Here is a 72,089-nt window from a genome sequence, read left to right as displayed (position 1 = left end):
TCCAACTATACTGCTGCTCCGTTTACTGACCTCTGGCTATATCCTGACTATGATTCCCGCTTATCCTCAAGACACTACTGCTGCTCCGTGTACCGACCACTGGCTATATCCTGACTATGATTCCCGCTTATCCTTCCAGCTATACTGCTGCTCCGTGTACCGACCACTGGCTATATCCTGAATACGATTACCATTTATCCTTCCAACTATACTGCTGCTCCGTTTACTGACCTCTGGCTATATCCTGACTATGATTCCCGCTTATCTTCAAGACACTACTGCTGCTCCGTGTACCGACCACTGGCTATATCCTGAATACGATTCCCATTTATCCTTCCAACTATACTGCTGCTCCGTTTATTGACCTCTGGCTATATCCTGACTATGATTCCCGCTTATCCTCAAGACACTACTGCTGCTCCGTATACCGACCACTGGCTATATCCTGAATACGATTCCCATTTATCCTTCCAACTATACTGCTGCTCCGTTTACTGACCTCTGGCTATATCCTGACTATGATTCCCGCTTATCCTCAAGACACTACTGCTGCTCCGTGTACCGACCACTGGCTATATCCTGACTATGATTTCCACTTATCCTTCCAGCTATACTGCTGCTCCGTGTACCGACCACTGGCTATATCCTGAATACGATTCCCATTTATCCTTCCAACTATACTGCTGCTCCGCTTACTGACCTCTGGCTATATCCTGACTATGATTCCCGCTTATCCTCAAAACAGTACTGCTGCTCCGTGTACCGACCTCATGCTATATCCTGACTATGATTCCCACTTATCCTTCCAGCTATACTGCTGCTCCGTGTACCGACCACTGGCTATATCCTGAATACGATTCCCATTTATCCTTCCAACTATACTGCTGCTCCGTTTATTGACCTCTGGCTATATCCTGACTATGATTCCCGCTTATCCTCAAGACACTACTGCTGCTCCGTATACCGACCACTGGCTATATCCTGACTATGATTCCCGCTTATCCTTCCAGCTATACTGCTGCTCCGTGTACCGACCACTGGCTATATCCTGAATACGATTCCCATTTATCCTTCCAACTATACTGCTGCTCCGTTTACTGACCTCTGGCTATATCCTGATTATGATTCCCGCTTATCCTCAAGACACTACTGCTGCTCCGTGTACCGACCACTGGCTATATCCTGAATACGATTCCCATTTATCCTTCCAACTATACTGCTGCTCCGTTTACTGACCTCTGGCTATATCCTGACTATGACTCCCGCTTATCCTCAAGACACTACTGCTGCTCCGTATACCGACCACTGGCTATATCCTGACTATGATTCCCACTTATCCTTCCAGCTATACTGCTGCTCCGTGTACCGACCACTGGCTATATCCTGAATACGATTCCCATTTATCCTTCCAACTATACTGCTGCTCCGCTTACTGACCTCTGGCTATATCCTGACTATGATTCCCGCTTATCCTCAAAACACTACTGCTGCTCCGTGTACCGACCTCATGCTATTTCCTGACTATGATTCCCACTTATCCTTCCAGCTATACTGCTGCTCCGTGTACCGACCACTGACTATATCCTGAATACGATTCCCATTTATCCTTCCAACTATACTGCTGCTCCGTTTACTGACCTCTGGCTATATCCTGACTATGATTCCCGCTTATCCTCAAGACACTACTGCTGCTCCGTGTACCGACCACTGGCTATATCCTGACTATGATTCCCGCTTATCCTTCCAGCTATACTGCTGCTCCATGTACCGACCACTGGCTATATCCTGAATACGATTCCCATTTATCCTTCCAACTATACTGCTGCTCCGTTTACTGACCTCTGGCTATATCCTGATTATGATTCCCCCTTATCCTCAAGACACTACTGCTGCTCCGTGTACCGACCTCTGGCTATATCCTGAATACGATTCCCACTTATCCTTCCAGCTATACTGCTGCTCCGTGTACCGACCACTGGCTATATCCTGAATACGATTCCCATTTATCCTTCCAACTATACTGCTGCTCCGTTTACTGACCTCTGGCTATATCCTGACTGTGATTCCCGCTTATCCTCAAGACACTACTGCTGCTCCGTGTACCGACCACTGGCTATATCCTGACTATGATTCCCACTTATCCTTCCAGCTATACTGCTGCTCCGTGTACCGACCACTGGCTATATCCTGAATACGATTCCCATTTATCCTTCCAACTATACTGCTGCTCCGTTTACTGACCTCTGGCTATATCCTGATTATGATTCCCGCTTATCCTCAAGACACTACTGCTGCTCCGTGTACCGACCTCTGGCTATATCCTGAATACGATTCCCACTTATCCTTCCAGCTATACTGCTGCTCCGTGTACCGACCACTGGCTATATCCTGAATACGATTCCCATTTATCCTTCCAACTATACTGCTGCTCCGTTTACTGACCTCTGGCTATATCCTGACTATGATTCCCGCTTATCCTCAAGACACTACTGCTGCTCCGTGTACCGACCACTGGCTATATCCTGACTATGATTCCCACTTATCCTTCCAGCTATACTGCTGCTCTGTGTACCGACCACTGGCTATATCCTGAATACGATTCCCATTTATCCTTCCAACTATACTGCTGCTCCGTTTACTGACCTCTGGCTATATCCTGACTATGATTCCCGCTTATCCTCAAGACACTACTGCTGCTCCGTGTACCGACCACTGGCTATATCCTGACTATGATTCCCGCTTATCCTTCCAGCTATACTGCTGCTCCGTGTACCGACCACTGGCTATATCCTGAATACGATTCCCATTTATCCTTCCAACTATACTGCTGCTCCGTTTACTGACCTCTGGCTATATCCTGATTATGATTCCCGCTTATCCTCAAGACACTACTGCTGCTCCGTGTACCGACCTCTGGCTATATCCTGAATACGATTCCCACTTATCCTTCCAGCTATACTGCTGCTCCGTGTACCGACCACTGGCTATATCCTGAATACGATTCCCATTTATCCTTCCAACTATACTGCTGCTCCGTTTACTGACCTCTGGCTATATCCTGACTATGATTCCCGCTTATCCTCAAGACACTACTGCTGCTCCGTGTACCGATCACTGGCTATATCCTGACTATGATTCCCACTTATCCTTCCAGCTATACTGCTGCTCCGTGTACCGACCACTGGCTATATCCTGAATACGATTCCCATTTATCCTTCCAACTATACTGCTGCTCCGCTTACTGACCTCTGGCTATATCCTGACTATGATTCCCGCTTATCCTCAAAACACTACTGCTGCTCCGTGTACCGACCTCATGCTATATCCTGACTATGATTCCCACTTATCCTTCCAGGTATACTGCTGCTCCGTGTACCGACCACTGGCTATATCCTGAATACGATTCCCATTTATCCTTCCAACTATACTGCTGCTCCGTTTACTGACCTCTGGCTATATCCTGACTTTGATTCCCGCTTATCCTCAAGACACTACTGCTGCTCCGTATACCGACCACTGGCTATATCCTGACTATGATTCCCGCTTATCCTTCCAGCTATACTGCTGCTCCGTGTACCGACCACTGGCTATATCCTGAATACGATTCCCATTTATCCTTCCAACTATACTGCTGCTCCGTTTACTGACCTCTGGCTATATCCTGATTATGATTCCCGCTTATCCTCAAGACACTACTGCTGCTCCGTGTACCGACCTCTGGCTATATCCTGAATACGATTCCCACTTATCCTTCCAGCTATACTGCTGCTCCGTGTACCGACCACTGGCTATATCCTGAATACGATTCCCATTTATCCTTCCAACTATACTGCTGCTCCGTTTACTGACCTCTGGCTATATCTTGACTATGATTCCCGCTTATCCTCAAGACACTACTGCTGCTCCGTGTACCGACCACTGGCTATATCCTGACTATGATTCCCACTTATCCTTCCAGCTATACTGCTGCTCCGTGTACCGACCACTGGCTATATCCTGAATACGATTCCCATTTATCCTTCCAACTATACTGCTGCTCCGTTTACTGACCTCTGGCTATATCCTGATTATGATTCCCGCTTATCCTCAAGACACTACTGCTGCTCCGTGTACCGACCTCTGGCTATATCCTGAATACGATTCCCACTTATCCTTCCAGCTATACTGCTGCTCCGTGTACCGACCACTGGCTATATCCTGAATACGATTCCCACTTATCCTTCCAGCTATACTGCTGCTGCGTGTACCGACCACTGGCTATATCCTGAATATGATTCCCATTTATCCTTCCAGCTATACTGCTGCTTCGTTTACTGACCTCTGGCTATATCCTGACTATGATTCCCGCTTATCCTCAAAACACTACTGCTGCTCCGTGTACCGACCTCATGCCATATCCTGACTATGATTACCGCTTATCCTTCCAGCTATACTGCTGCTTCGTTTACTGACCTCTGGCTATATCCTGACTATGATTCCCGCTTATCCTGAAGATTCTACTGCTGCTCCGTGTACCGACCTCTGGCTATACGACGACGCTACCTGCCAGTGCTATCCTAGTGGTTGCAATATCAACTACTTCAACTCAGGTCAGTCCTTAACATATTCTATGGTTGCACAGCGAATATTAAAAAAAATAGCATTTTTGCATTCAGTTACTCATTTTTCCCATATCTGACAACTGAATCCAATGTTATTTTGGTTGTCGTTATGGAAGTAACCTCTCATACATTGAAGCAAACTGTATGCAGTGTATTAAAGCTGAAGTGTAGACGTATAAATGTCTCTGTATAAGTGATTGTTGTCTTGTACAACCACAGTTTATTCCAGGAGCCATTTTATTGTATAATTACATGTAATCTTTTGCATATTACTACATGTTTTGCAGGGTTATTTTCACTCGTGTAGGCACATGTCTGAGATTTTTGCATGAGTTACTTCTGAGAGGTTCTGAGTTTCTGATATCACAACCCCAAGGTCCTGATTGGCTAACCCTGTGATCTCCTGATTGAGCACCCTACTTAAACCTGGCACTGCACTTCCTTCATTGTGAGATTATTGAGCTCCCAGCCTTTAGTCTAGCTTCTTCCCACCTGCTGCTTATCCTCAAGATTCTGCTGCTGCTCCGTGTACCTCTGGCTATATCCCGACTATCCTGACTACATTACCTGCTTATCCTCCCAACTGTACTGCTGCTCCGTGTACCGACCTCTGGCTATATCCTGACTGCGATTTCCACTTACACACGTGGTCAAAATTGTTGGTACCCCTCGTTTAATGACAGAAAAACTAACAATGGTCACAGAAATAACTTTAATCTGACAAAAGTAATAATAACTAAAAAATCTATGATAATGAAAGTCAGACATTGCTTTTCAATTTGAAAAAAAAAAAATAAAACTCTTTAAAAAGGCCTGAACAGAAATGATGGTACCCTTAAAGGGAATCTGTCACCCCTTTTTTGAGATATCATATAATGATATCATTCAATTGTGTGTCACATAAGGATTCTCTTAGTACTTTTGCTTCCCCCTGACCCCGCACCTTTCATGCATAATTACCTTTTTTATATCGGTTCAGATCTCGTATGTAAACTGTGGCTGTCCGGTCCGCTGGGCGGCGCTTATTCACCTGCTCCCCCCTCCCTGTCTTGCACTACGCATTTCTTCTTGTGTAGAGCAAGACAGGGAGGGGGCAGGTGAATAAGCCCCGCCCAGCGGACCGGACAGCGGCAGTTTACATACGAGATCTGAACCGATATAAAAAAGGTAATTATGCATGAAAGGTGTGGGGTCAGGGGGAAGCAAAAGTACTAAGAGAATCCTCCATGCTCAATGTGGTACACACAAGGACACAGGACAGAGGTTGAGTCAACTTTAATCCATGTCAACTGGCTGCAAGTGTGATTTAGTTATTGCCAACACCTGTTAGGTCCCACAGGTAAGTTACAGGTGCTGTTAATTACACAAATTAGAGAAGCATCACATGATTTTTCGAACAGTGCCAATACTTTTGTCCACCCTCTTTTTTATGTTTGGTGTGGAATTATATCCAATTTGGCTTTAGGACAATTCTTTTTGTGTTTTTTCATTTAAGACAAATTAAATGAAGATAATAATACCAAAGAATTTGTGTTTGCAATCATTTTCAGGAAGAAACTGAGTATTATCTGACAGAATTGCAGGGGTGTCAATACTTTTGGCCACAACTGTATATGGAACAGGTAGGTGCCGGATTGTAAATACAAAATATAAGGCCACCGGTGGGAATATCAACGGACAGTTAGAGAATATAAGGGCAAAAAGGACAAGACGGTAATAGATGGTTACCTCAAACCTCCCCCGGAAGAAGGCACACAAGCCGATACGTGCAAGGGCTGGTGGTACCGCAGGTCTGAGGTAACCATCTATTACCATCTTGTTGTCTTTGCCCTTATATTCTCTTACTGTCCGTTGATATTCCCACCGGTGGCCTTATATTTTGTACTAACAATCCGGCACCTACCTGTTCCATATAAGTGTATAATATACCCTATTATTTATAGGCATCTTGAAATTATACTTCATGTCCCTCTTGTCTGCTGTCCCACCATATTGGCAGTCCTCACCGTCTCCCTATCCCCTCCTTTACTATTATTGTACAATTTTAATAAATTTTTCTAATAAAAAAATGACATTTTATTAAACTCTTGGTCTCTCCATGTGCATCTTTTCTCTATATGGTATAGGTATAAAGGTTATATAGGCATGAGATGATGTCTGTAACACAGTACATACCAGTCATACACTAATCTGTGTACTAATGTACTAATGCTATGTGCACATGGCTAGAGTTATATGTACTGGACTGATCACACCTGGACCGGGCTTCAGGACCTCACATGATATATCATACATAATTCCAATGTCCTGGAGCCAGGCTCAGGAGCAGTCAGTGCCGAATGACTCTGCATACTGGTGTCTGTGACCCTGACTGAGTTATTGCTGCAGCTTTAACTTTCCCTATGACTCCCACTGACAGCACGACCTGAGCTGCATGAAAGTTCAAAGTGGTGCAATAAATCCTCACAGCCTCCGAGGACATAGGATCCGGCCCTGTCCCTGACCTCCTGCCCCAGCCCTTGTTGACCTATTCTCTGAAGCTGCTCTCAGGCTTACCAAAGCATCCAGACCAGTGCGCTGCTGAGGTGAGATCAGAAGACATGGCCCCGCACAGTGTGCAGTGTGGGCCTGTCTGCAAGTCAGAGATGGCGGGAGGCACTTGTGCAGGGCTGAAGCACAGTGCCTCTAGCCGTCTTCTAGCCAGCAAAGGTCCGGGCGTCCGGCAACTGCTGCTGGGGGGACCAGCCTGGGGGCACTTGCCCCTCTGCCACCCGGCCCAGCCCGCCCCTGGTTACAAACCAGAAGATAATTCTTGGGAGCCTGAGGGTAACATCCATGTGTGCAGGCTTACAAAAACCTTCCACCAGAGAAGCCAGTTCCTAAGATGTCCAGAGGCCATCCTGGAAGGAGGGAAGGGAAGTACTGTCAGGATTTGAACCCGTTAACTCTTGTGCACCAGGCGGCAGTTTTTCCTTGCTAAAACGCATACTAGTACCTGCGTTCATCCTGATGTCTGCAACCTGAGTTCCTGATGTCTCCACCACAAGTTCCTGATTGGCTAACCCTGTGATCCCCTGATTGAACACTCTACTTAAACCTGGCACTGCACTTCCTTCATTGCGAGATTATTGAGCTCCCAGCCTTTAGTTTAGCTTTTCCCCACCTACTGCTTATCCTCAAGATCCTAATGCTGCTCCTTTGGCTATATCCTGACTATATTACCTACTAATCCTCCCAACTACACTGCTGCTCCGTGTACTGACCTCTGGCTATATCCTGACAACCATTGCCGCTTATCCTCAAGATCCTACTGCTGCTCCATTTACAGTCCTCTTGCTATATCCTGACTACGATTCCTGCTTATCTTCCAACTATACTGCTGCTCTGTGTAAGGACCTCTGGCTATATCCTGTTGACGCTACCTGCCGGTGCTGCCCCTAGTGGTTGCAGTCCTGTGTCCTTCCAGCTGGGTCTGTAGTACCCTAAGCTGAGATCCTAGTCACCCCAACCAGAAGAAAAAGTCTTTTTATATAGTTCTCAACTGGCCTTCAACCAACATCCAGAGGTCAAAGAGAGATGAGAATGAGGCCAACCTGCATTGTTCAATTATGTAATCCAGGGTTCCCAACTCCAGTCCTCAAGGCCCACCAACAGATAATGTTTTCAGGATTTCCTTTGTATTGCACAGGTGAAGCAATTATTACCTGAGCAATACTAAGGAAATCCTGAAAACATGATCTGGAGTTGGGGAACCCTGATGTAATCCATTTGCATAGTTTTCCCTCCTCTGTTTGGGAAATGTCTAGAAACTGGCTGGCATAAACAATGTAAGTAATCAGTATATCAGCAAACATCATTGTTCAGTGGCCATGCCTTAATGTTTTACAAAGATAACAGAAGATAAGCTGTAGGAGATAATACATGAGAGGTAAATATTAGTCCTACAAGAAGAGTTAATACAACGGTTTATGTTTCTGGGCCTATGTGGGAAGTGGACTGGACCTGTCTAATGAAGAAGGGAAATGTAAAAGGTGATGTGAATAATGCTTTATTCTGACTTGAATGTACATGTGTGGGATAACAGCTAGAAATAGGAAAAGATGGTGTAGTACTGGGTTTTGGCCACAAGATGGAGACATAGAGTAGTGAGAGAAGTACCTAACAGCAGCTTTAGGCTAGGGAAACCGCAAAGTCATGGTGGGTGGAGTTACAGGGGACTGAAAGGGGATTTCCCAGGAGGGGAGATAAAAGGAGGGAGAGTCCCGGGGGCAAGGCAGACTAGTGATGGGCAGTCCGGCTCTTTTTAGTGATCTGGCCCTCATGGCTCCGCTCACCAAAAAGAGCCGGCTCTTTTTGGATTCTAAATGGATCCCTATTGCATCCGTGTTCAGGAGTCCAAAATCCCGCCCGCCTACCGCATAAAACCCGCCCACTTTCTAGGAACTAATTAATTTGCTGAGTGGGCAGAGTTTTATTTGGGTGGGCGGGGTTATGCCTGCTGAACACCGGGATTTTACCCCCTGTGAGAGCCATTCAGGGATTTTAGTGGCTCTCACTGGGGTGCCGGCTCCCATCGTTCACAGCAGGGAGCCAGCTCTTTGTGTCGGATCACTCGCGAATGACACATCACTAGGGCAGACACCCAGGAGACAGAAGAAAGAAGAGTTCAGGAGAAGACAAAGGGAGGACGAGCTCAGAAAAAAGAGAGAGGAGAGACAGAGACTCGGAGAGGGGGTGGCCCGGAGGGGACAGCTGCAGGTCAAGAAGGCGCTGACCAGAGAGGGCCTGGGGTACCGGATGGCTGGGCACCCAAGGAGAGGTAAGTGTCACAGCGGGCAGATTTGGTCAGGGGAAACGCTGTGGCCATGGGCCTAACGGCAGCTACGGAGGAAGAACCCAGGGTCTTAGCCAAACAGGAGCAGCGGGAGGTGACAGGTACTCAGGCCTTGGAGCTGGAGCTGTTGTGGTTGCGGTGGATGTCAAGAGGACACCCGTGTTTTCTGTGGATGTCAAGAGGACACCCAATAAACTTTTGGACCTGATTGAACGGATTCCTGTGTCTGCCTCCAGTTTGTTCCACAGCTGAAAGGGACCACCCCCCAGTCGGCGCATGTACCTACACCTACTCAATTTACATCTGGGATAATAAAGAAGAAATGCTGTGTCGTCACACCCATTTTTCCCAAATGTGACTAGTGAATCCAATGTTATATTGGTTCTCATTGCGGAAGTAACCTCTCAGACATTGAAGCAAACTGTATGCAGTGTTTTAAAGCTGAAGTGTAGACTTATAAATGTCTCTGTATGAATAATTGTCGTCTTGGACAACCACAGTTTATTACAGGAGCCATTATATTGTATAATTACATGTAATCTTCTGCATATTACTACGTTTTGCAGGGTTATTTTCACTCGGGCAGGCACATGTCTGAGTTTTTTGCATAATTTACTTCTGAGAGGTGCTGAATGTCACAGCAGATCTACCATGGAAATATGGCACTTAAGGCACTTTATTATTAAGAAATTTTATGAGTCCGTGAAGTCATAGGACTGCTGTATTCATGAGTCCTATGCTCCCCCAATAATAGCCAGCCACAGATGTATCTGCCTGTTGTCAAACTGACCTTCATTCATTGATGAGCGCATGACTACAAGACACTTTTTCTTAGTAGCTACCATTTGGAATAATAGCTCAGCAGATCTGTTTAACCCCTTAAAGGGGTTGTCCAGACATGGGGCTCAAGTCTGAGGTCACTCTATGCACACTTGTGAGCGCTGTCAGGATTCTCCGGTGTTTGCATTGGGAGCGGGTAATTTCCTTACTTCCGGCCACATTTCAATTAGCTGTGTCCAGCCTACACTTACATTGAGCAAGGCACGTTTAGTGGTCATGTGGCCACATGTAGTATTATTATTAATAATAATTATTATAGCGCCATTTATTCCATGGCGCTTTACATGCGAGGAGGGGTTTACATAATACATGCAGCTGCCACCAAAGCAAATAGGGTCATGGGATGCATTAGAAGAGGTCTGGGGACACGAGATGAAAACATAATTCTCCCTCTGTACAAATCACTCGTCAGACCACACTTGGACTATTGTGTGCAATTTTGGACGCCGGTGCTCAAGAAAGACATTACTGAACTTGAAAGGGTTCAAAGGCGGGCTACTAAAATGATAAATGGAGTTGGTTCACTACAATACCCAGAAAGGTTATCAAAATTAGGTCTATTTACTCTAGAAAAGAAAAGACTAAGGGGAGACTGTTATGAATGAGTCACCGGAGGAGGAAAAAACAAAAATGCAAGCTAAGTCCAGAAAACCGGAGAGGTTGGTAGCTAGCGGATTGCAGACCCCTGATCCTATTCACAACAACTAACAGTAGCCGTGGAGCGTTCCTACGGTGGTCCTAGATGCCTCTTCACAGCCGGAGAACTAAATAAGCCTAAAGAAAGAAAGGGGAAATATAAACTGCCCCAGAGCAGACCCCAAAGCAGTAGACAGCCCCCAACATGTATTGTCGGTGAAAACAGATGAAAACACAAACACAGACAGAAAGACAGGCAGAGCAAATGATGGGGCCCAACTAACTAGATAGGAAAGGACAGAAAAGATGCTGGCTGCAATCCGCAAAAATCCTACCAAAAATGTCCCAACACGTCTGATAGGAAAAACGGCCCTGAAGTCACTAGACTTCAAAATCCCTATATCAGCACTCCGATATATTCTGAAGACAGAGCAAAAGAGATTTAACCGATCAGGGACAAAAATGGAAATTCAGCAGAGCCCCAGCCGGGGCTGGCAGAACACAAAACTAAGCAAATCAGACAAAATCTCATGGAACAATAACAGAGCAAAACTTAGCTTTAGAAGACAGGAACTGAACTGGAGGCCAGAGCTCAGAGCAGAGAAATCACCAGCAACCCTACAGGGCGTCGGCTGCCTTATATCCACTCAGAGATTCCGGATGTCCAATCGCAATCCACCTGTTCAGGTTACAGGTTTCTCCCATCCAAATCAGTTTCACCACCTCCTTTCACCAGCAGAGGGAGTTCATCGGACATCAAAGGTGAACGAGAAAATGAGCTCACAACAGTACCTCCCCCTTGAGGAGGGGTCATCGAACCCTCATCCACGCCACCAAGCCGATCAGGATGGGCTCGATGAAAAGCAGGAACCAATCTTACGGCATGAATATCAGATGCAGAGACCCAAGAATTATCCTCCTGGCCATAACCCTTCCATTTAACCAAATACTGGAGTCTCCGTCTAGCCAGACTAGAATCCAGTATCTTCTCAACCTCATATTCCACATTACCTTCAACCAATACAGGGTCAGGAGGTGCCACCACAGGAACTACTGGCTCAACAAACCTCTTCAACAGAGACTTATGAAACACGTTATGGATCTTAAATGTAACTGGAAGAGCCAATCGAAAAGAGACCGGATTAAGAATCTCCAAAATCTTGTAAAGTCCAATAAATCTAGGTTTTAACTTTGGAGATGCCACCTTCATAGAGATATCCTTTGATGACAACCAAACCATATCACCCACCGTAAACCGGGGACCAATGGACCTGTGCCGGTTGGAAAACCGCTGGGCCTTTTCCTGGGAGAGAGACAACTTATCCACCACTTGGTCCCAAATCTGGTGCATTCTCTCCACCACAGTGTCAACACCTGGGCAGGCAGAAGACTCCTCCTGCCCTGAAGAGAATCGAGGATGAAACCCAAAGTTACAAAAAAAAGGTGACATCAAAGTGGCAGAACTAGCTCTATTATTTAAAGCAAATTCGGCCAAGGGCAAAAATGAGACCCAATCATCCTGATCAGCAGAGATAAAACATCTCAAATAAGACTCCAAAGTCTGGTTTGTTCTCTCCGTCTGCCCATTGATCTGAGGGTGAAATGCAGAGGAGAAGGACAACTGAATTCCGAGCTTGGAACAAAAAGTCCTCCAAAATCTAGAGACAAACTGAACTCCTCTGTCAGATACAATGTTCTCAGGAATCCCATGCAAGCGAACCACCTGTTGCAAAAACAAGGGCACCAACTCTGAGGAAGATGGCAACTTAGGGAGTGGTACAAGATGGACCATCTTAGAGAATCTATCACAAATCACCCAGATAACAGTCATTCTCTGAGAGACAGGCAGATCAGAAATAAAATCCAATGAAATATGGATCCATGGCCTCCTGGGCACCGGCAAAGGCATCAACAACCCACTAGAGTGAGAACAAGGTTTAGACCGGGAGCAAGTCCCACAGGACTGCACAAAATTCCTGACATCACGAGATAAGGCGGGCCACCAAAAAGACCGACTCGCCAAATCTCTAGTACCAAAAATACCTGGATGACCAGCCAATGCGGAGCAATGAACTTCAGACATTACGCTCTTCTTCCACTGGTCAGGAACATACAATTTTCCAATGGGACAACGCTCAGGTTTGTCCTCCTGAAACTCTTCCAGAGCACGTCTCAAATCGGGCGAGATGGGAGAAAGAACTACCCCCTCACCTAAGATGGTAGCAGGCTTGGTCACAATAGGAGAATCAGCAAAGAAACTCCTAGAGAGGGCGTCTGCCTTGACATTCTTAGTGCCCGGAAGAAAAGAGACCACAAAATCAAAACGTGTGAAAAACAAGGCCCACCTAGCCTGTCTAGGATTCAAGCGTTTGGCCGACTCAAGGTAAATCAAATTCTTGTGGTCAGTGAGGACCACGACTTGATGTCTAGCTCCCTCCAACCAATGTCTCCACTCCTCAAATGTCCATTTCATGGCTAAAAGTTCCGGATTCCCCACATCATAGTTGCGTTCAGATGGGGAGAACTTTCGGGAAAAGAAAGCACAGGGATTCATTTTAGATGTTACCGGATCTTTTTGAGACAAAACAGCTCCTGCCCCAATCTCAGAAGCGTCCACCTCTAATTGAAACGGGAGTGAGACATCAGGTTGCCGCAAAACCGGAGCAGAAGTGAACCTCCACTTCAGCTCCTGAAATGAAGAAACAGCCTCTGGAGACCAATTCAGCACATCAGCACCCTTCTTAGTCAAATCAGTCAATGGTTTGGCAATACCAGAAAAATTAGCTATAAATTTAAGATAAAAATTAGCAAAACCCAAAAACTTCTGGAGGGCCTTCAAAGAAGTGGGCTGAACCCAATCATAAATGGCCTGTACCTTGGCCGGGTCCATTTCAATAGTTGACTGACGGAGACAAAATAAATCCCAAAAATGAAATCCTCTGTACACCAAAAAGGCATTTCGACCCCTTAACATACAGGGAATTCTCCCTCAAAATCTGGAACACAGTCCGAACATGTTCCACATGAGAGTCCCAATCCCTGGAAAAGATCAAAATATCATCCAGATAGATGATCAAAAATGTATCCACAAAGTCCCGGAAAATATCATTCATGAAGCACTGGAAGACAGAAGGGGCATTAGTGAGCCCAAAAGGCATCACCAGGTACTCAAAATGTCCCTCCGGAGTATTAAACGCCGTCTTCCATTCATCCCCATGCTTAATGCGAATAAGATTATACGCCCCCCTGAGGTCAAGCTTGGTAAACCAGCAAGCACCTTTAACTCTAGAGAATAGATCAGAAATCAGGGGTAACGGATACTGATATTTAACAGTAATTTTGTTGAGGGAACGATAGTCAATGCAAGGCCTTAATGAACCATCCTTCTTGGCCATGAAAAAAAACCCAGCACCTAAGGGTGAAGAGGATGGTCTAATATGACCATTCTCCAACAACTCCTTAATATAAGATCGCATAGCCTCATGCTCGGGTACAGATAAATTGAAATTCGACCCTTGGGAAATTTACACCCAGGGCTCAGCTCAATTGCACAGTCATAACTCCTATGAGGAGGCAAAGATGCAGACTTATTCTCACTAAATACATCATAAAAATCAGCCAAATAGTCAGGAACATCATGCGACTGGGGAGAGGTGGAGAAAACAGGAGTGTCACTAAGAGCACACTGACAACCCCAACTCACCACAGACACAGATTTCCAATCCAAAACTGGATTATGGATTTGCAACCAGGGAAACCCCAGAACAATGGTATCATGCAAATTATGCAACACCAAAAATCTGCAATTTTCTTCATGGTCTGGGGCGACCCGCATAACCACCTGGGTCCAAAACTGAGGTTTATTCTTCACCAAAGGAGTAGCATCAATACCCCTCAAAGGGATAGGCGTCCACAGAGGTGTCATAGGAAACCCACAACGTTTAGCAAAATCCAAGTCCATCAGGTTCAGAGCCGCTCCTGAATCCACAAAAACCTTAGCGGAAAATGTGGACAGGGAGCAGATCAGAGTAATTGCCAGAAGAAACTTAGGTTGTACACCACCCACAGCAAATTTGTGTGCAAAACGTTTCTCTCATTTAGGGCAGACAGAAATATTATGAGAGGCATCTCCACAGAAAAAACACAGCTTATTACGCTTTCTGAACTCCTGACGTTGCGCCCTAGACAAAACTCTATCACATTGCATAGGTTCAGACATTTGTTCAACAGGTGGCAAAATTTCTCGTGTAATTTTACGTTCACGTAAACGCCGATCAACCTAAATGGCTAATGATATAGAATCATCAAGACCAGAGGGAACAGGAAATCCCACCATAGTATCTTTTACGGTTTCTGACAAACCCTTCCGAAAGAGAGCTGCCAAGGCACCATCATTCGAGGTAGTAAGGACCGTCCACTTTCGGAATTTTTGATAGTACAACTCTGCAGAATCCTGACCCTGGCTCAATGTCAACAGGACTTTTTCAGCTTGATCAATAGCATTAGGTTCATCATACAACAACCCCAAGGCTTGAAAAAATGCATCCACATTAGTTAGAATAGGATCATCAGGTGTCAAAGAAAACGCCCAATCCTGGTGATCGCCGCGCAGCAAAGAGATGAAAATTTTAACCTGCTGCGCAGAGCTCCCTGATGAGCTAGGCTTCAAGGCAAGAAATAATTTACAATTATTCTTAAAATTCAAAAATTTAGACCGATCCCCAAAAAACACATCAGGAGTAGGGATCTTTGGTTCAGCAGCATGTGAATGAGCAAGATAGGCAGAAATTCAGAGATAATCCTTTAATCGTCCCACCACGGGGAAATTCAGAGCATTACAGCAGCAAGGCAGGAACAAGTACAGATACAGATGCATAAAGGCATTACATTGACAGTAGGTAGGTACATATACGAAAAAAAAAGATATAACCGGACTATCACAACTTTGGATCTATCAGTTCACTGTTTGCGTCTTTCTCCGTTTTGGACAGTGCTGGTTATACAGCCTAACTGCAGCAGGAAGGAAAGACTATCGATAGCGGTCCCTCTCACATTTAGGATGAAGTAGCCGGTCACTGACAGTACTGCACATCTTTGTCATGGTCTCATGCATGGGATGGGAATCATTCAGCACCATGTAGCTCACCTTGGCCAGTATCCTCCTGTCACCTACTTCCTGAACTGGATAAAGGGGGCATCCCAGGACAGAGCTGGCCCTTCTAATCAGTTTGTCCAGCCTATTCCTGTCCCTGGCTGATATGCCACTACCCCAGCACACCACACCAAAGAAGATGACTGATGCCACAACAGAGTTGAAGAAGGATGCAAGGAGTGCCCCCCTAACTCCGAAGGCTCTCAGCCTTCTGAGCAGATAAAGCCTACTGTGGCCCTTCCTGTACACTGCATCCAAGTGATGGGCCCAGTCAAGCTTATTATTGAGGATCACATCAAGGTACTTATAGGTGTCGACTATCTCAATGTCATTTCCCTGAATGTTCACCACTACTGGTGGATTTTTTCCCTTGCGAAAGTCCACCACCAATTCCTTGGTCTTCCCGGAATTAATCCTAAGGTGGTTCTTCTGACACCACTCCACAAAAGCTTGTTTAGTATCTCTGTACTCTCTTTCATCTCCTCCTGTGATGAGGCCTACTATTGCAGAGTCATCAGAATACTTCTGCAAGTAGCAGTTAGATGAGTTGCACTTAAAATCCGCAGTGTACAGTGTGAAGAAAAAAGGGGCAAGAACTGTATCTTGAGGTGCCCCTGTATTGCAGATCACCGTGTCTGACACACTGTCCCGAACCTTTACAAACTGAGGTTGGTTCGTGAGGTAGTTAAGGCTCCAGGTGGAGAGTTGGAGGTCCACGCCAAAAAGGCCCAGCTTGTCTCTCAGTAGACCTGGCTGTATGGTATTAAAAGCACTAGAGAAATCGAAGAACATTATTCTCACAGTGTTCCCAGGTTTCTCCAGGTGAGAGAGAGTCCTATCTAGAAGGTGGATAATGGCATCATCCACACCAATGCCCGGCCTGTAGGCAAACTGGAGAGGGTCCATATCCGAGCTCACTAGAGGACGGAGACGTGTGAGAACCAATCTCTCTAGTACCTTCATCAGGTGTGTTGTCAATGCTACAGGTCTATAGTCATTAAGGTCTTTCGGATAAGGTTTCTTCAGAACTGGTACCACACACGATAATTTCCACAGTTGTGGTACTATACCTATTCTCATATTGAACAGATATGTAATGATCTCACTCAGCTGGTGCCCGCAGGTTTTGATTAGCCTTGCACTAATGCTGTCAGGGCCTGCAGCCTTCAAAACTTTGATCTTATCCAGTTCTTTTGCAACCTGGGTACTTGTGAAGAACAGACCCTGGCTCAGTTGACAAGTTGCAGCAGGGGGTGAGGTTATTGTAGCAGAGAGGTGTGAATGGTATGCAGGGGCAGGAGCAGCCAGTGTGTGATTAAATCTGTTAAAGGATAGATTAAGTTCATTACGCCCCTCTTTATCTACAACCATCATGGAGACAGTCTGTCTGTGCCCAGATATAGACTTTAGACCCTCCCAGACTTCATGAATCCTTTTCTGTGACAATTTCAGTTCAATCTTCTCTTATAATTAGCCTTTCCCTGCCTGATTAGATTCTTCAGATCTTTCTGCACCTCTCTCAGCCTGCCCTTGTCACCCGATCTGAAGGCCACTTCTTCTCTTTGAGAAGAGCCTTTATTCCGGGGCTGATCCATGGTTTATTGTTAGAGAAGCACCTCACTACTTTTGTGGGTACCGTGTTGTCTACACAGAAATTAATGTAGTCCGTTATACAGTGTGTGAGACCATCCATGTCATCACCATAGGAATCTTGCAGCACATCCCAAGTGGTTGTTTCAAAGCAGTCTCTCAGAGCATCATCACTCTCCTCAGGCCATATCCTCACTGTGCGAGTGACAGCAAGTTCTCTCTGTACAAGTGGCTTGTACACGGGTTGGAGGTGCACTAGGTTGTGATCCGATCTTCCAAGGGGCGGTAGGGCTGACAAGGCATATGCCCCTCTCACATTGGCAAAGAACAAGTCCAATATTTTGTTGTCTCTAGTGAGGCAGGTAATATACTGTGTGCAACCGGGTAGTATGGATGCTGGAGACACATGATTGAAGTCTCCCGAAGCCAGAAGGAGTGCTTGGGGGTGAAGGGACTACATCATGCTCACTGTGGATTGTAGGACCTCAGTGGCGGCATCAGCTTTCGCAGAAGGGGGGACATATGCAGCTATCATGATTACATGCGATAGTTCCCTCGGTAAATAAAAAGGTCTCATGCCCACAGCTAATAGCTCAATGTCCTTACAGCATGTTTGCTCTTTGACCACGATATGCCTAGAGTCACACCATCTATCATTCACAAATATCGCCAGCCCTCCGCCTTTCCTCTTACCACTCTCCCTTGTCCTGTCCGCGCAAATGAGTTTAAAGCCATCCAACGAGACAACAGTGTCCGGAGTACCTTCGGTGAGCCAGGTCTCTGTAAACAGCAACATACTGCACTCCCTTAATTCCCGATGATGTCTGGTCAGCGCCGACAGTTCGTCCATCTTATTCCCGAGTGACCTCACATTGCCCATAATGACGGAGGGAAGAGCAGGTCTATAGCGCCTTCTTCTAGCTTTCCTGAGGGCTCCAGCTCTGCAACCTCTTCTCTTAGTCCTCCTTATTTCTGGTAGAATGTCCTCTGGTCTATTAGCAGCATGCTGCCTTGCTGTATCCCTAAGCAGCAGTATAGCTTCTCTGGAGTAGACAATAGGGTCTTTTTCAGTTCCTGGATTTCCCAACACAATAGATCCAAGTAAAAACAAGGTAAAAAGTCCATCGAAGGTCCAGGTCCTCTTATGGTTTTCCATAGTGCAATGTCTTTTGGAGTAGCAATAAAAAAGAGAAAGGAAAAATAGAAAAAATAGAGAAAAAAGGAGAGCAAAGAAGGAGCTACTGTAACAGGCTGCCACTCCAGCGGCGCCAGGAAATTCCCCGCACTTCAGCAGCAAGCTGCTCCACACGATCAGACAATTGCTTAATCTCCATTAAGAAAAATTCCTCCTACGGTCCCAGAGAAAAAGAGGAAAAAATATACATTAAAAAAAAAAATTCTGACCCTTTTTTTTTTTTAAATTCTTTCCTGCTATTGAGTACCCTAGAATCTGCGGTATGGCTGGTGATTCTGTTATGAATGAGTCACCGGAGGAGGAAAAAACAAAAATGCAAGCTAAGTCCAGAAAACCGGAGAGGTTGGTAGCTAGCGGATTGCAGACCCCTGATCCTATTCACAACAACTAACAGTAGCCGTGGAGCATTCCTACGGTGGTCCTAGATGCCTCTTCACAGCCGGAGAACAAAATAAGCCTAAAGAAAGAAAGGGGAATCTAAACTGCCCCAGAGCAGACCCCAAAGCAATAGGCAGCCCCCAACATGTATTGTCGGTGAAAACAGATGAAAACACAAACACAGACAGAAAGACAGGCAGAGCAAACGATGGGGCCCAACTAACTAGATAGGAAAGGACAGAAAAGATGCTGGCTACAATCCGCAAAAACCCTACCAAAAATGTCCGAACACGTCTGATAGGAAAAACGGCCCTGAAGTCACTAGACTTCAAAATCCCTATATTAGCACTCCGATATATTCTGAAGACAGAGCAAAAGAGATTTAACCGATCAGGGACAAAAATGGAAATTCAGCAGAGCCCCAGCCAGGGCTGGCAGAACACAAAACTAAGCAAATCAGACAAAATCTCATGGAACAATAACAGAGCAAAACTTAGCTTTAGAAGACAGGAACTGAACTGGAGGCCAGAGCTCAGAGCAGAGAAATCACCAGCAACCCTACAGGGCGTCGGCTGCCTTATATCCACTCAGAGATTCCGGATGTCCAATCGCAATCCACCTGTTCAGGTGACAGGTTTCTCCCATCCAAATCAGTTTCACCACCTCCTTTCACCAGCAGAGGGAGTTCATCGGACATCAAACGTGAACGAGAAAATGAGCTCACAACAGGAGACCTAAAATATATGTACAAGTATATCAGAGGGCAATACAGAGCTCTCTCCAATGAACTGCTTGTACCAAGGACTGTGACAAGAACAAGGGGGCATTCTCTTCATTTGGAGGAAAGACAATTTCTGCACCAGCATAGAAGAGGGTTCTTCACGGTAAGAGCAGTGAGGCTCTGGAATTCTCTTCCTGAGGAAGTGGTGATGGCCAACTCACTGAATGAATTTAAGAAAGGAATGGATGCTTTTCTCGTGAGTAACAGTATAGAAGGTTATGAATAACATAATATTATAGATAGATGGTTGACCCAGCTTAGGGGAAGGAATTTTTTTCCCTATGGAGAAAATTGGCTTCTACTCTGTGGGTTTTTTGCCTTCCCCAGGATCAACAATGCAGAACAGCTGCACTAAAAATAGGCTGAACTAGATGGACATAAGTTCTTCCTTCAGCCTTCAAAACTATGTTACTTCAAAACTATGTAAAGTACAGTAATCTGAAACAATACAAGTCACAACTGGTACAGTATGAGAGAGGACCCTGGCCGCGAGGGCTCACAATCTACAAGGGATGGGTGAGGATACAGTAGGCAAGGGTAGAGCTGGTCGTGTAGCAGTTTGGTGGATCGGTGGTCACTGCAAATTGTAGGCTTGTCGGAAGAGGTAGGTCTTCAGGTTCTATTTGAAGGTTTCCATGGTAGGCGAGAGTCTGATATGTTGTGGTAGAGAGTTCCAGAGTAAGGGGGATGCGCAGGAGAAGTCTTGTATGTGATTGTGGGAAGAGGAGATAAGAGGGGCGTACAGAAGGAGATCTTGTGAGGATAGGAGGTTTCGTGCAGGTAAGTACCGGAAGACGAGGTCACAGATGTATGGAGGACTCAGGTTGTGGATGGCTTTGTATAATAATAATAATAATCTTTATTTTTATATAGCGCTAACATATTCCACAGCGCTTTACACACACATTATCATCACTGTCCCCGATGGGGCTCACAATCTAAATTCCCTATTAGTATGTCTTTAGAATGTGGGAGGAAACCGGAGTACCCGGAGGAAACCCACGCAAACACGGGGAGAACATACAAACTCCTTGCAGATGTTGTCCTTGGTGGGATTTGAACCCAGGACCCCAGCGCTGCAAGGCTGCAGCGCTAACCACTGAGCCACCGTGCCGCCCGTATGTCATGGTTAAGGTTTTCAACTGGAGTCTTAGGGTAATGGGGAGCCAGTGCAGGGATTGACAGAGTGGAGAGGCCAGGGAATAGCAGGGGGTCAGGTGGATTAGTCGGGCAGCAGAGTTTAGAATAGATTGGAGGGGTGCGAGAGTGTTAGAGGAGAGGCCACAGAGCAGGAGGTTGCAGTAGTTAAGGTGGGAGATTGTTGTGAACTCTCTTGATCTGACTTCTGAGTCGGGGCTTCCTCTGGTGGTTGCTGCGGGTAGTGGAGCTGGTCGGGTTGACAGAAGTCTGTCACCTGAAGACGATGATTGGAAGTCAGGTGTTACAGACTGGGAGGATTTAAGTGAGCAAGCTTCCCTCAGTTGCTGCTGGTGATTTGGTTTTCTTCCTGTGCATTTTGAGGTCTGCTATCTCCTGCGTGAGCCTGCATTTTTCAGTTAAGTTGTTCATTTGCTGAATCCTTTGCATCTGATCTGGTTTTGCCTTTTTCTGCTTTGCTGTGTGGGGTCAGCGTGCTCCCTGCTGGGGCAGTGCTGGACCACGCTCCATATGGTACAGCTTGTGTCAGTTTGTTCAGTCCCCTGTTATATTAGTCTCTTTTGCTTTGCTTCCAGTTCACACCAGAATGCTGATATAGTGGGGGAGAGGACGTGAGACTTCAGTGTTTTTGTACATCAGACGTTGGATTTTTTAGGGTTTTTGCTTGATTGCAGACAGTTTCTTTCCTGTCCTATTCTATCTAGACAGTTTGGGCCCCATCATTTGCTCAGCCTATTTTCTGCCTGTGTTTGTGCCTTATCTTGTTTCACCAGCAATATACGTTTGGGGGCTATCTATTCCTTTGGGGTTCTACGCTGGGGCAGTTTAGATTTCCCCTTTCTTGCTTTAGGCTTAGTTAACTCTCCGGCTGTGCCGAGGCATCTAGGGCATCGTAGATACGCCCACCGGCTACTGCTAGTTGTGTTGTTAGGATTAGGGGTCTGCAATCTGCTAAGTTACCAACCTTTCTGGTTTCCTGGTGGCCTAGCCTATTCCTGCCATCTTCCTCAGTGACCTAATCATAACAGGAGATGATGAGGGCATGGACTAGGGTTTTTCAGAATCTTGGTTGAGGAATGTACGGATCCGTGAAAAAGTTTTGAGTTGAAGTCGGCAGGAAGTGGAAAGGGCTTGGATATGTGGTTTGAAAGAGAGCTCAGTGTCAAGGATAACCCCAAGGCAGCGAGCTTGTGGGACTGGACAAAGTGGGCAGCCGTTTACTTTAATGGATAGGTCCGTTGGGGGAGGTCACATGAGATGGGGAAAGATGATTAATTCTGTTTTGTCCTTATTAAGTTTTAGAAATCTAGCAGAGAAGAAGGATGAAATAGCAGACAGACATTGAGGGATTCTGTTTAGTAGGGAGGTGATATCTGGTCCAGAGATGTAGATCTGTGTGTCATCAGCATAGAGGTGATACTGAAAGCCATGAGATTCTATGAGCTTTTCGAGGCCAAAGGTGTAAATGGAGAAGAGCAGGGGCCCTAGGACTGAACCTTGGAGGACTCCGACGAATAGGGGGCACGGTGAGGAGGTGGTGTGCGAGTGGGAGACGCTGAATGTCCGGTCTGTTAGGTATGACGCAATCCAAGATAGGGCCAAGTCTGTGATACCAAGAGATGAGAAGGTCTGTAGTAATAGGGAATGGTCCACTGTGTCAAAGGCAGAGGACAGGTCCAGGAGGAGGAGGACAGAGTAGTGTCACTTGGCCTTGGCGGCTAGTAGGTCATTGGTGACCTTAGTTAGGGCAGTTTCAGTGGAGTGATGTGGCCGGAAGCCAGACTGCAATTGGTCAAGGAGGGAGCAAGAAGAGAGGTGGGAGGACAGTTCAAGGTGGAAGTGTTGTTCCAGTAGTTTTGAGGCATAGGGGAGAAGTGATATAGGGCGATAGCTAGATACAGAGGATGGGTCAAGAGAGGGCTTTTTGAGGATAGGTGTGATTGAGGCAAGTTTAAACTTGAGGGGAAGACACCAGTTGTTAGTGACAGGTGGAAGAGGTGGGTGAGGGTTGGGATGAAGACTGTGGTGAGGTTTGGGATGAAGTGGGATGGGATCGGATCAAGTGCACAGGTAGTGAGATGTGATCTTGAGAGTAGAGTGGAGAGTCGATCTTCTGTAATGGTGGAGAAGTTGGTTTTGGAGGAGGAGGGCAGGGCAGTTAGGAGGAAGGGCACGGGGGTTGTTGACCAAGACTGCCTCTGATGTTATCAATCTTCTCCTTGAAAAATGAGGCAAAGTCTTCAGCTGAGATGAGTGGGGAGGGAGGAGGTGCTGGGGGGCGGAGGAGAGAATTGAAGGTTTTGAATAACTGTTTAGGGTTGTGAGACAAGGAGGATATGAGAGATGAGAAGTAGGTTTGCTTTGCTGCAGCAAGTGTTTCCTTGAAAGTAGTGAGAGACTGAATGCGATAAAGTCCTCATTGGAGTGAGATCTTTTCCATCTCCGCTCAGCAGCTCTGGAACCCCCCTCAGTTCTTTGGTCAGACTGTTGTGCCAGGGCTGTCTGTTGATTTTGCAAGCTTTGGTGTGTTTGAGAGGGACAACTGATTCCAAAGCTACAGCTATTGTGGTGTTATATAGAGCGGCAGCGGCATCCACATTGTGTAGGGAACTTATGTCTGTAAGAGACAGGAGGGATTCAGACAATGAGTGTAAATCGAGGTGTTGAAGATTTCTGTGAGGGTGTGCATGTTTTTGAGGTGGGGATTGTGGACCTGAGGAGGAGAGGGAAGAGAATGTAAGTAGGTTGTGGTCAGAGAGAGGAAGAGGTGAGTTAGAGAAGCTAGATAGGGAGCAGAGGCGGTTGAAGATGAGATCTAGTGTGTGGCCATCTTTGTGAGTGGCTGCAGAAGACCATTGAGTGAGGCTGAAGGAGGAAGTGAGAGATAGAAGTTTAGAAATTTACTTGGATCCTGGGTGAAGCGACTGAGAACAACTGGCTTCAGCAGGGAGACATGGAAGGAGTTATGGATCCGTAAGTAGGCTGGCAACTTCAAACGATAGCACACATCCTTGATCCGGTGGAGCACTTCAAAGGGACCCATGAAACTAGGAGCCAGCTTATAAGAAGGGACCTTAAGACGGATGTGCCTGGAAGACAGCCATACCTTATCTCCGGGTTGGCAAGGTGGCGGATCCAGACATCTCTTTTCCGCATGCTCCTTGGTACGAACTTAAGCCTGCTCCAGTGAGGTCCTGTTCTCTGTCCATACCTTTGAGAAGTCCTTGGCCAGGGACTCAGCTGCAGGATTGCCGGAAGCAAGAGGCAGTGGAGTCGGGATCCTAGGATGCTGTCTTTAAACAATGAAAAACGGGGAGTTAGAGGACTCACTGACATGATTGTTGTAGGAAAACTCTGCCCATGGCAGCAGGTCGTCCCAGTCGCTGTGGTGACCATTCACAAAGTGTCACAGATAGTTTGTGAGGACTTGATTCACTCTTTCCACTTGGCCGTTAGATTGCGGGTGATAGGTCGAGGAGAAGTCCAGGGTGACATCCAACAACTTACAGAGGGACCGCCAGAAGCGGGAAATGAACTGAACTCCTCTGTCGGAGACAATGTGAAGTGGAAGTCCGTGAAGCCGAAGGAAATGCCGAATGAAGAGCTCTGCGAGTTTAGGAGCAAAAGGAAGACCGGAGAGCAGAGTGAAGTATCCCATCTTGGAGAACCGGTCAACAACAACCCAGATTACTCTACAACCAGACGATGCTGGCAGATCCGTGATGAAGTACATGGCAATGGGTTGCCAGGGAGCAGACGGAATCGGGAGCGGGAGGAGGCGACCATCTGGCAGTTTCTTGGGTATTTTATTACGAGCACAGGAGGCACAGGCTGCCATGAAGTCCAGAACATCTTGGAGCAAGGTGGACCACCAGTAGTGTCGAGATATTAGTTGTAACATCTTCTTTTGACTGGCATGTCCGGCAAGCTTAGAAGAATGACCCCAGCGTAGAAATCGCCTCTTGTCTCTTTCAGTTACAAGAGCCTTACCGGGAGGGATCTGCAACAGCCTGACTGGAGCCTCTGTGATCATCTTGGACGGTTCAATGATATGCTGAGGCTCCTCTTCAAGGTCATCTGACAAGAAGGACCTGGAAAGCACATCGGCTTTGATATTCTTCACTGCAGGATGGAAATGGAGAGAGAAATTGAACCGAGCAAAAAATAAAGACCAACGAGCTTGGCGAGGGTTGAGTCTTTGAGGAGACTGGAGGTAGGACAGGTTCTTATGATCTGTGTAAATGATGACTGGATGAACTGTGCGTTCAAGCAGATATCACCATTCTTCTAAAGCTAACTTAACTGCCAGTAACTCTCTATTCCCAATTGAGTAGTTAAGTTCACAGGGCAAGAATGCCTTGGAAAAGAAACCACAGGTCACCATCTTACCGGTAGACAGTTTTTGTGTGAGGACTGCTCCGGCTCTGGATGACGAAGCGTCCACTTCAAGGAAAAACTGCTTGTTGATCATTGGTCTGTGAAAATCCGGGGCGGTAGAGAAGGCTTGTTTGAGGGAGGTAAAAGCTGACTCGGCCTCAGGAGTCCAATCCTTTGGTTTGGCACCTTTACAAGTCAAGGCGGTGAGTGATCTTATCAGAGAGAAGTGAGGAATGAATTGCCGATAGTAGTTGGCGAATCCCAGGAACCGCTGTATGGCCTTGATTCCCTCAGGTCGGGGCCAATTAAGCACAGTGGAGACCTTCTCTCATTCCATCTCAAGACCTGTATCGGAAATGATAAAGCCAAGAAAGGGTAAAGATCTCTGTTCAAACAGACATTTCTCAGACTTTGCATAGAGATTATTCTCTCTCAATCGTTGAAGAACGAGATGAACATTCCTCCTGTGAGTTGGTAAGTCGGGAGAAAATACCAGGATGTCGTCCAGATACACCACCACACAAACAGAGCAGGTCACAGAATACGTCATTGACAAACTCCTGGAAGATGGCGGGCGCATTGCTTAGTCTGAAGGGCATCACCCAATATTCGTAGTGACCATCTCGTGTGTTGAATGCAGTTTTCCACTCGTCCCCAGATCGTATCCTGATGAGGTTGTAAGCCCCACGGAGATCCAACTTGGTAAAAATCCTGGAACCTCGAAGATGATCAAAAAGTTCTGGAATTAAGAGGGTATCTGTTCTTTACAGTTATTAGATTGAGACCACCATAGTCTATACACGGACGAAGAGACCCACCTTTCTTCTTGATGAAGAAGAGTCCAGCTCCAGCCGGAGAGGAGGACTTCTAGATAAACCCTCGAGCCAAATTCTCCTTGATGTAATCAGACATGGCTTAAGTCTCAGTGGGAGAAAGAGGGTAGATCTTACCTCGAGGAGTAGATCCAGGGATTAGGTCGATGGGACAATCGTAAGGACTGTGAGGAGGAAGAGTTTCGGCCTCTTTCTTGTCGAATACATCTGCGAAGGACCAGTAGGCAGCGGGTAACCCAGGTAAGGCTGCAGGAGGACGAGGGGTTGAACCAGGCCATATGGGTATGAGGCAGTGATTGTGACAGGACCAACGCCATCGAAGGACATCTCCAGACTGCCAATCCAGGACAGGTTCATGGTGGCGCAGCCACGCAAGACCTAGTAGAAACGGTGGAGAAAGATGTTATATGTTGTATGTTCTGCATCTTACATGTGTGTTCTGTATGTTATATGTTGTATGTTCTGTATCTTATATGTATGTTCTGTATGTTATATGTTATATGCTGTATGTTCTGTATCTTATATGTTTGTTCTGTACGTTATATGTTGTATGTTCTGTATCTTACATGTATGTTCTGTATGTTATATGTTCTGTATGTTATATGTTGTATGTTCTTTTTTTTACACATTAGCCGGATGATGGAACTACTACTGTCCCATCATTGGCTAATGTGTCAATCATTGTCAGGCTATGTGCACACGTAGCGTTTTAAAACGCTTACTAAAAACCGGACTCCTTCCAAGAAATCGCGCGTTTTTTTCCGCGCGATTTCACCGCGATTTTACCGCGATTATGATCGCGATTTTGCCGCGATTTTCGCGTGCGATATTCAAGCACTTTCCAAGCAATTTGAAGCATCGCTTGGAAAGTGATTGACAGGTTGGTCACACTCGTCAAACATAGTGTTTGACAAGCGTGACCAGGTTTTTACTATTGAGGCCGCCTATGCGGCATCAATAGTAAAAGATAGGATGTTAAAATGCTAAAAAAAAAAAAAAAAAATCGGGGTATATTTACCTTCCGGCATCCCGCGATGCATTCCCGGGCCTCAGCGTTCCCAGTAATGCCTTGCGAGACCTGTGATGAGGTAGTCTCGCGTTGCTATAGCGATCTCGCGAGACCGCTAGAGTCACGCGAGACTACGTCATTACGGCCTTGCCGCAAGGCATTACTGGGAACGCTTAGGCCGGGAATGCATCGCGGGACGTCGGAAGGTAAATATACCCCGATTTTTTATTTTTTATTCTTTTTTTTACAGGGGTATGGTACCCAGGGCCTGGAGGACAGTCTCCTCTCCTCCACACCGTGGGTACCAACCGCACATGAGACGCTTAACTTCCCGCATGGTGGGCATAGCCACATGCGGGAAGTAAGCAATTCTCATGCATTCCTATGGGTGCGGAATCGCGGCAATTCTTTGCGATTCCGCACAAAGAATGAGCATGCTGCGATTTTTTCCGCGATGCGATTCCGCCGCGGAAAAAAGCGCAGCATTAGCACAGCATGTGCGGAATGCCATAGGAATGCATGGGGGGCGTTGTGTACAAGATTTTTAAGCGTTTTCGCAGCGTTTTTGCGCCAAAAATCGCGGCAAAAACGCTTAAAAATCGCTACGTGTGCACACAGCCTCAGGGTAGCAGGCATAACCTGATGGGACTTGTAGTCCCATCGGACGATGCCTGCATACACATACATACAGTCCCGCAGCACCCCCTGCAACCCACCGGACTGACCGATGACCCAAGGACAGCCGCACAGCCCCTCTGCAAGACCCCGCCAGACCCCCCGGCAGCCCAATGAGCCCCACACAGGCCCCAACAGACCCCCCCGACAGCCCGATGAGCCCCGCACAGACCCCCCAACAGCTCAATGACCATTGCACAGGCCCCGCGCAGACCCCCCCACACACACACACACACATAGCCCGCACACACATACACACCCAGTCACCGCCCACACACATACACGCACACATCACCGCCCACACTCTTCCCCCCTCCCGATCTGCAGCGTTTCATCCTTAGCAAAGCCGCAGATCTTTTTGAGACCTGCTGTTTTGCTGCGGATCAATGCAAGTCAATGGGTGCAGAAACGCTGCAGATCCGCACAAAGAATTAACATGCTGCGGAAATGAACCCGCAGCGTTTCCGCGTGGATTTTTCCTCAGCATGTGCACAGCGTTTTTCAAATTCCATTGACTTTAATGGTACTGTACAATGCAGAAGAATCTGCTGCGGACCCACAGGGCCAAATCCGCTGCGGATCCGCAGTAGAATCCGCAACGTGTGCACATAGCCTAAGTAGACTGCCAGCTCCGCAAGTGAGTACTTTCGATAGACGACCGCCACCGATAAAAGCTGATTAGTGGGGGTGTCAGATATTGATGACCTATCCTAAAGATAGGCCATCAATGTATAAGTAGTGGACAACTTCTTTAAAGGCAAGTGCTAATTATATAACACAGCCACCATTCCATTTCATTTTGGGCAGGCTCAACTCCTGAGCCAGAGCCTTACAGCGGATGTGTTGGAATATGTTTGGTGCAACAACTCCATTCCTGTCTATGAGTGTTTAGTTGCTAGAATTGTATGCTGTTTATAAAGTTAGAACAAAAAAGAACTCCCAGAGGCTCACACAGGGATAGCATGTGACCGTATTTCCTGTTTTTCCTGTGTCTGTGTTTGAGAGAAGCAGCCTGCTGTAGATGCTGCACAGACAGAGACACACATGATTTATTCCTGATCTATTAAGCTTTTCATATATTGCTCCTGATTGTTCCTGAATAACGAAGCTCTGTTGTTACACGCATGAATAGTAACCTGAATAATCCGCTGCCAACAGGATGTCGGGAGGGGGGGTAATGTCTTAACCATTTCTCTTAATCAAATTATGCTAAGGAAAAATTGAGAGATTTTCCTACAGCAACACCCAGTTTTCTAGGTTGTCTAGGATTAGAAAAACATGAATGGTCATGAATTGCACTTCAATGCAAATGAGCTGTAATACCAGATACAACCCATTGAGAGCTGTGGCGCTGTTTATGTCTATCATCCTCACTCTAAAAGTTAAATGTAATTTAAATGTAATTTTTTTAAATTGAGATAAAGAGCAAATATCAGATATGAATTCTATTAAGTTTAGATGTGAAGTAGAAAAATCATAAAATGATGACAGAGGAGGTAAAGCCTTACATATCTATGGAGATGTACTGGATCAGTATTTTGCGGAAGTTTTGATATTTTACGTGAGTGTGAATCATAGTGTGATTACACTATGGGTTACACTTGTTTATAGTTTTAGGTAATCCTGAAATTAGGTGTGCCCAAAAATAACACCCCATCTGCAAGAACCTGTCTGCTCTCATTATGTAATATTCTGACATCTATTTCTTGTATCTAAACATGTTTTACCCAGTAAACTATATATTGACATTTACATACGTGTATCCGGAAATAAACGTTGATGATCACAGTACGATGGAAGAGGAAGATGAGGGAAAAGGAGGAAAGTAACATATCACCTGTACATAGGAGAAGAGATATAAGAATTACGTCCCACCAAGAACAACATCTGCAAGGAGTTTGTATGTTCTCCCCTGTTTGCGTGGGTTTCCTCTGGGTTCTCCGGTTTCCTCCCACATTCCAAAGACATACTGATGGGGAATGTAGATTGTGAGCCCCAATGGGGACAGTGATGACGATGTCTGTAAAGAGCTGCTATATAAGAGCACATAAAATAAATAATAAATATATTATAGCTTGGGGTCCGACAGCTAGGACCCCCAGCGATCATCAGGAATGGGAAACCTAAAGCCTCATGTATGAATGGTGAACGCACATGCTTCATACTATAGCTCGGGGGAATGTGAGCAATGGATTGGTGGGGGCATTACCAGTCAGACCCTTAGTCAGGGCCGGTTCCAGGGGTCTCTGAGTCCTTGGGAAGCAGAGTCCCATTAAGTGTCCTTTTTTTACTTCAGTCTTATCTCTTCACCTTCTAAGAGCTCTATTTTGCTATTTGGTCAAGTTATACGAGGGCTTTTTTTGGCGTATGGGGAATGGAGAGGATACAAGCTGTAGTTTTTATTTTTACCATTTTCGCATCCATACTAATTTACAATCTCTTTTTGTTCCATTTTTTTAGGCTAAGTGAGCAAAAAAACAGTGATTCTGCCATTTTATTTATTTATTACGATAAATATTTGTTTGAAAAGTTATGGAATATGTAATTATTTTTTTTTAGATTTTATTCACTTACATACTGGGAAAAATGGGAGGGGATGTGATCAGATATAAATATATTTAAAAAATCATAGTTTTTTTTTTACAATTTTTGTTAGTCCCCTAGGGAACACGCAGATTCCAGTTACATATGCGACACAGCCAGAAACCGAACTCTATGGAGCGGCCTAAATGAGCCCTCTTCATACAGTGGGGCAAAAAAGTATTTAGTCAGTCAGCAATAGTGCAAGTTCCACCACTTAAAAAGATGAGAGGCGTCTGTAATTTACATCATAGGTAGACCTCAACTATGGGAGACAAACTGAGAAAAAAAAATCCAGAAAATCACATTGTCTGTTTTTTTTTCATTTTATTTGCATATTATGGTGGAAAATAAGTATTTGGTCAGAAACAAAATTTCATCTCAATACTTTGTGATATATCCTTTGTTGGCAATGACAGAGGTCAAACGTTTTCTGTAAGTCTTCACAAGGTTGCCACACACTGTTGTTGGTATGTTGACCCATTCCTCCATGCAGATCTCCTCTAGAGCAGTGATGTTTTTGGCTTTTCGCTTGGCAACACGGACTTTCAACTCCCTCCAAAGGTTTTCTATAGGGTTGAGATCTGGAGACTGGCTAGGCCACTCCAGGACCTTGAAATGCTTCTTACGAAGCCACTCCTTCGTTGCCCTGGCGGTGTGCTTTGGATCATTGTCATGTTGAAAGACCCAGCCACGTTTCATCTTCAATGCCCTTGCTGATGGAAGGAGGTTTGCACTCAAAATCTCACGATACATGGCCCCATTCATTCTTTCATGTACCCGGATCAGTCGTCCTGGCCCCTTTGCAGAGAAACAGCCCCAAAGCATGATGTTTCCACCACCATGCTTTACAGTAGGTATGGTGTTTGATGGATGCAACTCAGTATTCTTTTTCCTCCAAACACGACAAGTTGTGTTTCTACCAAACAGTTCCAGTTTGGTTTCATCAGACCATAGGACATTCTCCCAAAACTCCTCTGGATCATCCAAATGCTCTCTAGCAAACTTCAGACGGGCCCGGACATGTACAGGCTTAAGCAGTGGGACACGTCTGGCACTTCAGGATCTCAGTCCATGGTGGCGTAGTGTGTTACTTATGGTAGGCCTTGTTACATTGGTCCCAGCTCTCTGCAGTTCATTCACTAGGTCCCCTCGCGTGGTTCTGGGATTTTTGCTCACCGTTCTTGTGATCATTCTGACCCCACGGGGTGGGATTTTGCGTGGAGCACCAGATCGAGGGAGATTATCAGTGGTCTTGTATGTCTTCCATTTTCTAATTATTGCTCCCACAGTTGATTTCTTCACTCCAAGCTGGTTGGCTATTGCAGATTCAGTCTTCCCAGCCTGGTGCAGGGCTACAATTTTGTTTCTGGTGTCCTTTGACAGCTCTTTGGTCTTCACCATAGTGGAGTTTGGAGTCAGACTGTTTGAGGGTGTGCACAGGTGTCTTTTTATACTGATAACAAGTTTAAACAGGTGCCATTACTACAGGTAATGAGTGGAAGAAAGAGGAGACTCTTAAAGAAGAAGTTACAGGTCTGTGAGAGCCAGAAATCTGGATTGCTTGTTTCTGACCAAATACTTATTTTCCACCATAATATACAAATAAAATGAAAAAAAAACAGACAATGTGATTTTCTGGATTTTTTTTTCTCAGTTTGTCTCCCATAGTTGAGGTCTACCTATGATGTAAATTACAGACGCCTCTCATCTTTTTAAGTGGTGGAACTTGCACTATTGCTGACTGACTAAATACTTTTTTGCCCCACTGTATATGATCTGGCATTCAAATATTGCCTTCCGTGATCACCCTATTTTTTCCCATGGTAAACATGGGGTATTGCTCCAGTTCCTTTTATAAAAAATTAAAGCAAATTTGCAAAAAGGCTTCATAAATGTTTTTCAACTGTTTAATGTTTGCAAAATACAAAGAAAACCTATGATATATTTTGGGCGATTGCCGTTTTTTAAGGGTAAATTTGCTCGATCTCTTGCATTTGGTCTGGTAGAATATAACAGCAGAATTATTACTGTTCCGCACTTTTTACATCACATCACTGTAAATATTTTTATAAGAAGCAGAACAAATATGTGTTGCTATGGAGCAATATATAATTAGAATGTATAAAAAAGAAAAATAAAATCTGGACCGCAAAAGCGCCGGTCCCACAAAATCACAAAGTATTTGTAGGTATCAATCTTTAATATGTATTATTAATATTATAATCAATATTTTGGGAAAATCTGTGCTCCATTATGGCACATGGCCGGTCACTTATCCATACCCTCTAGAGAGTTTATAGATTAGTCCTACAGTTCTTCCTCTCTTATAGATACATGATTATTCCTTGGCGTAATTATAATTATGGAGTAGAGAAACCGGACAGGCTGCTTGAATGTTAACAGTCAGGGAGTTGGCAAGTTTTAGGGATGCCGTCATGGGTCACAGGGTGGAGTTATTTAAAAGGTTAGTAATGTTATACAGTAGATATCTATAAAACCTGGAACATATAGGAGCCGGCTTCACTTGTTCTAGGTCTGTCACATAGAGAGGAGAATCTTCCCTGATCGGAGCTGCTGATCATGGATCCTGCTGACACCATTCAGGCATCTTTGGCTTAGTTGTTGTACTGGTAAGACAACATACAGGTGAGTAGCTTAATGATTCTTCTTTTTTATCTTGGATATCTATTTAAGTAATCTGAAAAATAACATTTTTCCAAAGTTGGATTACTCAGAACATAGCTTCTAAAAAAATTCCATAGAAACATGGTAGCCAACATTTGTTTATGGTAGTCAGGACCAGTATCGGCAGCATGTAAACCAAGGCAGATACTAGGGTCTTTTAGGTTTAGTGCGTCCATGGCAATCTGGGTAAGAAAACCATATACTTGTCAAGCCAAGGAACACTGCAGTCAGTCTCTGATTCAAGCTGCCCGTGGGTTTGTTCCAAGTTGGAAACCTATCACCTATCCAAAGGAAAGGTTGTAAGTGTATGATTGCTGAGGGTACGACTGCTGGGACCCCCATTGATTCCATATGAATGAAGCAGAGGTTAAGAAAATTCTTAAAGGGAACCTGTTACCAGTTTATTTACCTTATAAACCATGTCCATTGCCATTAAAAATCACATAAATGGAGTTTCTACAACCCTGTTTTACTCTCAAAGGTTCTGAATATGAAAAAGCGCTTCATTTATGTCCAATGCAAATTGTGTAGTCTAGTCCGATGGGCAAAGCCAGATCGCACTCAGCACCGCCCCGCTCCCTTGAAACGCCGCCTCTTCTCTCCGGATGGAAGTGGCCTATGTCATCCACACAGTGCTCAAAGTCTTGTGCCTGCAAAGTGGATTCAGAGACCTGTAAAGGCAAGTATCACTCTGCCCTATGGAGCAGCCATGGAACAAGTAAAGCTGGCGCCTGGGCATTACATGACTTCACACTGGTTCTGCTGCTGAGGACCAAGACTTTGAGCATCGTGCGAATGACGTAGGAGACGTCATCCATTTCCATTGAGATAGAATAGGCGCCATTTGACGGAACCGGGGCGACGCTGAATGCGATCTGGATTTGCGCATCGGTAAGGGCAACACAATTATTGGATAAATGAATAAAGCACTTTTTCAGACGTATGCAGAGTCACCTTTTATGGTATAAAGTGGTTTTGGGTGTAGGAACCCCCATTTATGTGATGCTTAAAGGTGATGGGCATGGTTGATAAAGAAAAACAATTGGTGACAAGTTCCCTTTAATCACCCCTTTCTCTTCCATTGCTTTCTCCAGCAATCTCATAATCAATGGCTAGCGCAGTGGTGCACATGGGCAACCTTCACTCCTTCTAAATGGGGTTATACAAAGCCCAGCAGTTGGACCCACAGAAATCAGTAAGTTATCACTTTTCCTATGGATAAGTGATAATTTGACAATTTTATACTATCATGATATCATTAAAAGGGTTGTCTGGTTAAAACAAGTTATCACCTATCCGCAAGACAGGTGACAACTTGCTGATCTGTGGAGGTCCAATTGCTGGAACCCCCACCGATTCGCACATGGGGGAATTTTTAACCGTGACAGGTAACTTTTATCCCCATTAAAAAATGGAGTGGCAGGTCGGACTCCATTCATTTTCTGTGGCACTGTGTGCAGCGCTGTGGGGAATGAATGGAGTACAGATTACAGCAATAAAAGTTCCCCATTCTGACAATTGGTGCGGGTCCCAGCGGACGGACCTCCACTTATCACCAAGTTATCACCTATCCATAACTTGTTTTAAACCAGACAACCCCTGCAACAATTTTTAGACGTGACAGAAGTTAAAGAACAGTGACGTGTTCTCAAAGTTCACACTATTTAATGGTTTCCATACACTTTAGATAACAATGAGCCATGTGGCCAGTGGCTGTCTCTCCCGATACTCCTATACACATCTGCAATTGTCTCAACCAGGCATTCGTCTGTTTTCAATCGGGAGAACGGTGTAAACCGCTGCCAGTCAATACGTCCATTGGCAAACTAGAGAATCAGGCATCGGAATTCCACATGTCTGATCCTTCTCTTCCAGACGTCATCTGTAGGGAAAAGCCAGCAAGGTCTCTATACACATTACATGCTCGGCCATTCCTGCCAATATCAAGGAGTTTGACTAACTTTAATTTTATTTAGACACACAAAAAAGCCCAACACGTTAGAAAGGGAAAAAGGCGGTGGCAAGTACAAGTAAACCGCCATAATAATGAAGCTTCCACTCCATATGTAATTTAAACCAGGAGAAAAAGGGAGTACTGGATTCAAACAATGTATATAAAAAAAAGTATACAAATTTTATTAATCATAAGCACACAAATAATTCAAATAAATAGCAAAATTGCAGGCGACTCCTGGTCCTGGGTACATGTGCACAGCCTGGTAAGCTGCTTTAATTTATGATTTACTTGCCCAATGGGGCCCGGCTACTGTTCAGAATGGGCACAGCTTATCGCCACTGCTGGTATTATTAGATTTCACCCTGCTTCCACCTGTGGATATGTGCTGGTGCACATGGCTATTTTTACCTCCCCCTGAGTCTGTCCTGTTTGTCTTTTGCAATTTTGCTATTTATTTGAATTATTTGTGTGCATATGATTAATAAAATTTGTATACTTTTTTATTCATTATTTTGAATCCGGTACTCCCTTTTTTCTCCTGCTTTAATTTTATTTGCCCAGAGGAAGTTAAATTGAATCTGCCTGGGTGAACGTGACCAGTCACTCCACAAGGGTAATTAAATGGAGTGAACTACATACTTTCCATTTATTAATTAGAAATATCAATACAGTTAGTCACACGACTGGATAGTGTTTTTCGTTAATTGTTTTATTAGTTTAATCATCTTGTTTTGCTCTTCATCATCCAAACCACTCCTAGGCAGAATTCACACGTTCGAGTTTTGCAATGAGCATCTCACTGATTCAACATGATTGGCCTCACATCCTGGGCCGACTCATTGGAATATATATTTGGTCTGTGAATTGGACCAAATTTATACATGTCTGTGCTTTGTTTTTAGTGGCTCATGGGCCACAGGCTATAGTGTGTCCATGTGCTATCCTTTAAAACATAAGAGGAACACGGTTGTGCTAATGAGTCCTTACTGTGAGAAATGGTCATGATTCCAAAAACTCATTATCTCCAAACCCAAAGCTTTGCCCTTGTCAGTGTATAAGAGACCTTTTATCCCTTTCATCTATCTAGCACATGGAGGTAGTATTGCATTTGGGTCACCCTCCCAGGGCTGTGCGGTACTCGGTACCGGGCCTGTGTCGGCGGGATGTGTCACAGCAGCGGTGACCCGGTCCGTGGCCCTGGGCGCCCAATGTAAAAAGGGAAGATTGAATGGTGGAATGTAGTTAATGGAATAGTTCGTGACGCCACCTGTGGTGTTTGGCAAGTGAGATGTTAGGCTGACGCTGCATTCACATCCTCTGGGGCTGATGGTGTGTTGCAGCCAAGATGGTGAAGCTCCCCACAGGTGGAGCTGTAGCCCCAGGGCAGTGTAGATGTAGCGGGAGAGGAGAGGCGCAGGCGGTGTAGGAGCTGGTACCCAGATGTAGCGGTGCTGGGTGCGTTGGCACAAGAATGAATGGAAGACACCAGGGCTTGTAGTTCCAAAGCTTTACTCACAGTCTGTAGTACACACAGGTGCCTGCCTCCGTGCCGTGTCCTGCAGGTCAGGGACTCAGTCAACCTCCAGGCCAGATGGAATGCTCCCTTCCAACACTCTGCCAACATGTGCCTTTCTGAACGTCTCCTTTTATAGCGCCTTTAAGTGTGAAGTACTCCTAGTACTGAGTTACTCTGGAGTGCCTCCTGACAGATGTTCCCAAGAACTCTACTTGTATGGCAGACAGCTGTAGCCTGCTTCGGGGACTCCTTACTCCTGAGTCCCGGCTCACTATCAATGTTGCTGTTGTGCCCCCAAGTCTTAGATGGGAGTAGTGCATTTACAGCCCACTACTCCACCGGTGTCTGCTGTAGAACCATTAGTGTCCATACAACCTCAGGGACCGGGCCCCGGCCTTGCGCTTAGAACTTCTAGGCAGGGTTCTTCCTCTAACCCACATCCTCTGTTCCCTTTTACTCCTACGTTCTGTACTAGTCTTTCCTTCTTATGGAAGATCAGGTTTCGGTTCAATGTCTTTCTCCTTATTTCCTTTCCCATGCCAGCAGACCCAGGTCACTGAGATCTGCTGCAGCACTTTCTTCCTCCATCCCTCTCTCAGGGATCTCCTTTCCTCACTCCTCTCTGAGTAACTCTCTGACTGACTCGACTGACTGACCTCTAATCCTAAACCCTCCCGCTCTTTTATGTATTCTGACTCCACCAGCCTCCCAGCACATTTTGTCACGCCGTGCTCACCTGGGGGCGGGACCTCGGTCCCGACGTCATCTCTTCCGGAGCTGCGGTCACTCCGGGGGTCCCGTAGGGTGCGCAAGCGCAGCTCTCGTCCCCGGGCCTCCTCCTACATGTCACGTTTGCGCTTGCGCGCTCCTGTCAGTGCTGTATAGGGCTCGGTCCTCTCTATGGTAATGGAGGACCTGACCCGGAACCTGTAGTGGTCATGTGCTTTCTGGCTAGGTCCTGACCCGGAACCAGTAGTAGTCATGTGCTATATCAGACGACCTCCCCCTAGGGGAGGTGCCTGATTATTGTTGTGCTTCCTGGTTTGGTCTGCCGTGTCCCTGCCTGGCTGTGCGCTGTACTCAGGTCCTCTGCCTTGCACTCTGTTGTGCCTCTTGGCACACGCTCTGAATCTGCACTCTGCTTTGTACTTGGTTGTGCCTCCTGGCACACGCTCTGACCCTGTGTTCTGTCTCGTACTCGGTTGTGCCTCCTGGCACATGCTCTGACACTGTACTCTGTCTCATACTCGGTTGTGCCTCCTGGCACACGCTCTTACCCTGTACTCTGTCTTATACTCAGTCGTGCCTCCTGGCACACACTCCGATTCCGTGCTCTGTCTTATACTCAGATGTGCCTCCGGGCACACACTCTGATCCTGTACTCAGTCTCTTACTCTGTTACACCTCCTGGCACACCTGCTGCCTGACTCAGTGCTCTGACGTGCTCCTTGCACGCTTCCTGCTTCACTCACACCCGGACGAACGAAGTCTCTGTATACCACGTGTTCCCGTGTCCACACTTTACACGTTCCTGCAGACACTCTCACCCACTCGTGTCTCCTGTGAGCCGGCCGCCTGGTGCCAGCAGTCGTGGTGCCTCACCCCCTGGGGCTTGCCCCTGACACTCCCTGTATAGGGGGTGGTCTTCACTAGGTCAGCTCGCCCTGGGAGGGTTGGTGTCACGACCCAGAGGGTCCACTCCAGGAGTCGTCACAGTATAATCAGGCCATGGACCCCGCTGGTGCCACCACCTCCATCCAAAAGGAACTGGTGTTCCTACGGGAGAGTCAGACCAGGATTATGGTCTTTTTGAAATCCATGGAGTCTCGTTTGTCGGCCATACAATCCGTTTCTGCCCAGTCCTCGGCCCCGCACCCGATGCCGCGCCTCGGCAAGCCACCCCGATATAGCGGGGACCCTAAGTTTTGTCGAGGATTTCTGAACCAATGCCGGTTACATTTTGAGCTTTTGCCGCAGCACTATCCCACTGAGCGCGCCCAAATTGCCTTTATTGTTTCACACTTAGAGGGGGAGGCATTAGCATGGGTGAACCCCCTCTGGGAGCGCAATTACCCACTCGTCTCTCGGCTTTCCACCTTTTTGGACACCTTCCGCAAGGTGTTCGATGAGCCGGGTCGGCTGGCCTCTATCACCGAGTCCCTCTTTAACCTCCATCAGGGTACGCTACCGGTAGGACAGTATGCCATCCGTTTTCGTACCTTGGCCTCCGAACTCGGTTGGAACAACGAGGCTCTCGTAGGGATCTTTTGGCGTGGCCTGTCCAGTCGGATCAAAGACGTACTGGCAGGTCGGGATACTCCCACCTCTTTAGAGGATCTGATCTCACTGGCGACACGCATCGACCTGCGGTTTCAGGAACGTGCCCGTGAATTAGCCAGAGAGAGTAGCTCCTCTCACCTCCTCCGTTCCTGCTCCAAGAAGCCTGGAAACTTCTCCGCCTAGGGTTGATAGGAGAGGCCTCCCTAGGTGTACGTGATTCCTCTCCTCCCCTGCTCGTGTCTGTATTATTGAATCTCGGTGCCAAGCGTTATTCTGAGGAGGCTTTCCTGGATTCTGGCGCGGAGGGGAATTTTATCACACTCGAGGCGGTTAAAAAATACCGGATTCCTGTCAGATCCCTGGAGACTCCTCGGTCGATTGTTTCGGTCAATGGTACGTCCGTGCTGGAGTCCATTACCCAGGCCACCGAAGAGATCGAGCTGCAGATCGGAGCCCTGCACCTGGAGAAGATCTCCTTCCTCGTCTTGTCCACCATGTCTCACGCACTTCTTCTAGGCCTCCCTTGGCTACGGACTCATGAGCCAACCCTGGACTGGCGGTCGGGCGAGATACTCCGGTGGGGACCGTTCTGTCAGGAGAAGTGCCTGTTGCCCGTCCGTCTGATGAACTCTGCCGGTCCATCCCCGGCACCTACAGGTCTGCCGTCGGCTTACTGGTCCTTTGCAGATGTTTTCGACAAGAAGGAGGCCGAGACTCTGCCCCCCCATCGGCCATATGACTGTCCGATTGACCTCATTCCTGGTTCTACGCCACCCAGGGGTAGGATATACCCGCTATCCCCTGCTGAGACCCAAGCTATGTCTGACTATATCCAGGAGAACCTTGCTAGAGGTTTCATCTGTAAGTCCTCCTCGCCCGCGGGAGCGGGATTTTTCTTTGTAAAAAAGAAGGACGGCTCCCTCCGTCCTTGCATAGACTACCGAGGCCTGAACAATATCACGGTCAAGAACAAGTACCCATTGCCATTGATCCCGGAGCTCTTTGACCGACTTAGAGGAGCTCGAATTTTCACCAAACTGGATCTTCGTGGGGCCTACAACTTGATCCGCATTCGTTCCGGGGATGAGTGGAAGACCGCCTTTAACACCAGAGACGGTCACTACAAGTACTTGGTCATGCCCTTCGGCCTCTGCAATGCCCCAGCGGTTTTCCAGGAGTTCGTGAATGACGTCTTCCGGGATATGCTGTACTCCTGCATGGTAGTCTATCTGGATGACATCCTCGTTTTTTCTCCAGACCTCTCCGCCCACAGAAAGAACGTGCGTCAAGTCCTCCAGCGCCTGAGGGAGAACCGCCTTTATGCCAAGCTCGAGAAATGTGCCTTCGAGCAAACGTCCCTGCCATTCTTGGGGTACATTATCTCAGAATCAGGTCTATGCATGGATCCGGCAAAAGTGTCCGCCGTCCTCGATTGGCCACAGCCCCATGGGGTGAAGGCAATCCAACGCTTCCTTGGTTTTGCGAACTACTACCGACAGTTCGTTCCTCATTTTTCCTCGTTGGTTCGCCGCATCTCGTCCCTTATCTGCAAGGGAGCTAACCCAAAGGCTTGGCCCTCTGAGGCTGAAGAGGCCTTCCAGTCGTTGAAACAAGCCTTCGCCGCTGCTCCGGCGCTTCACCGACCTGAGGTTAGTAGACCTTTCACTCTCGAGGTAGACGCATCCTCTACTGGGGCTGGCGCAGTCCTTCTGCAGAAATCCTCTTCTGGACGTTTTGTCACCTGTGGCTTCTTTTCTAAAGTATTTTCCTCCACTGAGCAGAACTACTCCATTGGCGACAAAGAGCTATTGGCCATTAAGTTGGCCTTGGAGGAGTGGAGGTACTTACTGGAGGGTGCCATACATCCATTCAAGATCTTCACAGACCATAAGAACCTGGCGTACATCCAGTCCGCACAGAGGCTCAATCCTCGGCAAGCCAGGTGGTCCCTATTCTTCACCCGCTTTGACTTTGAGCTACATTTTCGGCCCGGCGATAAGAACGTTAGAGCGGATGCGTTGTCAAGATCATTCCTGTCGTCTGATGCAGAGGAAGAACCCTCTCGTATCATTGATTTATCCAAAGTAATTACTGTGGCTCCTGTCAAGTTAACCACGTTACCTCCGGGAAGAACCTTTGTGGCTGAGAATAACCGAAAACAAGTGCTAAATTGGGGACATTCGTCCAAGATTGCCGGCCACGTTGGTGTCAAAAAGACTTTGGACTTAATCTCTCGCCATTATTGGTGGCCTTCACTCTCCCAGGATGTTAAAGACTTTGTAGCATCTTGCCCGTCCTGTGCCCAGAACAAGATACCCAGACAACCACCCTCCGGTCTTCTGTTCCCGCTTCCCATTCCGTCGGCTCCATGGCAGCACATAGCCATGGATTTCATTACTGATCTGCCTTGTTCTTCCGGTTGTACTGTGGTCTTGGTGGTTGAAGACCGATTTTCAAAGATGGCTCACTTCATTCCTCTTCCCGGACTACCCTCTGCTCCTTACTTGGCGAAGATCTTCATTTCCCATATCTTCAGGATTCACGGCTTCCCCCAGCACATCGTGTCGGATAGAGGGGTCCAATTCACCTCCCGGTTCTGGAGAGCTCTATGCGGACTCATGAAAGTGTCATTGGATTTCTCTTCCGCCTATCACCCCCAAACCAATGGGCAGGTGGAACGTACCAACCAGATCCTTACATCCTATCTCCGGCATTTTTCTAATGCTCATCAGAATGACTGGGTCGGTCTACTTCCTTGGGCTGAGTTCGCCTACAATAATCACTCCAGTGAATCGTCTACCAAGTCTCCTTTCTTCATCGTCTTTGGACAGCATCTCAATGTGCCTCTACCGGTACTTCCTGTCTCGGGGGTACCTGCTGCCGATTCTCAGTCTGTGGAGTTCTCCAGGGTATGGCAGGAGACCAAAACCGCTCTCGAGAAAGCACGGGACAGAATGAAATTACACGCTGACAAGAGGCGCCTGGACGTTCCTCCATTTCTCCCTGGTGACAAGGTGTGGCTCTCCACCAAATACGTCCGCCTTAAGGTACCATCTTACAAACTGGGTCCCCGTTACATTGGTCCTTTTGAGGTCCTCAGGCGGATTAATGATGTTGCTTACAAATTGAAGCTGCCTCCTTCACTCCGTATTCCCAATTCCTTCCATGTGTCTCTCCTAAAACCTGTGGTTCTTAACCGATTTCATCCTTCTCCAGGCCACACACCCCAGCCTGTTGGCTTGGGGGATGAGTTTGAGGTGAATGACATTTTGGCCATGAAGAAGGTAAGAGGGAGAACCATGTTCCTGGTCGATTGGAAGGGTTTTGGCCCCGAGGAGAGGTCATGGGAACCCAGGGAGAATATCCACGCACCCAAGATTTTGTCTAAGTTCCTCTCCAGTTTTAGAAAGAGGGGGCGTAAAGGGGGGGTACTGTCACGCCGTGCTCACCTGGGGGCGGGACCTCGGTCCCGACGTCATCTCTTCCGGAGCTGCGGTCACTCCGGGGGTCCCGTAGGGTGCGCACGCGCAGCTCTCGTCCCCGGGCCTCCTCCTACATGTCACGTTTGCACTTGCGCGCTCCTGTCAGTGCTGTATAGGGCTCGGTCCTCTCTATGGTAATGGAGGACCTGAACCGGAACCTGTAGTGGTCATGTGCATTCTGGCTAGGTCCTGACCCGGAACCAGTAGTAGTCATGTGCTATATCAGACGACCTCCCCCTAGGGGAGGTGCCTGATTATTGTTGTGCTTCCTGGCTTGGTCTGCCGTGTCCCTGCCTGGCTGTGCGCTGTACTCAGGTCCTCTGCCTTGCACTCTGTTGTGCCTCTTGGCACACGCTCTGAATCTGCACTCTGCTTTGTACTTGGTTGTGCCTCCTGGCACACGCTCTGACCCTGTGTTCTGTCTCGTACTCGGTTGTGCCTCCTGGCACATGCTCTGACACTGTACTCTGTCTCATACTCGGTTGTGCCTCCTGGCACACGCTCTTACCCTGTACTCTGTCTTATACTCAGTCGTGCCTCCTGGCACACACTCCGATTCCGTGCTCTGTCTTATACTCAGTTGTGCCTCCGGGCACACACTCTGATCCTGTACTCAGTCTCTTACTCTGTTACACCTCCTGGCACACCTGCTGCCTGACTCAGTGCTCTGACGTGCTCCTTGCACGCTTCCTGCTTCACTCACACCCGGACGAACGAAGTCTCTGTATACCACGTGTTCCCGTGTCCACACTTTACACGTTCCTGCAGACACTCTCACCCACTCGTGTCTCCTGTGAGCCGGCCGCCTGGTGCCAGCAGTCGTGGTGCCTCATCCCCTGGGGCTTGCCCCTGACACTCCCTGTATAGGGGGTGGTCTTCACTAGGTCAGCTCGCCCTGGGAGGGTTGGTGTCACGACCCAGAGGGTCCACTCCAGGAGTCGTTACACATTTCGTGTTCCAAGCAGGGAGCCACCAAAGGTGCTCAGCTACACTCCAAGCAGGGAGCTGCAAAGTGGCTTTGCTGAACTACTCTGTTGTGTGGGATGCAGGTGTTGGAGCGTGGTCAGGAGCCTCCAACATACCTGGAAGGTGGGGTACCACACCTCAGGAGGAGGTGCAGTACCTCTGTGGCGACTGAGCCTCAGGGGCGCCACATACCCCCCCGTTAAACACAGCACGTCCACGGGCTGCAAGGCAAACAAAGTTGACAATTGTTGTGAGTTCATTTTCTGGTCTACCAGTTGTGAGTTCTCCTTCCAGGCTCCCTCTGGTGGTAACAGGAGGTATTGAGGCTGATTTAATCAGTGGAGATCTGCCACCTGATAAGGAGGATGACGATTGGACCTCAGGAATCTCAGACTGGATTTAAGACAGCCGACGCCCTATTCTGGTGCTGGTGATTCCTTCTGGCTTGTCAGGTCTTGGTTCTCAGCTCTGTTCCAGTCAGCTCAAGCTAAGTTTTTCTGCTAATGTTCACATTAGATTTTGTTTGTCTATTCAGGTTTTTGTGTGGTCAGCCAGCCCCGGCTGGGGCTGTGCTGAATTTCCACACTTATTTATCTGTATTTGCCAATTTGCTTTTTGTCCCTTATTAGATTGGCCTCTTTTAGCTCTGTCTCAGAATATTTCAGAGTGCTGATATAGTGGGAGAAGTCTAGTGACTTCAAGGTTAATTTTGTTATCAGAAGTGTTGGACATTATTTTTGTAAGGTTTTTGGCAGATTGCAGACAGTGTCTTTCCTTTCCTATCTTTTCTAGTTAGTTTGGGCCCCATCGTTTGCTCAGCCTATTTTCCTGCCTGTGTTTGTGCTTTCATCTTGTTTCACCGTCAATACATGTGTGGGGGCTGTCTATTCCTTTGGGTCTGCTCTGGGGCAGTTAGTTTTCCCCTTTTCTTGCTTTAGGCTTATTTAGTCCTCCGGCTGTGATGAAGCATCTAGGTTCATCGTAGGAATGCTCCACAGCTGCTGCTAGTTGTGTGGTTAGGATCAGGGATCTGCAATCTGCATAGTTACCGACCTCTGTGGTTTTCTGTGAGTTAGCTTGTTTTGTTTTTTCCTCCTCGGTGACCCATTCATAACAGACAATACAGGAACATACAAAATTTTGTAATGCTGAATAAACATGTCTTATACTAAACTTCCCAATGTGGGAGGCACGGTTTCTTGAACGTTACAAACAGTTTTAACTAGCTATCTAAATTCAAAATTGTGCTACCTAATTTAAAGTGCCATGGAGCAACTCAATATCAATTCACATTTTCTAGCAACACATCTCTGTCCTGTTACTTTACACATTCTCTTACTTTCTTATATGACAACCGCTGATGTCTGGTTCATCACCTGTAACTTCAATTCTTTATTCACATTCAAGGCATTTGTACATCAAAATTTCTTTAGTATACCATCTACTAAATTTCTACGTTTGTAAGACATTCACTATAGTCCTTTCTCAACTATACCCTATAAAATCTGTCATTAAGCATTATCTCTTTCTAGCTTTCTGTTTCAAAAATATATTAACCATTATCAATAAGTGCAAATAATAGACACGGGTCCGGCCAACATGTCTGGAAATGTCCTTATGCTGAGGTAATTCTTCCTTCAAGAAGAGAGAGAGAGTCCTATGTAAAACCAAGAGAGAACACCTAAAGAGGTATATACAAAAACAGTTCTCTCAGGGATCTCCTTTCCTCACTCCTCTCTGAGTGACTCTCTGACTGACTGACTTGACTGACTGACCTCTAATCCTAAACCTTACCGCTCTTTTATGTATTTTGACTCCACCTGCCTCCCAGCACGTTTCGTGTTCCAAGCAGGGAGCCACCAAAGGTGCTCTGCTACACTCCAAGCAGGGAGCCGCAATGTGGCTTTGCTGAACTACTCCGTTGTGTGGGATGCAGGTGTTGGAGCATGGTCAGGAGCCTCCAACTTACCTGGATGGTGGGGTACCACACCTCAGGAGGAGGTGCAGTACCTCTGTGGCGACTGAGCCTCAGGGGCGCCACACATTCTTCAGATGAACACTATAGGATAGTCGATTAATCTATAAGACATGTAATTTACAGAAACATCCAGATGTCAGCTACGGATCATGTGGTTCTGATCCTGGTGCCAAATTTTGGTAATTTTATGGCATCACTGGATTTATTGGATCACAGCAGTCCTCAGCTGGGGTGCCACATGGAGGGAGCTTGGGACCCATATGTAACCTCTGAGTCATTAGTCGAACCACTATACCTTTCAAACTCGTGCAACTCCTTTCCTTTATTTTGTGACCCACTTTCAAAATGTAACACTACACTTGAATTATAAACTAAATATCTAAATATACAGATGTTAAAACAGAAGCCACATAACAAAATGTAATAAAGACATGTAGAGGAGACATGGAGGTAGGCAAGGGGAGGGTAGAGGTTAGATTAAGACCTAGGGAAGCAGAGCCACAGAGTCACTGTGGCATATATAGATGCAGCACCAAAAGGTAGATATAAGTTGTAAAGTGCATAATGTGCGTGGACAGTGTGAGCTGTCATCAAAAATCATGTCTGCTTACCCATAGTAGGTCTGGACCGCTGTTACCTTGTTTGCAGTCCCTGGCGCATGTTTCGTGTACCTGTTTTATCAATAAACCTTTTGCTACCCCTTCAATAAAGCAGGTACGCAAGACGCATATTAGGAGCAGGTTCGGACTGGCCCACAGGGTAACAGGGGAATCCCCCGGTGGGCCCCTGTGCATATCTGGGCCCCCAACTTCACTATATGGATATTACTAGGCATAATTCACTTAATTTACTCTTTACAGAAAAAAGCAGCATCTCATCATTCATTAACCAAACTACCTAGCTTATTATTATTATTTAGAGATATAGGTACATTTGTTAATAAGGAAAGTGTAATATTTGTATGCAGGTGAAAAGTGGGCCCCTCAAAGTCAATGTTACTGGTGGACTCTTGGCACCCCAGTCCGACACTGATCAGGAGTATAAATTATTATTGGTGGTCCATGCTTCCAGTAGCGTATCTGACATGTCGGAATGAGAATCTAAAAAAACAAAAACACACATAAAACACAAACAGTGTAGTAGAATAAAGTACAGCATGATTACACATGAGTAAGCAAATACCTGACATAGAAGTGTATCATCCATCTGGCAACTGTCTTCTACGTAATTGCAAATATTTTAATTATATCTGACTCGTCAGACCTGCTACATTGAGCATAGATCAGGAGTAAGTGTAAGGAAATATGTAATAAAATAAGTGTATAATTAATCAGGTGGTGTTAAATTTTATATGCAAAGACACCTGGTAAACCCTTGGAAGGGAAAGAAAGGTAAACAAGGAGAGAACATGTGAGCTGATCCCTGCATCAGCGACTACTGTGAATTAAAGGGTTATTTTGGTCTTGCTAAATGGGTAAGATTGCAAAGTGATTGCAAGAACAGGCAATTTTGCAATTTCCAATTCTATTAAAAATTTTCTTTGTTTTTAAAAAACAAAGGAATTTTTAATTCCTCCGCAACTGCCAGGGAAGCGCACATATCAGACCCATACCATGCGACTGGTCAATCTGCAGGAGTGTACAAACTCCCAGTAGGCAGGAAGCCAGGGAACAGGGGAGTGGAATAGAGCAGATGAGGAAACTCCTTTAAAATTCTGACAATGGATTATCAAAGTAATTATCATAATAGATGCCATATCATTATAATCTAGAATGCTAAACATTATAGAATCAAGTAGTGATTAACATTTCCATGATGTGGTCCAAAGGACCAAAATCCAAGGCACCAAATGTTCTCCTCTGATTAATCGCATTATTAGTTACAGGGCAAATAACAAGCAATGTTTTGGCCACATAGGGCCTGTATCAAACCATAAGTGAACAGAAATGTACAGTGGAACTGGCAAATATCTGTAGGGATATTTAAGGAAACCTATGTTCCTTTAAGTTCCACATGCTCCCGATGTGTATACAGCGTCGGACTGGAGTACCTTGGGCCCACCAGAGAAAAATCATTCTTGGGGCCCACCATCATACCTCCCAACTTTTGAAGAAGGGAAAGAGGGAGAAAGGTTGCAGCGCGTTGCAGCAAATTTTAGGCCATGCCCCGACCACACCCATTTTACAACTGGTCACACCCATGTCCATGCCCCAACAGCACCCATTCAGCACTGCTGATCACACTGACTGGTACTGAGGGCACAGTGGCTGACATTATGAGCATAGTGGCTGGCATTGTGGGCACAGTGGCTGGTACTGTGGGCACACTGACTGGTACTGAGGAAAAGTAAGAAAGAACAGAGAGAGATAAAAAAGAAAACAGAGAGAGTGAGAAAGAAAGAAGATAGAAAGAAAAAAAGAAAGAACAGAGAGCGAAAGAAAGAGGGGAAGAAAGAAATTACAGAGAGAGAGAAAGAAAGAAGCAAAGAACAGAGAGAGAAAGAAGAAAACAGAGAGAGAGAAAGAACAGAGAAAGAAAGAAAGAACAGAGAGAGAAAGAAGAAAACAGAGATAGAGAAAGAAAGATGGGAAAGAAAGAAAGAAAGAGGGGAAATAAAGAACAGAGAGCAAAAGAAATAAGAGAGAGAAAGAAAGATGGGAAAGAAAATATAGAGAGAGAAAGAAAGAAAGAGCGAAAGAACATAGAGAAAGAACAGAGAGAGAGAAATAAATAATCAAAGAAAGAAAGAACAGAGAGAGAACTAAAGAACAGAGAGCGAAAGAAAGAACAGAGAGAGAATGAAAGAACAGAGAGAAAGCAGAAAAAGAAATAGGGGAAAGAAAGAACAGAGAAAGAAAGAAAGAACAGAGAGAGAAAGAAAGAGAACAGAGAAAAAGGAAGAAAGAGGGGAAAGAAAGAACAGAGAGAGAGGGAAAGAAAGCACAGAGAAAGAAAGAGAGAGAGAGAGAAAGAACAGAGAGAGAAAGAAAAAAGATAGATTAGAGAGAGAATGAAAGAACAGAGAGAGAAAGAAAGACTAGTGAGGGAAAGAAAGAACAGAGAGAGAGAGAAACAGAGAGAGAAAAAAATAGAGAAAGAAAGAAACAGAGAGAAAGAAAGAGAAAGATTAGAGAGGGAAAGAAAGAACAGAGAGAGAGAAAGAAACAGAGAGAAAGAAAGAACAGAGAGAGAAAGAAAGAACAGAGAGAAAGAAAGATTAGGGAGGGAAAGAAAGAACAGAGAGAGAGAAAGAAACAGAGAGAGAAAGAAAGATTCTATAAAGATACTATAGCAGCCCGTCTCATTGTAATGCCCACCTGAGCCTCCCGTTGCAGGACATATCATGATCCGTTCACATAGCCAGCATCCCCGATTCCAAGGCGATCCCGCTGTCTGCGCTGTCGGAGGAGGACATGGTGATGGATCTGAAGCATTCCCTGAAGTGCCTCCATGGTTCCGTCACAGTCTCCTCCCAAAACTACCTCATTTCCGGTCAGCTTCCAGCACGTCAATTCCGGTGGAACATTACGTGCAGGTTTTATAGTGCTCCTTGGGGCTCTGCCGTGCACTCCTGTGTCCGCAGGAAAACTAAGCTCCCAGCAGTTATAGTGGGGCAGACTCTCAAAATCAGGACAGTCCCACTGGATCCGGGACGGTTGGGGGGTATGAATGCTCCCCACCATACACCTTGTACACGCACGGCTCCGCATTGTATGCTTCGTACACACATAGCTCCGCTCCGTACACCTCGCACACACACATGGCTCCACTCAGTACACACAGGGCTCCACTTCATAAACCTCGTACACATGCGGCTCTGCTCCGTACACCTTGTACACACACACTCCACTCAGTACACACATGGCTCCACTCCGTAAACCTCATACACACATGGCTCTGCTCCGTACACACGGTTCAGCTCCATACACTTCGTACACACAGTGCTCTGTTTCATACACCCCATACACATGCGGCTCCGCTCCGTACACACACACGGCTCCGTACACTTCATACACAACACGGCTACGTACACTTCATACACACAGGGCTCCGTTCCGTACACCTCGTGCACACATGGCTCTGCTTCGCACACCTCGTACACACACGGCTCTGCTCCGTACACCATGTACACATGAGGCTCCGCTTCGTACACCTCGTACACACACGGCTCCGTACACTTCATACACACAGGGCTCCATTCCATACACCTCGCACACACACGGCTCCGCTCAGTACACCAAGTACACACGCGGCTTCGCTCCATACACCCTGTACATAGGCAGCTCCGCTCCGTACACCTCGTACACACAAACACATGGCTCCGCTCCGTACACCTCGCACACACACTGCTCCACTCTGTACACCTCGTACACACACGGCTCCATTCCGTACACCTCGTACACACACAGCTCTGCTACATCCACCCTGTAAACCCCTCTTGACCCCACACATAAACTCTCCTTCATCCAGCACCATGACAACCAGCACAGCAGAGGCCTGCATACACTGAGGCCCCTGACCATGTGACTCCTGACTCCACCCACCCTATGACCTCATCACAGGTCCTGTGCACACAGAGCAGCCCAGCGACGTCATTGCTGGGATTTATAGGATGATGTGGAAATGGCTGGCACAGTGTTCTCAGCTGGATGAGAGGCGTTTGCGCCTAGTTTGGAGTTGTGCCCAGCCGCCGGTGCACCTGACATCTGCACACAGCACTGCCGGTCAGTTGTAGGCACTATTGACATGCAGGGCAGGGACTAATGAAGGAGCTGGGGCTGGGGGTGAGGCCCCCCTGTGAGGATATATATAATGTTGCTACGTGTTTTCGTGAGTCATACTGTATTGTGATATAACGTGTATATTTCATGTTACTGTTTGATCTATGTACATACTAGGGATAGTGTAATTATTGTTATGGCCACGAGATGGGGGCATAGAGTTTGTTACATTTTTAGTTGGAGATATAGGGGTTGATAATAGGAGGGGTTAGCTGTATAGGAATAGAGGGGGACTTCCTAGGTAGGGGCAGTTAAGGCAGGGGTGTTTGAACCCTGTAGACTGGCTTAATTGCCCGGGGGTGTAAAAACCCTCTTTTTGACTTGAGCTTTAGTGTTCAAGACTTAGAACTCGACACAAACTGCCAGCAACGTTAAGTCATAGGGCCCGGCTATCCAGTCAAGAAGAACAGGTTTAGGAGCAAAGTCAGAGGGAGAAAGTTCCCCACTGAAGAATTAAAAAAAAACCAAAGGGCAGTCAGACGGGCGAGTGTTCATCATGTGGCGACTCACAGCGTGGGTGCATTTTCTAGGAGCCGGGGCGAAACAGCAGAGGGAAGCACCAGTGATAGTGAGTACGAACAGGAGGGATACCGGTAATTCATACAAGTGGGTACGACCCGACCTCGAGCTGCATAGGGAGGAGAGTGAAGAAGGGAAGGCTGTTTTGGAATGTAACAAGGATTTTATTGTCCATCACGGTTGTAATCTGGATGAGCTGCGAAGAGACGTCAGTAAAGTTCTGCATTGTGAGTTAAATTTGGACTCTGTCTTTATTCGTATGCAAGTGACCGAAGACAATCCTGGAAAGCAGAGGAAGGACTCTGCCAGCACCGTGAGTACTTGTTGTGCTATGCTGAAAGTGTTGTATCTTTATCCTGTGAGGGGAGGCTCGGGCAAAACAGTACTAGAGTGTTCGACCATGACTACGGCCCGGTGCCTACCTTACATATCCATGATGTGGAATTGTGCTGAAGCTTCATATACAGTGATACTGTGGATCCATACTATAAAATCAATATATGCGCTGCTGTATGGAGATTCATGGGTCTCCAAATTACAAGGTCATGTACAGTAATGGAGCATGCGATGATTAAGGGCAGGCATAAGCATCCGGAAACGTGCCAGATTCCCATTGACGACACCTGCCATTCATGTACCGCGAACATGTGCACTGCGTATGAAGTGGGTTCAGCACAGGTAACACAACATGTTATAGAGTCCGTACTTGAGTCTGACCGTTGAAATTGGAGCTAGCGCAGATTGTCGTTTAACCCCTTAGATGCTGCTGTCAATCGTGACAGAGGCATTTAAGGAGGTTGGAAAAGGCGGTTTGTGACCTATCCAACAACCAGCGTTTGAAGAGTGCCGATGGCATTGTCATTTTGGCCAGGGGCATACTGAAGGCTTCAGTGTCTGCCATGTTTTACAACAATGGGGTTCATAGGAGATTGCAGATTTTACAAAACAATGCAGTATTACAGTTATGCATTATATTGCGCAAGCTATCACGGATTCATTTTACATAGGGGGACTAATAAAATGGGGGAAAACAATAATGAGGAATGTAAAAAAATGAATAAATGAGGAAACTATAACTATGATATAGGATTAAAATATTTTGGGCCTCAGAACATATTGACACAAAGAAACCATAATTATGACTTAAAGGGACTGTGTCATCAGAAAGTAATCTACTGATTAAATCAACTTTTATGGAAATGTTTTGGGTTTTTTTTTCATTTCACAATCTGTATTAAAAAAGTAAAATGAGTAAATGTGCAATTTACCATACCTCCTGTCCTTTCAGGGCAGGTTTTCAGAAAACTCATTATCATCAGAGGCAGGATTACAGTGACAAGTAACACCTCTATACACAGCTGAAAGCACAACACAGGATCCACCAATCATATTAGGTGATGTCACAGCTCACCTTCTCCCCCTGATTTCACAATGAACTTTGTTTCAATACAAAAGCTAGGATTGGAGTTTATTCATTGCTGACAATTTTCTGAAACTAAAAGAAGAGTCTATTAAAAAAAAACAAAACAGTAGCCAGTGTGAAAAATGCAAGATTTCCAATTTTTATTTTTAATACAGATTGTATTATGAAAAAAAATTGCTAAAAATTTTAAAAATATATATTTAACATAAAAAACTAAAAAACGTGATTTAGATAATAGGTCATTAACTGATCACACATTCCCTTTATAAAAGAAACTAAAAAAAATGCATCTGCACGGTATGAACGAGGCTGAGAAAATAAAATTTACAAACAAGCAGTTTTTTTTTTCAATACTAACGCTATGTTCCTTACTTTATAGTTATGAATTCTACTGTGAATAAAGAATAATGCCACTATTCATAATTCTGGGTCAAAATGGCAACAAAAGGTAATGAGCATAAGGTTCCAATGTGTAGATTTCTATAATGGTAGTAAAGAGAATTAATATTTAATTTATTTCCTTAAGTGAAAAATCTTCTGTCGAAATTTGAATAATTAATTGTGTAATCTGAATTAAATGTTTTTCCAGTCCTATGTAAATAAATAGGCTATTTCTTTCTTTTCAACTAATTTTTCTAGTCCACAAATGCATCTGAAAAACAAATAAGGAAGCAGGTAGTCTTGATTAAGTCATTGACTATATTTTTCCCAAAGTCGCTATGCAGTTCTAGGGGTTTCTATATAAATCTATATATATACTCCATTTGCAAACAAATACTAAAGAATACCAAAGTAATAGAAATCCGATAGTGCTATTAATTAAATATACCAAAAGCTATAAGAAAAGGCTAATTGTCCCATTAAAATCTTATGTGAAAGTATGGGCCCCGTCACACACAGCGAGATCGCTAGCGAGATCGCTGATTTTGTGACGCATCAGCAATCTCTCCAGCGATCGCGCTGTGTGTGACATCCATCAGCGACCTCTCCCCCCCCCCGCCGGGTATCGCTGATCGTGCATGATCGTCCTGGGCCATTTTTTTGATCATCACTCTCTCCCTGGCCAGCACGCATCGCGACCAACGATCAGCGACGCTACACGCTGGTATCTAGGGTAAACAGCGGATAACTAAGAGCCGCGCTGCTCTTGGATACCCGCTGTTTACCCTAGATACCAGCTTACTCGCTGGTCCTGATTGCTGGTGAGTCTGTCTATGTGACAGGTCACCAGTAGTGTTAAGCATTCCGATACTGCAATATTGGGTATCGGAATTCCGATACTGAGTTCCGATACTTTTAGTATATCGAATACCGGAATCGGAAGTTCCCATAATGCTATGAGACAGTTTGATTTGATTCAGCCAATGAGGATCCTAAGAAGTGTGGACACATCCTGTTAGAGCATGTTAGGCATGTAACTACTGGCATGGCTGTGATTGGCTGCTGAAATGATGTCATGATGCACTATAAAAGCCGCCGCCATTTTGGGTTCACTCTGCTGTGAATTCAGCTAGGGATAGGACGCTGCTGTTCTGAGGGACAGTGTGATCTAGCGATTTGCTATACTGTATTGTGCTTTACCCAGGCTACTTTATCAACCGCTGTAGCTTTCTTTTGCCTTGCAGCGCTGTTCACGGCTGTCTGTGAGGTCTCTGTGTATGAGTGCAGCTCACGCTGTAGTGTGTTCTGCAGCCACCTCTGGTTGTAGTCCACTCAGCGTGCGTCACTGCCTCATACATTGTCCTTTTTTGCATTAGTGCTGCTCATTTTTCCTGATTTCTCCTATTAGTGTGGTTCCATCCGTATCCAGCTAGATTGCTTGCAAACACTATGCAAGAGTAGATAGAGGAGCCTTTCTGCAGCCGTGCAGCGCTAGTGCACAGTTCTCTGCACTGTTCACGGCTGTCTGCGAGGTCTCTGTGTGTGAGTGCAGCTCACGCTGTAGTGTGTTCCGCAGCCAGCCACCTCCAGTTGTAGTCCGCTCAGCGTGCGTCACTGCCTCATACATTGTCCTTTTTTGCATTACTGCAGCTCATTTTTCCTGATTTCTCCTATTAGTGTGGTTCCATCCGTATCCAGCTATATTGCTTGAAAACACTATATAGGAGTAGATAGAGGAGCTTTTCTAAAGCCTTGCAGCACTGTTCACGGCTGTCTGCGAGGTCTCTGTGTGTGACTGCAGCTCACACTGTAGTGTGTTCTGCAGCCACCTCCTGTTGTAGTCCGCTCAGCGTGCTTCACTGCCTCATACATTGTCCTTTTTTGCATTAGTGCTGCTCATTTTTCCAGATTTCTCCTATTAGTGTGGTTCCATCCGTATCCAGCTAGAATATTTGCAAACACTATGTAGGAGTAGATAGAGGAGCCTTTCTGCTGGCTTGTGCCCTGCAGCCCCAGCCAGATTAGTATTAGCCTATTTTTTGGAGCCTCATCTATTGCATTGTAGGTTAGCTTCCTGCATTGTAATAGCTACAAAAAGTTTGGGATACTATCGGTTTTACATCTTTGGGCACATCCAGTGTCTTTTTGTGAAAAGAAAAAAGTTAATAAAGTTCACCAAACACTCCACTTTACAGTTGTGTAGGCCACATTAGCTCATATTAAAGTCTAGTCCACACTTTATAAAATTAGTGTTTCTTATACCTGTTAGCAGCTGTTCAGGAATAAGCACACTAAGCCCTTAGCACTTTTCTGCCTATCTTTGTCAGTCTACCAAGATGAAGGCAGGGAGTAAGGCACGTGGTCGTGGAGTTTCTGAAGGGAGAGGACGTGGGGATTCTGTGCCTGCTGCAGGCACCAGTGACTCAGCATCCCCCAGTTTTCCCAGGGAACAGTCCTTTATGCGCAGCTTTGTAGGAGCTGACCGTACCCCACTGCTGCGGGACGATCAAATTGAAGCCGTTGTCGGATGGATGGCAGCTAACGCATCGACTTCAATTAGTTCCAGATCCTTTCAGGTCCAGAGCACTGAAGAGCACCCATCTGTCTCTTCACCACCTGCCAAATTGCCCAGGCAGTCAGAGAGCCCTGGACAGGAGCCATCTCTACTTCTGTTCTCTGAATCTGTTGGCTTAGAAAGAGGGGGCCAGCCAAGCAGCATTCGAGAATTTGAAGAAGAGGTAGTATGCAGTGATGCGCAACAGCTTTGTCTCTCTGAATCTGAAGAGGCGGGTGGGCCAGTGCCTATGGTCAGCACACCTCAGTACGCATCTGACGATGAGACTCAGGTGCCACTTTCTGGTGCGTACTGTGCTGTTGAGACTACCCAGGAAAAGCAGTCGTTTGAAGAGGGTAGTGTAGATGATGAGGTCCTTGACCCATCATGCCGTGAGGTACAGGAAGGTGGTGGGAGCAGCTCTGAGGAAGAGATTCCCCGAACGGCCAAAAAAGGAGGGAGGGGGCAGACTCGGTTGCCTGTAGCCTCCACTTCGGCACCCATTAGGAGCATGCCTCTTCCAAAACCCAAAACGGGCGCTCCCAAGACTTGCAGTGCCTGGTCCTTTTTTGACACAGTTGCAGATGACATTTGCTTTGTCAAATGCAAGCTGTGTAATCAGAAAGTCAAAAGAGGGAAAAGTGTCAGCAACCTCAATACCACAAATATGTGGAAACATGTGCGGACCAAGCACGTGTTGGAGTTACAAAGACACACTGAAGATGTAGGCCAACCTACAGCGTCACCTACCACCTCTTCAGCTCGTGTTGTAGCCTCTTCCTCCAGCTCACACACAGCTGGTTCGGATTCCTCACAGGATCGCCATGGAAGAACCTCTGGCACTGTTGTACAGAGACACAGTGTCATTCCACCCACAGCACCACATTCCCTGTCATCTTCATACTCCCAGGCCAGTCTACAGCCATCGGTAGCACAGGCATGGGAGAAAAGGCGCCCATACTCGGCAAACCACCCCCGAGCACAGGCTCTGAATGCTGGCATTGCAAAACTACTGTCCCTTGAAATGCTCTCATTCAGGCTGGTGGAGACTGACACCTTCCGTAACTTCATGGCATTGGCAGTCCCACAATACAACGTGCCCAGCCGCTTTTATTTCAGCAGGCAAGCCGTCCCTGCCCTGCAAAAGCATGTGGAGGGAAAAATTAAACATGCGCTACTAAACGCCGTCAGTAGCAAGGTCCACCTGACTACTGATGCGTGGACCAGTAACCATGGACAGGGACGATATCTTTCCCTCACTGACACCGGAGGAATAGAAGTTGTCACCACTTTATTCCCACACAAGACTTGGGGGCACAACAGCAACGATAGTGAGCCGGGACTTGGTAGCAAGGAGTCCCCGAAGCAGGCTACAGCTGTCTGCCGTACAAGTAGAGTTCATAGGAACATCTGACAGGAGGAACTCCAGTGTAACTCAGTACTGAGAGTACTTCACTATAGGTGCAAAAGGGAGACGTTCAGAAAAGGCACATATGTTGGCGGAGTGTTGGAAAGGAGTACTTCGTCTTGCATGGAAGCTGGCTGAGCTCCTGACCTGGAGGACACGGCACGGATGCGGGCTCTTGTGCCACAACAGACTGGTAGTAAAGCTTTGGAACTACATGCCCTGGTGTCCTCCACTTATTCTTGCGTCAACCTGCCCGGCACTGCTACATCCCCTGCGCCCGATACTACACCATCTAAGTGTCACTTCTCCTACTCTGCCCTGGGACTACAGCCCTGCCTGTGGAGTGTTATAACATCATTGCTGCACCACACCATCTGTCCCAGAGGATCTGTCTGCAGCGTCAGCTTAACATCTTCATTGTCGAACACCACAGGTGGCGTCACGACTCATTCATTCTAATCATCATAAGCACACTGAACATTTTTCCCCTTGAACAATGGGCGCCCAGGGCCACGGGCCGGGTCCCAACTGCAGTGACATCTCCCATTGAGGTTCATCGGGCCCGGTACCGAGTACCCCACAGCCCTGGAAGGGCGACCCACATGTGCTCAACTTGGTCGTGCAGAGTTTTTTGAGGGACTATCCGGATCTTGATGCACAAGGTCCGCATAGAGTGCGCTCACTTGCGGCGTTCCAGCATGGCAAGATCGTGCATTGCAGCTCTGCAGCGCCGATTCCGCCTTCCGGAACATCGCATCATATGTGACCTACCCACCAGGTGGAATTCAACGTTACATATGTTGGAGAGGTTGTGTGAGCAGCAGGCAGCAGTAATGGAGTATCAGCTGCATCAGGCGCAAACAAGTCGCACTGTGCACCGGTCACACTTCAGCACCCCTGAGTGGGCCTCTATGAAGGACATCTGCCACGTTTTGCGTGCCTTCGATGATTCCACGCGGATGGCGAGTGCAGATGATGCACTAGTCAGCATGACTATCCCCCTTATCTACCTGCTTGAAAAACACTGCAAGCACTAAGGGAGGAGGTTGTGGAAGAGGTGGAGGATGAGGAGTCACAAATGCCATCTGCTTCTGGACAGTCTGCGCAACGTGGTTCCTCACAAAGGCCTAGGCAGGGGACACTTTGTGAGGAGGATGAGGAGGAGTCGATGGAGGAGGAAGACATCTGTCCAGAGGAGGGAGGTACACGATGCTCTAGTAGTCAGTATGTAGAGCGAGGGTGGGGTGATGCAGAGCAGGCAGAGATGACGCCTCAAGCAGTGGACAGCGTTTCTTGGCCAGTTGGCAGTCTGCAGCACATGGTTGATTTCATGCGGCAGTGCCTGAGAAACGACCGCCGCATCGCCCACATTCTCAACACGGCTGATTATTGGGTGTACACCCTCCTAGATCCTCACTACCGGGACAACTTACAAAGCCTCATAACACCGTTGAACCGGGAGCGTAAAATGCGGGAGTACCAAGACACACTGGTGCATTCCATCATGTTCTCCATTCCACCCGAGAGCAGTGCTGCTAGTGCTTTACAAAGCAGCTCAGTGCGTCGAGGCAGTGGAGGGAGCGCTGCATAAAGAGGGAGCAGAAGCAGCGCCTCAGCACAAGGCAAGACCAGTATGGCCCAAATGTGGCAAAGTTTTTTGCCCCCGCCACAAATGTCTACACCATCGCAGACGGCTCCGGTCAGCAGGAGGCAACGTGTCATGATCCAGTGTTGGATCTGGCGGTATTAAATGCATTAAGTGAACTTTTTTTCCTTTGGTTCCAAAGTGTGTCGTGATAGCCCCCGGTGGCCATTAGAATTATCACACGTGGTGTCGTTCATTCTAAGTTGCCCGGTGGTGGGGAATGGTATCGCACCTTAGGTTTAGGTTAATGTTCACTTAATTATGTATCAGGTGTTACACCCTATAAACGTGTGCTAGGGGTGTGCAATCACTGCCTGTGATATTGTGAGATTGTTTTCACTCTGGGGGAGAGCCTGGAGGAAGGATGGAGCTGGTGAGGAGTCCTGCGCAGCTTAGCCAGGGGGGACGTGTTTCAGCTATGGTGTCTGGACGAAGGGCTGGCATGGCGTGGTGGGGTCGCAGTGATGGTGTCAGCGGGAAGTGTCTGCATGGACTGGTGGAGTGGCGACTATGGAGAGTGGCACTCACCATGTGGGACTTGGCTGCTGAGCTGGACTCAAGCATGCTTGACTTCGTGTCAGAAGCTGAACTCATCCTTGGGCCTCTGGTACTAAGCAGCTGCAACTGGTGGTGGACTCTGCTCCGAGGCTGCACTAAGGTGAAGGATCCTGTTATGGTGATGGATCCAGGTGGAGGAGAAGATGCACGCAGGTGGTGGGCTCTGTTGCAGGAGCATAAGCACAGAGCATAAAGCTAAGTGGTGTCCCCCTGTATTGTCTCTTTCCCTCATGTGTGTTATTAGTGCAGTGGTGGGATTAGTTTCCGCACCGACCTATTCCCTAGTGAGGGTTTAGGGTCAGGGCGAGCTAGGGCGTTGAGGTACGCGTGCGGCGCCCGGTGCAAAACCGGCATAGGGAACGTTAGGAGTGCAGGGACACTGGCTCAGGGGAGCTCAGGAGGTCTCCAATTCCCTTTTCCCTATTGCAGGGCCCACCACTGTTAATGTTTCCCACATGAGGGAAAGAGACAATACAGGGGGACACCACTTAGCTTTATGCTCTGTGCTTATGCTCCTGCAACAGAGCCCACCACCTGCGTGCATCTTCTCCTCCACCTGGATCCATCACCATAACAGGATCCTTCACCTTAGTGCAGCCTCGGAGCAGAGTCCACCACCAGTTGCAGCTGCTTAGTACCAGAGTCCCAAGGATGAGTTCAGCTTCTGACACGAAGTCAAGCATGCTTGAGTCCAGCTCAGCAGCCAAGTCCCACATGGTGAGTGCCACTCTCCATAGTCGCCACTCCACCAGTCCATGCAGACACTTCCCGCTGACACCATCACTGCGACCCCACCACGCCATGCCAGCCCTTCGTCCAGACACCATAGCTGAAACACGTCCCCCCTGGCTAAGCTGCGCAGGACTCCTCACCAGCTCCATCCTTCCTCCAGGCTCTCCCCCAGAGTGAAAACAATCTCACAATATCACAGGCAGTGATTGCACACCCCTAGCACACCTTTATAGGGTGTAACACCTGATACATAATTAAGTGAACATTAACCTAAACCTAAGGTGCGATACCATTCCCCACCACCGGGCAACTTAGAATAAACGACACCACGTGTGATAATTCTAATGGCCACCGGGGGCTATCATGACACACTTTGGAACCAAAGGAAAAAAAGTTCACTTAATGCATTTAATACCGCCAGATCCAACACTGGATCATGACACAACGTTTCCGTCAGATGGTGACAGACTACATGTCTTGCCCTCTCAGTGTTCTCCTACACGGCTCTTCCCCCTTCAAGTTTTGGGTCTCTAAGCTGGATACATGGCCAGAATTTAGCCAGTATGCATTGGAGGTGCTGGCTTGCCCTGCTGCTAGTGTATTATCGGAACGCGTCTTTAGTGCCGCAGGTGGTGTACTAACAGACCGTCGCATGCGACAATCCTCCGATAACGTTGACCAGCTTACTTTTCTGAAAATGAACAAGGCCTGGATCTCGCTGGAATTTGCCAGTCCTCTTCCAGATTAAGTAATTGGTTGGCAACAGTATTCAGGTCTCCTGTTGTGTTCATGCTTCTACCACCTGAACTGTAATCCCTGGGCTCCAACACCGCCAGTTGCTGCTCATAAGTGCCGTCTGCACAGTCAACACATGCTCCAGTGTTATTGGGGTTCAGTAACGTCAGCTGATCCCCTGCTGTGTGTCCGGCAATTTCTCCTGTTCTGTTCACATTCACACTACTACAGATATTAAACTTGCTCCAATTAGGCCTCTGCCTCCACTCTGTTTCTATTATTTACCCTAGGCTCCAACACTGCCAGTTGCTGCTCAGAAGTGCCGTCTGCACAGTCAACACATGCTCCAGTGTTATTGGGGTTCAGTAACGTCAGCTGATCCCCTGCTGTGTTTCCGGCATTTTCGCCTGCTCTGTCCACATTCACACTACTACAGATTTTAAACTTGCTCCAATTAGGCCTCTGACTCCACTCTGTTTCTTATTATTTACCCTGGGCACCAACACCGCCAATTGCTGCTCAGACGTGCCGTCTGCACAGTCAACACTTGCTCCTGAGTTATTGGGGTTCAGTAACGTTAGCTGATCCCCCCTGCTGTGTGTCCGGCAATTTCTCCTGCTCTGTCCACATTCACACTACTACAGATATTAAACTTGCTCCAATTAGGCCTCTGCCTCCACTCTGTTTCTATTATTTACCCTGGGCTCCAACACCGCCAGTTGCTGCTCATAAGTGCCGTCTGCACAGTCAACACATGCTCCAGTGTTATTGGGGTTCAGTAACGTCAGCTGATCCCCTGCTGTGTTTCCGGCAATTTCACCTGCTCTGTTCACATTGACACTACTACAGATATTAAACTTGCTCCAATTAGGCCTCTGCCTCCACTCTGTTTCTATTATTTACCCTGGGCTCCAACACCGCCAGTTTCTGCTCAGAAGTACGGTCTGCACAGTCAACACATGCTCCAGTGTTATTGGGGTTCAGTAACGTCAGCTGATCCCCTGCTGTGTTTCCGGCAATTTCACCTGCTCTGTCCACATTCACACTACTACAGATTTTAAACTTGCTCCAATTACGCCTCTGCCTCCACTCTGTTTCTATTATTTACCCTGGGCACCAACACCGCCAGTTGCTGCTCAGAAGTGCCGTCTGCACAGTCGACACTTGCTCCTGTGTTATTGGGGTATTTCTCCTGCACTGTCCACATTCACACTACTACAGATATTAAACTTGCTCCAATTAGGCCTCTGGCTACACTCTGTTTCTACTGTAATCCCTGGGCTCCAACACCGCCAGTTGCTGCTCAGAAGTGTCTTTGGCATGGGTACCCCCTCCTGCCCAGCCTGGTTCCAGCACGCCAGCTGTTTCCGGGTAGTGTCAACGTCACTTTGCCTCCAATACGTTGTACTGTCTTGTTGCGGTCGGGTTAGCCGACTCTATGGTGCCTGCAGTTTAGGTGCTTCCTATGTGTGCTGCGAGATCTGGCAATGAAGGCTGGATCCGTAGTGCCAATAGGACAAGCTCCCCCTGTAGGACTGTGGGTTTCGGTAACTCCGGCCAGCTCGCGGCCTTGCAACTTTTTTTTTCATGTGTACCTTCTGCTGCTTATCTGAGTTCCAGTACCATTAGCTGGTTCTTTGAATCTTGAATATGACCCCCTGGGTTCCAGTTACGTCAGCTGGTTCCAGGCAGAGCCTTTGGCTTAGGTGCCTCCTTCTCGGTATCCGAGTTCCACCAATGTCTGCTGGTCCTTGGTAGTGCTTTCTGGCACAGGTGCCTCCTGCTTAGTAACCGGGTTCCAGTACCATCAGCTGGTCCTCGGTAGTTCCATTGGCTCTTGTACCTTCGGCTACCCATCCAGGTTCCAGTACCGTCAGCTGGTTCCCAGCAGTTCCTCAGCCTTCTTGTACCTTCTGCTACATTTCCAAGTTCAAGCTTTTTGAAATGGTTTTTGGTAATCACTCTGGATCTCCCTGACGACGACCCTAAAGACGACGACCCTGAAGACCACCCCGAAGAAGACGACGACTCCGAAAACGACGACCCTGGAGACGACGACCCTGAAGACCACCCCGAAGAAGACCAAGAAGATGACCCTGAAGAGGATGATGAAGGAGAAAGTGTGGGAGAAGTAAAAAAGAAGGTGAAGAGCATGGAAATAGTGAAACATAAATATCTGACAAAATATAAAAAAGCTTAACATAGTCAATATCTTTGTAACTCCGAACGTCTTAAAAAAAAAAAATTAATTCCTGCTATTCCATTTGATTGGGCTAAACCTCTATGCCTTTAATGTCTCCTCCACCTCCCCCAATGCATTCTACATTATTCTTAGTTGTTTCCCTTCATGTAGAATTAACCTACAAGGAAAGTAAGGGTTTATTTTCATTCCGATATTTGTGTCCCATTGACTTGCATTGGTTTCCGGTATCGGAATCGGCGATAGCCGATATTTTTGGGGTATCGGTCCGATCCAATCCGATCCGATATTTCCCGATATCGGAAGGTATCGCTCAACACTAGTCACAAATGATCAGCCTAACTATGTCCCAGCGATCCCATCCATGTCAGATCGTTGGTGGGATCGCTGGGACATCTTGTGTAATGGGGCCTTATGTCTTTACTGAAAACAGGTTTTATCCAAGAATTGACAGTGAAAAATCAATCCAGGAGGAGAAAAAAAGCAGGTCTCTCTGATAAGATATAAAGTGACATGTAAAAGTTTGCAAAAGGAATTAATCTGGTTTGTCCTGATGAAGAGGTCTGGCATGATCTTGAAACATGTTGACTTGTAAACCTGTTCTAATAAACGATTTTATTTTAAAGATTCTATCTCAGCAGCGCATGAGTGATACCTCCCGTTGTTTTCCTTATGTTAAAGTTTGGGCCCACCTAGTCAAAATTACTATTATTGTGAAGAGTTAAGCAAGTTGAACATGAAATGATCTCTAAAAGGCCTAAAGTTAAAGATGTCACATTTCTTTTGTATTTTAGGCAAAAAATATATATATTGTCATTTTTTTACATTTTAAAAATTACAAAAAGGAAAGTGAGTCAACGCGAAAGTTTGGGCACATTTGGAGATTTTTGTGCTTAGATAACTGTGACCAAGGTTTCAGAACTTAATTAGCCTGTTAGGATTATGGCTTGCTCACTATCATCATTAGGAAAGGCCGGTGTAATGCCTGCTGAAGCGCAGTAGCACACAACCTTCACCAGGAGTGCGGGTGAGGGAAAAACAGGTACACTCACAGTGAAACCACAGAGCAGCAGGCAGGAGCCACTAGGTGGCGGAAGAGTAGTCAGAAAAGCCAGGTCAGCAACAGAGAGGGAACGAAGTACCAGAGGTCACAGCAATACATGTGGTCAGAAACAAGCCAGAGAATCAGCAACGGTCAGAAGCGGATAAGACAAAGACAGAAGCAGGTCAGGATGCAAGCCAAGTCAAAACCAGGGAGTCAGCACACTAAGGGGAAACACTAAGTCAGGACAGGAATTGGGGAAAACAGAGACACAGGATCAGATAGCAAACGTAGCAGAACCAAGCAGAGCAATCAGAGTCAGCTACAGCAGCCCTAGACAGGAACTATAACTGACATCACCTGCAGGAAGCAGCGGCAATAAATAGCAAACCTGAACCCAGACTGAGGCTGAGAAAGGTTAACCCCTTCATGAACAGACTGGGAAAAAGGGAAAACAGGACTCCAACCCCGGTCTGGATCATGACAGCCGGGTGATTCAAATTTTCAGCTTTTTATAAATCCTGCCTCTTCTAACCTTGTGCCAAAATACAGCAGCCATAGATTCTTCCAAGCAGCTGCCTAGCACTCTGAAAATGAAAATGGTGGAGGCCCACAGAGAAAAAGAAGACTATAAGAAGATAGCAAAGAGTTTTCAAGTTGCCCTTTTCTCAGTTCGAAATATAATTAAGAAACGGCAGCTAACAGGAACCATGGAGGTCAACTTAAGGTCTGGAAGACCAAGCAAAATTTCAGTGAGAGATGCTCATGGTCTGACATTGCTAGAGAGGCAAATCAGAACCCCGCTTTATTGCAAAAGACCTTTAGATATAGCAGACTCTGGAGTTGTGGTACACTGTTCTACTGTTCAGAGACACCTGTACAAATATGGCCTTCATAGAAGAGTCATCACAAGAAAACCTCTCCTGCATCCTCTCCCTAAAATTCATCATCAGAAGTATGCAAAAGAACATCTAAACAAGCCTGATGCATTTTGGAAACAAGTCCCGATGGACTGATGAGGTTAAAATAGAACTCTTTGTCCACAATGATCAAAGGTATGTGTGGAGAAAAAAGGGCACAGAATTTCAGGAAAACAGCATCTCGCCGACCATTAAGCATGGGGGTGGATCAATCATGCTTTGGGGTTGTGTTGCCGCCAATGGCGCAGGGAATATTTCACGGTTAGAGGGAAGAATGGATTCAATGAAATTTCAACAAATTCTTGATGTAAACATAGCACCATCTGTAAAAAAGCTTAAGTTGTAAAGATGATGGCTCCTACAAATGGATAATGATCCTAAACACACATCAAAATCCACAATAGATGACCTCAGAAGGTGCAAGCTGAAGATTTTACAATGGCCCTTATAGTCCCCTGATCTGAACATCATTGAAAATCTGTGACTAGACCTCAAAATAGCAGTGTATGCAAGACGACACAGGAGTCTCACAGAACTGAAAGAATTTTCTATGAAAATCCCTCAAACAAGAATTGAAAGACTCTTGGCTAGCTACAAAAAGCATTTATAAGCTGGGATATTTTAAAAAGGGGGAGCTACTAGGTAGTAACCATGCTGGGTGCCCCAACTTTTTCATCGGCCCTTTTTACTTTTGTAGTTTTTAAAATGGAAAACATGAATATATATATATATATATATATATATATATACAGTGGGGAAAAAAAGTATTTAGTCAGTCAGCAATAGTGCAAGTTCCACCACTTAAAAAGATGAGAGGCGTCTGTAATTTACATCATAGGTAGACCTCAACTATGGGAGACAAACTGAGAAAAAAAAATCCAGAAAATCACATTGTCTGTTTTTTTTTCATTTTATTTGCATATTATGGTGGAAAATAAGTATTTGGTCAGAAACAAAATTTCATCTCAATACTTTGTGATATATCCTTTGTTGGCAATGACAGAGGTCAAACGTTTTCTGTAAGTCTTCACAAGGTTGCCACACACTGTTGTTGGTATGTTGGCCCATTCCTCCATGCAGATCTCCTCTAGAGCAGTGATGTTTTTGGCTTTTCGCTTGGCAACACGGACTTTCAACTCCCTCCAAAGGTTTTCTATAGGGTTGAGATCTGGAGACTGGCTAGGCCACTCCAGGACCTTGAAATGCTTCTTACGAAGCCACTCCTTCGTTGCCCTGGCGGTGTGCTTTGGATCATTGTCATGTTGAAAGACCCAGCCACGTTTCATCTTCAATGCCCTTGCTGATGGAAGGAGGTTTGCACTCAAAATCTCACGATACATGGCCCCATTCATTCTTTCATGTACCCGGATCAGTCGTCCTGGCCCCTTTGCAGAGAAACAGCCCCAAAGCATGATGTTTCCACCACCATGCTTTACAGTAGGTATGGTGTTTGATGGATGCAACTCAGTATTCTTTTTCCTCCAAACACGACAAGTTGTGTTTCTACCAAACAGTTCCAGTTTGGTTTCATCAGACCATAGGACATTCTCCCAAAACTCCTCTGGATCATCCAAATGCTCTCTAGCAAACTTCAGACGGGCCCGGACATGTATAGGCTTAAGCAGTGGGACACGTCTGGCACTGCAGGATCTAAGTCCATGGTGGCGTAGTGTGTTACTTATGGTAGGCCTTGTTACAATGGTCCCAGCTCTCTGCAGTTCATTCACTAGGTCCCCCCGCGTGGTTCTGGGATTTTTGCTCACCGTTCTTGTGATCATTCTGACCCCACGGGGTGGGATTTTGCGTGGAGCACCAGATCGAGGGAGATTATCAGTGGTCTTGTATGTCTTCCATTTTCTAATTATTGCTCCCACAGTTGATTTCTTTACTCCAAGCTGGTTGGCTATTGCAGATTCAGTCTTCCCAGCCTGGTGCAGGGCTACAATTTTGTTTCTGGTGTCCTTTGACAGCTCTTTGGTCTTCACCATAGTGGAGTTTGGAGTCAGACTGTTTGAGGGTGTGCACAGGTGTCTTTTTATACTGATAACAAGTTTAAACAGGTGCCATTACTACAGGTAATGAGTGGAGGAAAGAGGAGACTCTTAAAGAAGAAGTTACAGGTCTGTGAGAGCCAGAAATCTTGATTGCTTGTTTCTGACCAAATACTTATTTTCCACCATAATATGCAAATAAAATGAAAAAAAAACAGACAATGTGATTTTCTGGATTTTTTTTTCTCAGTTTGTCTCCCATAGTTGAGGTCTACCTATGATGTAAATTACAGACGCCTCTCATCTTTTTAAGTGGTGGAACTTGCACTATTGCTGACTGACTAAATACTTTTTTTCCCCACTGTATACTTCACTGCCTATAATATAAGAGAAATGTCATCTTTAACTTTAGGCCTTTTTGAGATCATTCCATCTTCAACTTGCCTACCTGTTCATAATAACAGTAATTTTGACCAGGGGTGCCCAAACTATTACATGCCACTATATATATATATATATATATGTATATGGTTTTCTTTTGTGTTTGGGACTCTCAAGTTAAGCTCCCATGATATGAGATTTCGGTGAGTTTTTGTGGTTGCAGATTTTGTACAGCATTTGTGCACCAATTAGGTAAATTAGGATACTGGCAGCTTTTCCCTTGTGTTTTTTTACATGCGTTTTTATCACATTTTTGACACTACCATGTTTCTTCTTAGCATATCATGTTTTAAATTAAGCTGCTTTTTGTCTTTGATATTTCTTGGTACTGTAGCTCGGCATTTTTCCCTGATCATGTGACAAGGGCCAATAAAGGGTCTGACATAGATTTGTAGGGTATCTAACTCCACAAAGAAAAGTACTTGTATAGTGCATTCAACATTTGCATTGCTCCAAGTGCAGCTTTGCTAATTAACTACAATTATGGAACTTACCATAAATGAAAGAGAATCATCTTAAGTTATCTAAAATGTGTGTTTGCATTATTCTTAAAGGAAAAGAGACAGAAGATGACATCTATTGTGCTTGCCTGTCAAAAGCATTATGTCAGGTGGCTACACCAGTTACTGTTGGCTTATACGCCCCATTCGGAGGCAGGGTGTACATGCTTTTGGATCGCATCACAAGTAAGCAGATATTATAAATCTATTGTTTTATATAATGTCTAAGCATCTATACTATTTTATAATTTTTTGTTCTTTCATTTGATTTATATTTTAGTCTCATTTATCTTTTGCAGAATGCATGCGGGAGGAAGCATCGCGTATAACAGAAAAAGAAGAAAAAAACTTGGAGAAAGCCACAGTTAAAGCCACCGGATGGGGTTTCCTACATCTACTTTGGCGTCTATTTTTCTACTGCCCTTTAGTAACTGAACGTCACTTAGAACGGAAAAGTATTAAGTTCATATTTGTACACTTCAGCGCTTGGCAATATGCAGGCAGTGACCGACTGTGGGCTGGTCTGGTCACCACACTCTGCGAGGAAATACGTCGGAACTTCGGATTGTTTCCACACAGTATATTTAACGCCTTGGGTTGCAAACCTAAAAGAAATCTAGAATCTGATGGCAGAGAGTGGACCATCAGAAGGACTTTTTGCATTATACTGGCGGTCTGCATTGTCTTGCTTCTCATTGGGTTGCTCCTCTTGGTTATACCAATCAAATCTAAAAGCCATGGAGGTGAAGAGAGAGTCTCAACAGTTTTTGGGAGTTTAATGACTGTAGTGGCAGGATCAGGAATTGCCATGACACTGTTTAAGCTAGGAAAGAGCATCCTTATTAGCCAAAAGCATAAAATTGAGCGACTGGTCAATAGTGAGAAATTTAGTTCTCAAATGGGATTTATGAATGAGGTGAAAAAAGAGGTGGAACTGATAAGCCAAATGGTTCAATTCATGGAAATTTTCCAGAAGCAGAAGATTCGGGTGGTCTTACAGATCACCAGTCTGGAGCTCTGTGCACCTGACAAAGTGGTTGGAGTATTGGATGCTATGAACACTTTATTATCTGACCAGAGATCTCCATTTATTTCCATACTGGTAGTTGACCCCAGCATCATTGTCACTTGTTTAGAGAATGCAAGCTCACTCAAAGGTATGGCAGACAATGGCTACATGTTCCTCAATCGCACTGTCACATTGCCTTTCTCTGTCCCAGCGCTTGGTAAGAAGACAAAGCTGCAACTTCTGAAGAAAGCTGTACAAAGGACAGAAGATCTTATTGATTGGCCTTGCAGGAATGACGCCAACCGGGGCACTAAGACTGGAATTACAGAACCCATGAAGCTACTTAGAGATGACCTCTTAGAAGATGAAGAGCCAGAGGTGAACCTACTACCTTATCAACCAGCTTACTGCATCCAGGAAGCATTCTATGCCCTATACAGTGAGCGTGAAGTTCTCCATGAATACATTCCTGATAGCATATGTCAAATGAAACGAATTGTCAATGCCATCCCTGTTATGGTCCACCTAATGATGCTGAGCAAAATACCATGGGGCAACATGTCTTCCAAATCTGTAGCTGCTTGGGTTGTTCTCTGCAATCAGTGGCCTTGTAGACTAAGCTGGATTCTTCAATGTCTGGAGGATGAAGAACAGCAAGGATGTAAGGAAGGATTCAATGATTATCTCCTGTGGGACATGTTTAAGGAAAACAGCAAGGAACTGTTTTCCTTGAAAGCCGGGTTGAAGAACCTTTTGGACTTGGATGGAGATCCGGAGATTTTCCAAAAGTTTCTCTCTCACGACTTTCCTTTTACAGTTGACGAATCCAGAAGACTGAGGACGTGTACGATTAATCTGGATTATTCGATAAAGCACAAGATGGGACTTATCCGTGGAATCAACAACCTTCAAAATGATTGGAAAACAACAATCATAGAGAGTAAAATTGAGAAAATAGAAATGGTGGATAAAAACAACACAATAGATGTCAGTGATGTGGTTGGAATGCAGGTTATTCAAAGTAACAGAGACAATGAGCTTAGAAATGAGTGGGAGAAACATGTCTATAGGTGCAGAGCTGACGTACATTGGGAGAAAGGTCTACCTGAAATGATGCATGGAAAAGAGATTAAAAGCAGAGGATCAGAACTCAGGTGTGATGAAGAGCAATCCAAAAGGCACAGTTCTATAAAACAGAAATTATTAAAAGAAATATGTGGGAATAATGAGGATGTGAGTGGAATGGATAGTTTAAGTATAAATTTAGTAGAAAAAGAAATTCCATGGATAGATGAAGAAGACAGCAGGGTACAAGTAAAAGAACAGTATAAGAGATTAGAAGAGGAAAAAAGTTTAGAGCGAGAAACCGTACTATAATGTGAAAATTTTAGGCTTTCTATCTATAAGTATGTTTCTCCTCACTGTCTTTTGAGAAAGGAAAGCGATAGCTGCCAGGTTGTGCACAGAGAAACTGTTGGGACATTTTGAGTACAACTTCTTTGTGGTTCCAAATCTGCAGCTTTCTCAGGTCAGGTGGAAACGTTATTATAGACATTACAAAAAGTATCTGGTTTACAAACTCATTTTCTTGATACGTTATTAGGTTCTGTTAAGCCAATAAATTGGAATTCCTTATTTATATCCTTTATGAATTAGCCGAAATGTAGCAGCTACAATGAGCCTTTCTCTCTTTCGGGAGGACCCAACTCATTTGGATAGGCCCTCATATTTGATTAGCACAGTTCTGACAACTGAGATCATCATGATAAATAGTCTGTTGTGCTCCTGGGACAGCCATATCCTCTTCATTGTTTCCAGAAGCATAGCCTGTTCCAGGTTTTTCAGATGCAAACCACAAAGAACCTCTGTGCAAGAACAGTATATTGATTTCTAACTGCTAATTTAATGACCAGGCGGTGCCTACCATGTATGACCTCATTCATGGCACTTCAGAAAATTCCTCACAGCTGTGTCAATTCATCAATAATTGTGAGACCTGGATATGAAGGAGAGTAGCCTCTTACATGTCATCTGGTAGGCAGTAGAAACTACTACCGTAGACCTCCTTGCACAGGCTGCACAGATTGTGCTCTCCTTTGATAGGGAGATAGACCGCCATTTTTCATGTTGATTCCAGAAATAAAGATTGTCATAATTAGCATGAGAAAACATTAGATGAGAAATAAAAATGTCTGTTTTACAGTTAATTTATGTATAATATACATAAATAAAATAGCTATGATTTTATAAAATATTAATAAAAATGTTTGTATGCATTAAGTAGTCAGAAAATAATGTTAATTACACCAAATTGTACTATTGGGGATTCTTAGAAAAAAAAATTAATGTCATATGTGGTCCAAACTAGCTCCAGAGTTTCTCTGACCTATGTGGCAGAGATTGACGGCTAGGAAGCTGGATTCTATATAGATTTGTATGCCAAATAGGGACTACATATACTTTTTAGTACTTGCATTTTTTTAAGTGAAGTAGACATTAAGCAAATTATATCAGTAAGATCATATGGTTCATATCATATTGGCAGAGGCTTAGCAGGTTATTTCAGCCATGAAACACAGGAGTGAGACAATTAAAGGTGTTGGAATATGTTTAGTGCAACAACTCCACTCCTGTCTATGAGTGTTCAGTTGCTAGATTTGTATGCTGTTTATAAAGTTAGAACAAAAAAAAACTCCCAGAGGCTCACACAGGGAGAGCATGTGACTGTACTTCCTGTTTTCCTGCGTCTGTGTATGAGAGAAGCAGCCTGCTGTAGATGCTAGACAGATAGAGACACACAAATGATTTATTTCTGATCCATTAAGCTTATCATACATTGTTCTTGTTTGTTCTTGAATTAAGAAGCTCTATTGTCACACACTGGGAGCTTGGAGAGTATCCTGAATAATCCGCTGCTAACAAAAGGAGAACTACAAAATGCAAGACATTGAAGTCCCTGTATCACATGTTAACAATGTTGAAAACTTTGATTTCACACAGAGATTTAATTAAAGAGTAAATGACATGTCAGAAGTTTTGATCATTGAAGGTCTGGATTCTGAGACTTCCACCAATCACTGAAGCAAAGTAGAAGAAGTGTTCAGTTCTTGTTCTGCCATATACTAACGATGGCTCATACAGTTTTATATACTGTGTTTTACTAAATTAAAGGACACTTCCATAATACGGCACATACCACAATTTTTCAGTCGAATACCCACCCATGTCCAAGCTCTCCTACGCTCAACCAAAAGCTCAAGTAGACGCTGCCCCATTGAGAGACCCAGAATACAGCAGTGAAGCCTTGATTCAATGCTTTGCTTGCCAGTTATGATGGACAGTGCACTGGAGAAAGACGTAACAAAGTCATTAAAAGATGTACACCTCTTCATGAATTTGGCATAATTTTCAGCTGCTGTTCTCCTCCACAAGAAATGTCCTCCAGTCAAAGTCCTACACATACAAACACACTTTTACATACATACCTCTACATATATGTAGGCACTATTACACAACTACTACACTTTCACACTCACTCTGCTACATATATGTATACACACTTTCACACTCACACTTCCATACATACAATCAAAATTTTAAACTCATAATTCTACACAAAATCGCACTTTTATACTCATACTCCTAAACAGACAAGCTTTTACATGAATACTTCTACACACACTTGCACTTTATAGAGCATACTTCAATACACGCCGGCATTGTCATGATCCAGGTTGGATTATG

At 45.8% G+C, this 72,089-nt stretch overlaps 1 protein-coding gene across 1 annotated transcript; it reads left to right on the top strand.

Moving 5' to 3' along the window:
- Window positions 1-33,155: 33,155 nt before the first annotated feature.
- Window positions 33,156-71,378, top strand: NKPD1 (NTPase KAP family P-loop domain containing 1). Its single transcript, XM_073549367.1, has 4 exons — window positions 33,156-33,288; window positions 52,609-52,677; window positions 67,391-67,522; window positions 67,636-71,378. The coding sequence occupies exons 2-4, from the start codon at window positions 52,665-52,667 to the stop codon at window positions 69,720-69,722; spliced, it is 2,232 nt and encodes a 743-aa protein (XP_073405468.1). The 5' UTR covers window positions 33,156-33,288; window positions 52,609-52,664; the 3' UTR covers window positions 69,723-71,378.
- The last annotated feature ends 711 nt before the right edge of the window (window positions 71,379-72,089 follow it).

Source organism: Dendrobates tinctorius, unplaced genomic scaffold (assembly GCF_039654945.1).
Source record: "Dendrobates tinctorius isolate UK_male_01 unplaced genomic scaffold, ASM3965494v1 ptg000158l, whole genome shotgun sequence".
Classification (NCBI taxonomy): Eukaryota; Metazoa; Chordata; class Amphibia; order Anura; family Dendrobatidae; genus Dendrobates; species Dendrobates tinctorius.
The sequence above is the reverse complement of the archived record's forward strand: the minus strand, read 5'-3'. Positions and strand labels throughout refer to the sequence as shown.

What these genes read in the sequence shown, in the direction of transcription:
- NKPD1 (XM_073549367.1), top strand. An exon ending in GCTTTTGGATCGCATCACAA is followed by an intron (nt 67,523 to 67,635) that starts GTAAGCAGATAT and finishes TATCTTTTGCAG; the next exon opens with AATGCATGCGGGAGGAAGCA.